A 72,089-nucleotide genomic window follows, 5' to 3' on the forward strand; every position below is an offset into this window, starting at 1 on the left:
AGAAACTGTGGAAAGTTGTTCGGCCATAACGAGAGCATCCACTTTTAGCTGGTCATAAGCTAAGTTAGTGGCGCCACTAGGTCATCTTATGTCGGAGATGAGAGCGGCACTCTGAGCAGTGTGTGTTCTGATCACGTTCCTGTTCTTCTTCTTCTATGGCGTTTAAGTCCAGTGTCTTTCAAGGATTTAAAAAAACAACACTTTCTCCTCTCACTTGAGCCTATACTTAAAATACTTCCTACAGAAACTTCTTTCAGTCTATTCGTCTAAATTCTGAGAAGCTCTTACCTTTCTCTAAAATGTTTGTTACGATACATGATGAGAGCATGCTGTACTGTCTCTTGTTGGCATTCCAAACAACAAAATTTGATTCACACTCCACATCCCTAGATGGCGGTAATGTACCTCAAAATTATTTGCTGGCCGCTGTTGTGAAGGAGGAGCTGCGTATTATGCGTACGTCTTACGTCATGGCGTCACGCCTGGCGCTGTTTGTGTGCGGTGAGGACGGAGAACCGGTTTTGTTTGTGTTGTGGGCAGAAGCAGCCGTCACCGGCAGAGGATTATCGAATTTAACGGTCCCGAGTCACCATAGAGGCCGAAACGAAGCTCAGGATCCTCTGCAGCCGGACGGAAAATGGATAATAGTAAACGGACGGTGGTTGTTACAGGTTTGTGTCGGTAGACTGAAGTGGTGGAAAAGTTGTAGTGACAGCAGATCTAATGGCGTCAGGCTGCTTCACAGCACATTTCTCACTTTTTACACCAACCAAGGAAACTTGCTGCTGGCTCTAGTCGCAACAGCACAACAACTAAAAACTACGGACAAGCTGCCTGCATATTGTTATTATTATTTTTGTTAGTTTTAAAGGTTTCCTGTTAGCATTCATTAAAAAAAAAACGGAAAGTCGCTGCGATGGCACTAACAACAAAATAATTGTTTACATTTGACATTAGACTTTTTTACGAGTTGTTGGTTATTTTGTTAATAAGATATGAGGTTTGATCTTTAATTTCTTGTAAACCTCAGTAACTTAAAAAAGACCAATTTGAAGTGTTACAAGCAGAACAAGCAAAACAGCTAAAATTCATATTGAAGCTCTAACTTGAGATAGATTGCCATTTTCCCTACTAAATTATGTAAATAGTTAATCGATTATCAAAAGTGTTTATTAGCTTTGTGTCGATTGACTAATCAGTCTGTTCAGATGTAGGTTACTGGTGTTCTCCAGCCAGGACTCCAGAAATCAAAATAAATAAAATTTACACTTGTTACAGAGAAAAACAGCAAATCCTTATTTGTGGATTCATTTTCAGTTTACCTAATACTACTAATAATAAATGCTTCACCCTAACCCTTTAAATAATCCGCTGTAAATGTCAGTAAATATTCAGCAATAAAAACCTTTTGTGTGTGGTGGTGCTGTCAGTCTGATTTGTAAGTTTTCAGTTGGAGACAGAGTTGTCTTTGTCACTTTGTGTTTTTTCATCTACTGAATACTGTCAAGCTTTGCTGCCAGTGTTATTAAACATCTGTAACTGTGTTAGAAGTGGTACAGAATGTCAAAATAATGCAGTTTTTTTAAAATAAAAGTATTCGGTACACATCACATTGCTGCTGGTGGTATGTAAAGTCATCCCGACGTTTGTTGTCGTAATAGGAAAGTCTGAAATAGGAAGGTTCATAGAGCTACTTTGATTTAAAAATCATGCATTGTAGTTCAGTAGATGGTTTGATTGCATGAATCCCAAAATAACTCAGTGCAACTTCACTTCCCCCGTTATTATTGTTTTTACAAAGCATTACTCCAGTCTTGAACATGAGTCTGATTCCTCAAACATAGGCAGCGATTTGGTGTTTTCAGACACAAAGGCTTGCAGAGGCTCACAGTCCGCACTGATAGATGTGACCATTGCCTGGGAACTGCAGCTTCACAAAAGCGGGTCGGCTGGCAGCTGTCGGCCCTCACTCTGCTCCTTTTCAGTAGCCTGTCAGACAGACTGATCTCCACCCAGCCAACCCCCAGGGACCCACTGACCCTCAAACGGCTGGTGTAGTGGTGGGGTGGTTGTAGATAAACAAGCCAGAGTGAATATCTATTGGCTGCTGGTGCAATTTTGTAGGTCATGTGGGCTGATGTGGACAGTGAGGTATTTTTATTGTTAATGAAGATTATATATAATGGCGCAAGTGGATCTTCATGAACACTTTTTTTTTCTGTTGTTAAAAAAAAACCAAGTCTCTTTCAAATTCTCAGTCACACCCATATGTTTCTCATTACTTGGAGCAATTAAGGTTACTAGATACCCTAAACCCAAATAACTGTTGTAACGTATTTTACAGGTTTTGGGCCATTCGGAGAGCACACAGTCAACGCCAGTTGGGTAGCAGTACAGGTGTGTTTTACCCAACCACTGCTGATGTAATCCACACTTTCATAAATTACACTTTGGGGAGCTTTGTGTCATGTTTGTGTCAATATTTTCTGTGTGGAGTTTACATGTTCTCCTTGTGTTTGCGTGAGTTTCCTCTGGGTGCTTCGGTTTCCTCCCACATTTAAAGTCATGCAGGTTAGGTGAATTTGAAACTTTATAATTGCCCAGGTTTCCCTTGCAAAAGAGATCTCAATCTCAGTGGGACTAACCTGGTTAAATAAAGGTTAAATTAAATTAAGTTCTGTGTTTAGTTATTGTTGTTTATTTACATATGGTCCTACCTACACTATGATTGTCACAAAGTTAAAGAGGCTGTCACGTTTTCTCCAGATTGCTACTTTTCCATTATAAGAAGGGGGGATTTTTTATAACATAAAATTTGTAAAATTGCTAGTGTAGAAAGTGTATGCTGGGTTCTCACTAGGATTTTTTAGCAGAGTAATGGTATGAAGCTTTGGCGTGGCCAGGATAAAGCAACCAAGCTACGGATCATCAGAGCATGTCTCTTTCCAGTGGGCACCTATGCTTGTGAGACCTGGGTACCTTGCAAGTTGGATGAACAACACATCACAGCCTTCAAAAACAAGTGCTACCGAAGGATCTTGTGGGTCCCATGGACTCAACACCGCACAAATGACAGTATAAAAGAGAGGCTGCTGCAGTATGTGAGGAAGCAGAAATTGTCTTATTTCGGCCACATAAAGCGGCAGGATGGCATGGAGAAAAGAGTGTTAGAGGCTTACATTCCTGGAAAGAGAAGAAGAGGAAGACCAAAATGCAAATGGGAGAAGACTATAATTGATGTGTTTGGCTCTATGGAGCAAGCAAGTAGGATGGCAAAAGACAGGAAATAGTTTCAAGACAATGTCAGGGAAGCCACGACGACAAATGGTATGGAAAAATCACCTTAAAAAGCTGGGGTTCAGGGGCCGCTTAGACGGTGCCCCGGTGCGGAGCCCAGGGGGGCAAAGCCAGCCTAAACCATTTGTATTATGGGCTTATAAAGGGCCTTCTTTGTCCATCTAAATATACCAAATAGCTCTGGAATTAACTTAATTAGACCGTGATATTTTTACTTTTTACATACCATGTTTCCAAAATACTGGACAATCGGGTACTGAAGTTCACAATAACACCCAAATCATGAGCTCACAACAACATTTATTGAAACTAAAACAGTTACATGACATTTCTATCATAGATTTGATTAAAGAATGCTCGGGCACTAATGTCAATTCTTCTTTCCTTCATCTTGCCCCAGTTGTTGCAAGCAAAGTCAAAGCTGAATGTTTCGGCCTCATCTCCTTCAGTAGAAAACATGAGGTTGTCCAGGGTTTCTTCTTTCAGTCTGTTTTGGAATGGGATCTTGACCCTTTTCATAGTGGAAAAGCCCCTTTCACAGTCTGAAAATATAAATTACTTGAACCCTCAGCCTTGGGCTGACAGTCTCATCACAGTGCATGTGTATTGAAGCACTACAGGTAAATGCATTTAATAAGTTTTGTTTCAAGATGCTAATCATGTTGTCAACAGTCTAAATTTTTTCAATAGTATATGAACACCTGGTATAATACCAGGGTAAATTAAAAATGGTCATATATGAAACTCTCAAAATACCTACTGCTGAAATAGGACTTGTACTCACTGAGGCCATTTTGGCCAGGTTCAAGCATTATGTCTTGATCTACAGACATCACCTTGTTCACATGGTCAGAGAGTTAGCAAATTTCAACAGAAATTGAGAATTTTCACTTGTAAAATGGGCTACCAGGACAATTTCGTTGATGAGGAGTTAGCAAACGGCGCGTAGTCATGATCACGTTACTGTTGTTAGTTCAGTAAAGTTGGAAAGATATTCAAAGATTTGACCTTCCAGAATCAATAAGTTCAAAGCGAATCTCCGTTTTAAATCAAACGACACCTCTTTCAATTCAGTTTATCTCATTTTCATTTATTTCAATTTATTTCACTTGTATAGCGCCACATCACAACAAAATTGTCTCAAGGCGCTTCACACAAGTAAGGTCTAACCTTACCAACCCTCAGAGCAAACACACAAGCGACAGTGGTAAGAAAAAACTCCCTTTGATGATTTGAGGAAGAAACCTCAAGCAGACCAGACTCAAAGGGGTGACCCTCCTCTTGGGCCATGCTACGACACAATTTACAAAACAATTCACAAAACGAATATACAGGAAATTTTGCTAGTGCACAGGTCATATCTTTCCAAACGCTGTAATACAGACAACAAGTTACAACTGAACAAACCCCCCCCCCCCCCCCCAAGTACAACCACAGGGAGTTTGTTGATGTGTGATGTGAGTTTGGTTGCACTAAAATCAATAAATATGAAAGATATTTTATTCATATTTATTGGAATAAAAAAATTCCAAAAATTATATAAAAGTTTATTTTTCCCATTTAAGTGCTGTAGTACAACCAGAGGGGGTTTATTGCTATGTTATGTGAGTTTGGTGGCACTACAAGATATAAATCAAAAAGTTATTGAGATTTTATTCAAATTCATTACAAAAAAAATAGTATCTTTTTCAAATCTCAGTGTTGTAGTGCAACCAGAGGGAGTTCATTGGTGATGTGAGTTTGGTTGCGCGACAAGATACAAATAAAAAGTTATTGACATTTTATTCAAATTTATTGCAATACAAAACCCTCTGAAATTATATAATAGTACATTTTTCCAATCTAAGTGCTGTAGTACAACCAGATGGAGCTCATTGATGTTTGACTTGAGTTTGGTGGCACTACAAACCATAAATGTGATGTTATTGAGTTTTTATCAAAGCATTAACTTTCGCCATGGTAATTCGTTGACAGTTTCTGAGCTGCGGTCTTGCAGCCAGCTGGACGTCAAGACCAATGTAATTCATAAAGAATGGAGGACCTCTCATTTTGGGGGGGAAAACAGTTTTGGTCAGTTATAGCTTGTTGTCTGTATTACAAAGTTTGGAAAGACGTATCATTTGTTTTAAAACTGCAATTCGCTTTGAAGTTATTGATTCCAGAATTTTTGAATATTTTTACAACTTTACTTGGCAGAGAGCCACGCAGCACTAGGAGGAATGATGTCTAATCAGTCAGTCCCACAACAACACATGGAGGATATTATTATTATTTTTCCTTTACATGAGGGACTATAACTTCAGTTTGCGAAGCAGAGATGGTCCAGTCCACGCCAGAGAACTGCCGCATGCGGTGTCCCACAAAACATCAGTGAGGAACGAATAAAAACTGATGTGAAACAGAGGACGATTCTTGTTTCTTGCCCGCAACAAGACAAGAATCCCAGTTAGTGACTTTAATCAGCAGAATGGTGAGTCACGATTGACATTTTTAAATGGCTTTGATGGAGGTTGATGAATAAATAAAACATAAAAACAGCATAAAACATTGGAATTTTTCTGCTCTTTTGCTGCTTTTTTCTGATGGGACTGTACAGTGGAAGCACTTTGATGAAGTAAGATCAAAAACAGTGTGGCTTAGTGGAAAGGTCAGTGACGGGAGGAAAGGGTTAGCTCATGCTAACATCTTTAGCTGACTGCCAATAACATCTGGCTACATGGGACCAAAGAAAGCCCCCACGGCTGAGGAAGTCGACGACATTAAAAGGTTGCTCGACTTTCTTGCAGAGGAAATTTCTGCTGTCAGGCTGCAGCAGAAAGGTATCCTGGAGCTGGTCGAGGAGGTGAAATCGCTCTGCATTCAGAATGCAGAGAAAGAAAAGCGGATTGTCTTTGTGGAGAGCAGAGTTGCAGAGCTGGAGCAGTACACCTGGATAAATGACGTGATCGTCACAGGACGCTCGCGCGGTGAGCGGCACTGCTGAGGGGAGAGCCTGACGAGCTGGATGTCCGATCCACGGAGGAGCAAGTTGCTGCTTTCCTGGAGTCCAAAGGGATCAAACTGGACTGTAAGAACATTGAGGCGTGTCACCTGCTGCCCAGGAAAAGTGCCACGACAAGCCAGCTATCATCATAAGAGTCATTAACAGGAAACACAAGTTGGCGCTGCTGAAAGAGGGGAGAAACTTAAAGGGAACAAACATTTTCATGAATGAGCATCTAACGAAATACAACGCTGACATAGCCAGAAAAGCACGCTATCTGAGGAAGCAGGGCAAAAACACATGGACAAGCAACTGTAAAGTATTCATAAAACTGAATGGGCCACAAGACAAAGTGCTGGTCATCAGGAGGATGGAGGAGCTGGAAAAATACCAGTGATCAACATGAACTGGACGATTAGGTAACAACCAAGACACAGACCAGCAGGATAAATGATCATCATCATCTGGAACTGAGAACTTTTGAATTCACTGAACACAATGCACAGGATTTGGAACAGAATATTGACCCAGACAATATTTTTTTCTATGACATTAACAACAATTGCACCTACTTCAGTGACGAACAGTGTTGCCACAGTTACGTTGATAAAGTAATCCAAGTACTGATTACTGATTACTCCTTGAAAAAGTAACTTAGTTACTTTACTGATTACTCAATTGTAAAAGTAACTAAGTTAGATTACTAGTTACTTTTTTAGTTACTTTCCCCAGCTGCCGACAACAACCCTCTGCCACCTCAACATGACAATGATACCTGTTGTGTGGGTGGGCCGCCCGAAGAGGAGGTACTGCTGGCCCAACACCAGAGGGCGCCCTGCCTGAAGGCGGGCTTCAGGCACCAGAGGGCGCAGTCGCCGCATGGGAGCTCCAGGAGCCCGGAGCTGACAGCTGTCACCACTCAACTCATCAGTCATCACACCATAAAAGCCTGGAGGAGACACCACATCTCTGCCGAGAAATCAGCTTACCCGACAGGTAAACCTCTCAGCCGTTATTGTGCCGTTCGCACATATCTTGTTTCTAAGTTTGGCAGTCGTAACCTTGTATACTCGCAGCTTGGAGCTGGGTGGTGGAAGTTGGAAGGAGTTGGCGTTTCCCACTCCTCACTTATCACTTAAGTATACTATTGGTACTGCACGTACTTAGCGTTTCTGTTTCCTGGGAGTGGTGGATTATTCCCTCAGGAAGGGACTGTGACTTTTGCTGACTGTTTGCTGGGTGTGCACACACCCACTTGATCTGTTTGTTCTTCCTGCCAGCAGTACCCGATCCGACAGCTGGAGGCAGTGGCCACCTGGGGACTCAGGACTTGGCGGCTTCAGTGTGTTGCAGGTCTCCGCTGGCAGTGGAAATCGTGTGGGGCCCGACTCTTCTCTGGACAGGCGTCTCCTATCCTCGAGCCTGCCCACACGTCACCTATTGTTTAATTGACTATTACCTAAAGTCGTATCTGTATTCCGTTGTGCACATTTCACAACATTAAATTGTTATCTTTGGCATTTTCATTGTCCGTTCATTTACGCCCCCTGTTGTGGGTCTGTGTCACTACACTTTCCCAACAGGATTTCTCGGCCAATCGTCATGGATCCCGAGGGGCGTCAACCATCGAGTGAACCTCCAATGGAAACGCTAGGTGCACAGGCGCCAGCAGGAGGCGTATTAGGTGAGCTGCAGCAAATCTTAACCGCCTTCACTGCTCAGTTGGACTTGGTAACCGAGCAGAACGTTATACTCAGTCGGAGGATGGAGGCTCTCACTGCTCAGGTGGAAGCGCACGTGCAGGGCGCTGCTGCAGCACCTCCTCCTGCTGACCAAGTGCCGAATACAGACATTCCAATCGTCGTTCAACGAACCCCCCCCCCCCCGAAACATACATAAGCCCTCCTGAACTGTACGGAGGTTGTGTCGAGACGTGCGCAGACTTCTTGATGCAGTGTTCGCTCGTCTTTACACAGCGTCCCGTCATGTACGCGTCAGATTCCAGCCGGGTGGCTTATGTTATCAATTTGCTTCGAGGTGAGGCACGCGCCTGGGCTACGGCGCTTTGGGATCAGAACTCACAGCTTCTATCAGCATACACTGAGTTTGTAAGGGAGTTCAGACAGGTGTTCGATCACCCTAATAGAAGCGAGACCGCTTCAAGCGTGCTGCTGTCGATAAGACAGGGGTGTCGGAGCGCAGCGGAGTATGCAGTCGACTTCCGCATCGCGGCAGCGCGAGCCGGCTGGAATGCTGTTGCGCTCTGCGCCGCCTTTGTAAACGGACTGTCTCTGGTCCTTAAGGAGCACCTGGTGGCAAAGGACGAGCCGCGGGATTTAGACGGGCTTATCGACCTGGTAATATGGTTAGACAACCGATTAGCAGAACGCCGACGGGAGCGAGACGAAGGGCGTGGTCAGGCACCAGCCGTCCCTCTCCCCTCCGGGTCCGAAAGGGAGCCGTCTTCCCCACGTTCCAAAGCCAGGGCGCTCCACGTGACGACAGCTCCCCCTGCTGACGTTGCTAGGGAAACAAGCAGGGCCAAAAGAAAATCAGATCAGAGACAAAGGAGGCTGGCCCGTGGGGAGTGTTTTCACTGCAGCTCAACCGAGCACACGCAGAAAAACTGCCCCAAACGGTCTAAACAACAACACTCGCCCTTAGAGACTGGGCTAAGGGTGGATCACAACACGCACGCGGGGAGTGCACGCAAATCTGCACGAATCCCAATCATGATCCTTAGTGGGGATTTAACCCTTCACGCCCCAGCACTTGTGGACACGGGGTCGGAAAGGAATCTGCTGGACAGCAGATGGGCAAAGGAAGTAGGGCTCCCTCTAGTGGCCCTCCCTTCACCATTGAAGGTACGGACACTAGATGGCACCCTTCTTCCACTAATAACACACAAGACACAGCCCGTATCATTGGTTGTGTCTGGAAATCACAGGGAGGAGATTGTGTTTTTTGTAACACCTTCTACCTCCCGAGTAATTTTGGGTTATCCTTGGATGATAAAACACAATCCCCGGATTGATTGGCCGTCTGGGGTTCTGGCTCAATGGAGCGAAACCTGCCACCGGGAGTGTTTAGGATCCTCGGTTCCACCTGGTGCGACTGCTAAAGAGGAGGTTCAAGTCCACCCCAATCTGGCGGCGGTGCCAGCCGAGTACCACGATCTTCCTGATGTCTTCAGCACAGATCTGGCACTCACGCTGCCCCCGCACCGTCCGTACGATTGTGCTGTTGATTTGATCCCAGGCGCTGAGTACCTGTCCAGCAGGCTGTACAACCTCTCACGTCCTGAGCGTGAATCAATGGAGACCTACATCCGGGACTCTTTAGTTGCCGGGCTGATCCGGAACTCCACCTCCCCGATGGGTGCTGCTTTCTTTTTTGTGGGCAAGAAAGACGGCGGACTCCATCCATGCATTGATTACAGAGGGCTGAACGAGATCACGGTTTGCAACCGATACCCGTTACCTCTGTTGGATTCAGTGTTCACGCCCTTGCATGGAGCCCAAATTTTCACAAAACTGGATCTTAGGAATGCGTATCACCTGGTTCAGATCCGGAAGGGAGACAAGTGGAAGACGGCATTTAACAGCCCGTTAGGTCACTTTGAGTACCTGGTCATGCCGTTCGGCCTCACCAATGCGCCCGCGACGTTCCAAGCTTTGGTTAATGACGTCTTGCGGGACTTCCTGCATCAGTTCGTCTTTGTATACCTGGACGATATTCTCATCTTCTCCCCGTATCCTGAGACTCGTGCAGCATGTACGTCAGGTCCTGCAGCGGTTGTTGGAGAACCGGTTGTTTGTGAAGGGCGAGAAGTGCAAGTTCCACCGCACTTCTTTGTCCTTCTTGGGGTTCATAATCTCCTCCAACTCCGTCGCCCCTAATCCGGCCAAGGTTGCGGCGGTGAGAGATTGGCCCCAACCGACAAGCCGTAGGAAACTGCAGCAGTTCCTCGGCTTTGCAAATTTCTACCGGAGGTTCATAAAGGGCTACAGCCAGGTAGTTAGCCCCGTGACGGCCCTAACCTCCACTAAAGTCCCCTTCACCTGGTCGGATCGGTGCGAAGCCGAGTTTAGGGAGTTGAAACGCCGGTTCTCGACTGCACCAGTTCTGGTGCAGCCCGATCCCAATCGTCAGTTTATTGTCTAAGTGGATGCCTCTGACTCAGGGATAGGAGCCGTGCTGTCCCAGAGTGGGGGAGTCCGACAAGGTTCTCCATCCTTGTGCCTATTTTTCCCGCAGGTTGACCCCGGCTGAAAGGACTATGACGTCGGCAATCGGGAACTTCTGGCAGTGAAAGAGGCCCTTGAGGAGGGAGACACCTGTTGGAGGGCGCTACAGTACCATTCACGGTTTTCACAGACCATCGGAACCCTGGAGTACATCCGGACCGCTAAGCGTCTGAACCCCAGCAAGCCCATTGGTCATTGTTCTTCGGGTCGGTTTGACTTCCAAATCACGTATCGCCCCCGGGACCAAGAACCAACAGTCTGATGCACTGTCCCGGGTGCATGAAGAGGAGGTCAAGCCGAGCTGTCGGATCCACCGGACACGATCTTCCCCGAGTCCACTGTCCGTCGCAGCCCTCACCTGGGACGTGGAGAAGACCGTCCGGGAGGCCCTGACATGACACCCGGACCCGGCGATGGACCCAAGAACAAGCTGTACGTCCCACCAGAGGCCAGAGCTGCAGTCTTGGACTTCTGTCATGTTCCAAGCTCTCCTGTCACCCAGGGGTGCGAAGAACCGTGGCAGTGGTCCGGCACGCTTCTGGTGGGCATCGATGGAAGCCGACTTCCGGGAGTACGTCCAGGCCTGCACCACCTGTGCCAGGGGCAAGGCTGAACACAAGAAGGAACAGGGACTCCTCCAGCCGCTGCCCGTGCCACGTCGCCCCTGGTCCCACATCGGCCTGGACTTTGTCACGGGTCTCCCTGCGTCTCAGGGTATGACAACCATCCTGACGATAGTGGACCGCTTCTCCAAGGTGGCCCACTTCGTAGCCCTCCCGAAGCTCCTTACAGCCCAGGAGACTGCAGACCTCCTGGTCCACCACGTCGTGCGTCTGCATGGTATCCCAATGAACATTGTCTCAGATCGTGGTCCCCAGTTCTCCTCGCAAGTCTGGAGTAGTTTCTGTAGGGAACTGGGGGCCACCGTGAGTCTCTCGTCCGGGTACCACCCCAGACCAATGACAGGCAGAGCGGGCGAATCAAGATCTGGAGCAGGCCCTGCGGTGTGTAACCTCTGCGCACCCGACGGCCTGGAGTCAACATCTGGCCTGGATCAAGTACGCCCATAACAGCCAAATCTCCTCGGCGACCGGCCTCCTCCCCCTTCGAGGCGTGTTTGGGGTACCAGCCCCCATTGTTCCCAGCCACGGAGGGAGAGGTCGAGGTCCCCTCGGTCCAGGCCCACCTCAGAAGGTGCCGTCAGGTGTGGCGCACAGCCCACTCTGCCCTTCTGAAAGCCTGGATGAGGGCTAAGGACCATGCAGACCGCCGGCGTACCCCGGCCCCTGCATACCAGCTCAGGCAGGAGGTATGGCTATCTACCAAGGACATCCCTCTACATGTGGACTCCCAGAAACTGAAGGACAGGTTTATCGGACCATTTCCCATCATAAAAGTCCTCAGTCCAGCTGCAGTGAAGCTGAGACTACCAGCTTCACTGCAGATACATCCAGTCTTCCATGTTTCCAGGATCAAGCCGTATCACACCTCCAACCTCTGCACCCCCGGGCCAGCGCCGCCTCCTGCCCGCATCATAGACGGCGAGCCTGCGTGGACCGTCCGCAGGCTCCTGGATGTTCGTCGGAGGGGCCAGGGATTCCAATATCTGGTGGACTGGGAGGGTTACGGACCTAAAGAATGCTCCTGGGTGAAGAGGAGCTAATCCTGGACCCGGGGCCCTCCTGGCCGATTTTTAGCGTCATCCCGACAAGCCTGGTCCTGGCGCCCGTTGAGGGTGGGTCCTGTTGTGTGGGCCGCCCGAAGAGGAGGTACTGCTGGCCCAACACCAGAGGGCGCCCTGCCTGAAGGCGGGCTTCAGGCACCAGAGGGCGCAGTCGCCGCATGGGAGCTCCAGGAGCCCAGAGCTGACAGCTGTCACCACTCAACTCATCAGTCATCACACCATAAAAGCCTGGAAAAGACACCACATCTCTGCCGAGAAATCAGCTTACCCAACAGGTAAACCTCTCAGCCGTTATTGTGCCGTTCGCACATTTCTTGTTTCTAAGTTTGGCAGTCGTAACCTTGTATGCTCGCAGCTTGGAGCTGGGTGGTGGAAGTTGGAAGGAGTTGGCGTTTCCCACTCCTCACTTATCACTTAAGTATACTATTGGTACTGCACGTACTTAGCGTTCCTGTTTCCTGGGAGTGGTGGATTATTCCCTCAGGAAGGGACTGTGACTTTTGCTGACTGTTTGCTGGGTGTGCACACACCCACTTGATCTGTTGTTCTTCCTGCCAGCAGTACCCGATCCGACAGCTGGAGGCTGTGGCCACCTAGGGACTCAGGACTTGGCGGCTTCGGTGTGTTGCAGGTCTCCGCTGGCAGTGGAAATCATGTGGGGCCCAACTCTTCTCTGGACAGGCGTCTCCTATCCTCGAGCCTGCCCACACGTCACCTATTGTTTAATTGACTGTTATCTAAAGTCGTATCTGTATTCCGTTGTGCACATTTCACAACATTGAATTGTTATCTTTGGCATTTTCATTGTCCGTTCATTTACGCCCCCTGTTGTTGGTCCGTGTCACTACACTTCCCAACAGATACCTGTTTTGCCAAAACTCACTTTATAGTCACCCTTTCTTGACTTCAATGAAAATAAATACTTGTTTTATAAAAAGTAAAATAATCTTTCTTGATCTCATATTTAACTGTTGACAGCACTGTAACAGTAAAACTTGCAATTTCTAACCTACATTGTTTAGAAATGCAACTATTAAATTCTAACATTTTTCTAACATTTAAATTCTCTATAAACATTTACTTGTCAAAATTATTATTATTATAAGTAGTAGTAGTAGTTGTGGTAAAAAAAAAAACGGCTTCAAAACTGGACCTTTAATCTAGGGGTGTTGTGGGGGAGGGGGGCACATCCCTGCCCCACTCCCCCATTCCATCTGGATTCGCCCCTGCTTTGGCGTTTGAGCACAAAGAATGGATAACATTATTTATACAGAAAACATGACCAGATTTACAGGTATGAAAGTCCTCAGAAAGAGAGTTTAGGTGCATTTGAGTGGAAAATAGTGTTAGTTGTTGACACGTTGCGGAGGATCAGCTGTTTTTAACGAGACGATACGGAGCGGCTCAGCTCAGAATTCTAAATAAAGGAGAAAAATAAAGCATAAAAATGACTTTGTAAAGCTCAGTGCAGGTGTGCTGTTTTCACACCGCGCTTTAAGAGGTGAGGACGAGTCGTAGTTTAGGTTTCTTCCTTATAGGGAATTTTTCCTCACCACAGTTGCCTAGTGCTTGCTCTGGGGGTTGGTAAGGTTAATCCTTACTGGCGTAAAGTGCCTTGATTTGACTTTCTTATGATCTGGTACTATATAAATATAATTATAAGTGAATAGTATATTGATGTGTATGTCTGTGTATTGACGTAGTAGTGAATTTATATTTATGTAAATATGACTGATTAGAATTGTTGGACTTGTACTAGCAGGGGTGGGCGCTAATAAGCTTTGCTTCAGCCCACACCCTTTCGGACTCACTAATTTTGTCTGTGTTTGTTTGTGGAATTGTTCATTTTTTTCTATTTGAATATTTTGTGTGCCGAATTAAAAAAAACTTTGTCAAACTTTGTCAAAAGGTCACAGCTCGCTTAAAGTGGGCAGTTCAGTCGAACCCCGACCCCCTGCCCACGGACCAAGTTTAATGCTGCTGTCGACCCACAATGCAAAAATAATAGTAACGCACAGTGACTTGGAGAAGTAACTTTAATCTGATTACTCATTTGGAAAGAGTAACACGTTAGATTACTCGTTACAAAAAAAGTGGTTAGATTAGAGTAACGCGTTACTGGCATCACTGGTGATGAACAGTTCAACCAGAACATTACATCAAAGGATCGATTATCCATTTCAACAGCAGAAACCTCTACGCCAACTTCAATAACATTAAGGAATATTTACAAACTTTTTCACAGCCATTTAGTATAATTGCAGTATCAGAGACCTGGATCAATACAGAAAAAGGGATGGACTTTGAACTGGAAGGATATAAATTAAGGAATATAGACAGAAAAAACAAAGGTGGTGGAGGAGTTGCCATATATGTGGATAAAAACCTGAGCTACAAAGTGATTGAAAGTATGACAACTGTGGTTGATAACTTACTAGAATGTATAACTATTGAAATATGTGAAGAAAAGAAACAGAATATTAGAGTTATAGTTAGCGACACCAAGTACAAATATTGATACAAATATTGATACTTTCAGGGAATGGATAGAGGGTACATTTGCAAATCAAAGCAACAAAGTAGTTTTCATATGTGGTGATTTCAACATTGATATATTAAATCCATATAAGCATAGTACAACAGATGACTTTATCAGTGCAATGTATAGTATAAGTCTATTTCCAAAATCACCAGGCCAACCAGAATCACCCTCAGTTGTGCCACCTTGATTGACAACCTATGCACTAATGAAACTGAAGATAAAACAATAAGTGGTATTCTAATTATGGCATCAGTGATCATCTACCAGTCTTAGTCATCTATGATTACAACCATACCAATAGACAAGAAAACAAAAAGATATCGGAGAATGAGGTCAGGGGAATCAATAAATGCATTCAGGAATGAATTATTGGCTTAAAACTGGAAGCAGTATACCAAGAAACAATGTGGACAATGCATATGAAATATTTCTGAAGACATTTAGCAATTATATGACAAAATGCTGTCCAGTTAAAGAGTACACAAGAAAACTGAAGTATGGCAACTGTCCATGGATCACAAAAGGTTTACAAAACACCTGCAAGAAGAAAAATGCGCGATACAGAGAATTCATAAGACTGAGAACTAAAGAGGCAGAAAATAAATATAAACAATATAAAAATAAGTTAACAAATATAAGGTCTAAGCAAAAAAGATTATTATAGGACATATTAGATATAACAAAATAATATAAAAGGAATGTGGGGTATACCTAAACAGCATTATAAGAAGTAGTAAACAGTTACAATATCCTGAATATTTTATTGATGAGGGTAATGTAATTTGTAATAAAAATGATGTGGCTGACAATCTAAAAAATTTCTTGTAAATGTGGGACCTGATCTTGCAGGAAAAATCTCTGATCCTGGGACAGTGGGAAAAACAGGATGTGTTGATAAAACAAAATTATAATTCATTGTTTCTCAAAGGGGTGGAGAGAGAAGAAATATTAGATATTGTTTAAAAAAATGTAAAAATAAAACAACTGATTATAATGGACATTGATATGAAATCAGTAAAGGAGGTCATTGAAGGGATCTCAAAACCTTAACATACATCTGTATGTATCATTTCAACTGGTTCATTCCCAAACAAGATGAAAATAGCCAAAAGTCATTTCACTGTACAAAACCGGGAACAAGCATCATTTCAACACTACAGGCCTGTCTTTACTTCCACGATTTCCAAAATACCAGGAAAAACTCTTTAATAATAGATTGGATATATTCCATTGAAAAGCACAAATTACTCTCTGATAACCAATATGGCTTTAGATCAAACAGTACAACATCATTAGCAACAATACAAGCAATTGAAGAGATCACAATACCATTGAACAAAAGAAATATGCAGTTGGAAATATTTATTGACATTAAGAAAGCCTCTGACCACAATCACCATGAAATATTAATTAAAAACTGGAAAGATATGGCATCAGAGGTATTGTATCAGACGGGTTAGAAGCTGTTTACAACAGAGACAGCAGTTTGTTAAGATGGGTGATGTCAGTTCTGAATGTTTGGACATTGTATGTGGGGTACCACAGTGGTCAGTGTTGGGGCCCCAACTATTTAATTGTATATTAATGATATTTGTAAGGTGTCACAGATACTCGACTGGTGTTCTTGCTGATGACACAAATATTTTCTGTTCTGGGGAGGATTTAAACAAATGGTAGAGGAAATCACTGAAGAAATGAACAAATTGGAAAATATGGTTTGACCGGAAACAAATTGTCACTGAACTTAAATAAAGCAAAACTATGTTATTTGGGAACTGCAGAACCAATGAGCAAGTACGAATACAGATAGATGGGGTGCAGAGTGAAAGGGTTGATGAAAAATAATTCCTTGGGGGTAATAATAGATGAGAAAGTCAGTTGGAAACTACACATCAAATATATACAAACCAAAGTATCAAGAAGCATTTAACTGTTAAAAAAAAAGCAAAACATGTTCTGGATCATAAATCACTCTGTATTTTATACTGTTCTATTGTCTTACCATATTTCAATTACTGTGTAGAAATTGGGGTCCATAACTATATGAGTTCAATGAAATCACTATTATCTTAGGGCAATACAGGTCATTCATATGTCGGCTATCAAGATCATACTCAGTCACTCTTCTTAAATCAAACTATTAAAATTATCAGATATGGTAAAATTCCAAACAGCACAGATCTTGTACAAGGCAAAAACAATGACCGTTTACCAAAAAACATACAGAATTTGTTTAAGGATCGAGAGGGGGGATATCAATTACGAGGGAAATATAATTTCAAAATGAACAAATCCGTACAAACAAGAAATGATTCTGCATTTCATTCTGTGGGGTGAGACTGTGGAACGGCATGAATGAGGAGTTAAAGCAGTGTCCAGACATTCAACAGCTTAAAACAAAATATAAGGAATGTGTTTTCATGGGATACAGGGATGAAGTGTGAGAGTTACTAGGTGTTCACGGGAAACTGTTATTGATTATTTATTTCTATATTTGTTTATGGATTTATTTGTGTTTTGTTGGGTTCCTTATGTCTGTCTTTTTTCTAAAATTGTATTGTATCATTATTGTTGTTATAAGGTATTATTATTATCATTATTATTGTCAATAATATTTTTAAAGAAACAGGGATTGATATGTAAATCATTATACAGGGAGAAGGGGTGGGATTAAATAAGTTTCGACTTCTCGCTCATTTTTTGAACTAATTTGTAGGGGGTGGTGGCGAAGTGGTTAATGTGCTTGGTTTCAGTGCAGAAGGTTCCGGGTTCAAATCCCACCGCTGCCACATTTCTCCATGTAATGTGGAGTTGCGTCAGGAAGGGCATCCGGCATAAAACTTGTGCCAATCACATGCAGATTCACCTTGGAGTTGCTGTGGCACCCCAAGTGCAAACAAGGGAGGAGCCGAAGGGTCTTTTTTTAATTTTACATTGTCGTTTTTTTTTTCTTTTGTTATGTTCAAAATTAATCTTATTCAGTTCAATTCAATAAATTGCGGACTCGCTGATTATGAGTCACAAGCAGCGGGTCAGCAATCAGCATAGAGAAATGATCATTTTCCCACTACACGCCCTCAAAAACAGCTTAACAGCCCAGCTGCAGTGTAATTTTTTTTCACACAGCAGTGTAACTGGCCGTTACTCTGTGAAAATGCTAGCGAGATGCATAAGCAGTGCTACCTTGTATGTTAGAGATTTTTATATAAGTACCTTTTTTTTAAAGTGTGACTATTATCAAAATAATCATATCTTTAATTAAATGCATTCCTATTCAGTCCCCTGTGGCAGTCCTACAATGCTCGGATTTTTGCCATCATTCATCCCTCAGTGCAGGAGTGTGTCAGAGGCTCTCCTGTAGGAGAAGCAGTATGTGGGCGGGTGATGGTGGTTGTCAAGGCGTCTAGACAGACTTGATAAGGATATTAACGACAAACAAAAGGCTGCTTTGTGACTGGGTCACAGATGTGTCAAACAAGCCTCTTTTCTATACACGGGGGTGGTCAGTGTGCAAGGCAATTTGTGTGGCGCAGAGGTTGGGGCGGTCAGTGGGGACTAGCTCTCAGTTTGACACAGTTTTTTGAATAATAATTGCTTGAATAATTATTTTTCATATTTTACTATTTTAATCACTGTTTTTCTTATATTGATTGATTTTGGTAGACAAAACAACTGGTGCCTGTTTTGTGCAGAGGAGGGGTGGGGGTTGTTAGCGGGAGAATGTTAAGGGATTGAAAGATGTCTCTCATTTAAAGAAATTGGAAAAAATGGTAACATACGGCCGAGTGGTAGTAGTGCAAGCAGTTAGAGCACTTGACTCCCTCCAAGAAGGTCCCTGGTTTGAGGTCACCCCATTCTCCCTGTACATCTGGATTTATGTCAGGAAGGGCATCTGCCATAAAACTTGAGCCAAATGGGAAGTTCTGTGATTCATACACCAACTAGCATGTTGCCCGTCAAGCTCCACGGGCTCGAGATTGCATAGTGTTTATAAAATAGGTAGCTGCCATTTTTTCAAGGGTGGTCATAACTTATGCAAAGTTTCTTTCATGAGTTGGAATGGCATGTGAGTCCAGAATGTCTTTAGAATCTTCGACCTTAGACCTCAACAATTTTTAGAAGAAGAACACAACCCTTTTATTTCCTATAATTGCGTTATTTTAAATGTTAATTTACTATCTTGATGTTTTTATATATTTATAAATTGTTTAGGTTCTTGTTACCTTATATACAATATTATTTTCATTGTTATTGCTGTTAGTATTGTTATTATTTTATTTTATTATTCTATTTTGTCACTTGATTTTGAAATGGACCACAGTGGAACTGTTTTCACTTTCTTGTGTCATCCATGTATGTTTAACTTATTTACAACTATATTATGTACTTACATTGAACTTACTAAATAAAAGTACGCACGCACACACACTTTATATATAAAGATGATTTACCACCCCCTGCTGGAATGGCATTTGAGTCCAGAATGTAGTTAGCAACATTAGCTAACATCCATAGCTTCTCCAAAAATGTTGGTGCTCTCAACGTTCTGTTTTGGTGGCGTTCATCATCCTTGATCCAAAATACTAAGCATACCAAACGGCAAATGTCAGCTGTCCTCAGTTTCTCAGTGTTCGAAGCCTTTTTGTCTTTTCCGCATTCTGCCACTAGCAGGTGCTTCTAATTTTAGACACAAACAGAGACATGGTGGAAGACATCAAACGCAATGCACTTCTCACTTATGGTACCAGCAACAAAATTAAACTAAACTGATGAAACCAGTTGAACTACAAAAACACAACAGATTAGAGCCCGGAGCCCGACTGATATGTATTTTTTGAGTCCAATGCCGATAACGATATTTGGATGAAAAAAATGCCGATAATCGATAAATCGGCTGATTTGCCGATAGCCGATAAATCAGCCGATTTTTTTTTTTTTTAATGAATAGAATGTTCTTTTGGACCCTTAACAAAAAGGTATGCGCTAAAAGCTAAAGCTTTGTCCTCATGTTGATTAACTTTATAACAAGAAGAATTTTCAAGTTCAAAAAATGCAATCAAGAATTAAACCTTTGTGAAATTAGCAAATACATATCCTTAAAAAGAGTAGTGAAATACATCTGATCTTGTACCTCTTGTTGCTGCAACTTAGATATAGGTTCAGGATAAGGATATAGATCCTTGTAATCCTACTTGTATGCTTTTGTCAACCGATCAGTGCAGTGTGACAACAAACTACAGGGGCCGGTGATGAACACATTTAAGCAGGGGCGTAAGCAGCTCTCAGTTGAATGGAGTCAGAGCTCCATCTACTGGACAAATGGTGCAAGGACATTTTACATTGCCGACACAAATATTATTTCAGTAACTGTTCTGTTTATGAGAAATTATCGGTGTTCTATCTGCAAAATTTCGGCCGATAGTTAGTACTTTGAAAAAGGCTTATGTCGCCGATAATATCGACCGGGACCGATATATCCGTCGGCTCTACAACAGATCAGTGAACTACATGAATTACAACAACATTTAAAACTGAAACTCCCATGGTGCATTGCAGCACAGCATCCATTGTTTACTGGTTAACTAAAATGACTAATTCTCAAAAAATATTAGTCCTATCAACTTTCCGTTTTTGCAGTGTTCAGCCTTGACCAAAAATACATAGGACTACCAAATGGCAGATGTTAGCTCGCCCTGGTTTCTGTGTGATCAACGCCATATGCACGCATGCATACACGCACGCACACAGAGGCCACTTGGCTATTATAATATAGATGCTATTTATGCTATGCTAATGACGGCTGGCTTCTTCTGGGCTTTTTTCATTTCAGTTTATTTCAATTTATTTTTTATTTATATAGCACCAAATCATAACAGAGTTGCATCAATACACTTCACACAAGTAACGTCTAACCTTACTAACCCCCAGAGCAATAGTGGTAAGGAAAAACTCCCTCTGAGGAAGAAATCTCAAGCAGACCAGACTCAAAGGGGTGACCCTCTGCTTGGGCCATGCTGCGGACATAAATTACAGAACAATTCACAAAACGAATATACAGGAAATGCTGTTGATGCACAGGACAGGAGGGTCGCCAGCATAAATACAACTCCCATCTCTGGATGGAGCTGCACCTTAAACAGAGAGAAAAAAACAGAATCAAGCATCAGAAAGACAAGAAATACTGTATAATTTCTCAGCATTAAACAACAAGAAAAGCAGAAGAAATACTAAGGTGATTGCTGGCCACTAGCCCTAAGCTTCACTAAAAGACCCAGAGTTCGTTTCCTAATAAAATGAATTATACTATACCAGTGTGCTAACTATACGAAAGGGAAAATAAGTGCATCTTAAGTCTGGACTTGAAAGTCTCCACAGAATCTGACTGTTTTATTGATGCAGGGAGATCATTCCACAGAGCAGGGGCACAATAAGAGAAAGCCTATGACCTGCAGACTTCTTATTCACCCTAGCGACACAAAGTAGTCCTGCACCCTGAGAATGCAAAGCCTGGGCCGTAAGTAAAGTTTAATTAGGTCAGCTAGGTAGGGAGGTGCCAGTCCGTGAACAATTTTATAGACTAGTAACAGAACCTTAAAATCTGATCTCACTGGGACAGGGAGCCAGTGAAGGGATGTCAAAATGGGTGTAATGCGATCAAACTTTCTGCTTTGTGTCAAAAGTCTGGCTGCAGCATTTTGAACCAATTGGAGAACCCTAATGCTAGACTACGGTAAACCAGAAATAGAACTTGCAGTAGTCCAATCTAGAAGAGATAAACATCAGGGTCTCAGCATCACCATAGACAGGATGGGACGAATCTTGGCTATATTTCGCAGGTGGCAGAAAGCAGTCCTCGTAATATTCTAATGTGGAGGTCAAAGGACAATGTAGGATCAAAATTACCCCAAGGTTCCTCAATTTCTCAGTGTGATGTATGACACACGAGCCTAAGCTGAGCGTTAACTGGTCAAATTGATGCCGATGTCTCACTGGACCAAGAACCATCATTTCAGTCTTATCAGAGTTTAAAAGTAGGAAGTTTCTAGACATCCACCTTCTCACGGCTGCAAGGCAATCTTCTAAGGATTTATGTGAACGAGATTACCAGCAGTTATCGGCATGTATAAACTGAGTATCATCAACATAGCAGTGAAAGGTAATCCCAAAATGCCACAATATGTGTCCAAGGGGTGCTATATAAGGGAGAAAAGCAGGGGCCTAAGACGGACCCCTGTGGAACCCCAAATTTCATGTCACTAAGGTTAGAGGTAGTGTTACTGTACAAAACACAGTGAGAACGACTGGTCAAGTATGACGTCAGCCATGCAAGGGCACTCCCAGTAATCCCAAAATGATTTTCCAGCTATCAAGCCGTTTTTTGTTTGCATATTGTGCTGCTGTATATGGTACTGCCCCCAGTGTGAACAATGCAAAATGAGCAGCACCAACTTTCTGCAGTAGAGGAGCACAAAACGGAGGTGTACGGTACTTGGTTTTTGATGAATATGTATTGATGGTAAGGCATTACCAATTTGGGGTTATTCCATTATCATGGAAGATGAATGACTACATTAAACAAGTCATTGTATTGTACTTAATCAATCCATTTTTGCATTAATTCAAAATGCCCCATTGGTTTCTACAGCTTTGGCACCACAGGTGCTACCTGTCTCACCATTGTTTCCTCTACATACTATTCAAATTTATTATTGTCAGTGATTCGTAGGGCAGGTGCACATTATAGATGGCCTTGTGGCATTTCAGTTGTCTCTGTAACATGCAGGGAGGGCCCCACCCCCCTGCCCAGGCCAGAAATACTTTTATTGAATATGTTACTGACAATAAGTCACCTGACAGCAGTGAAATGTTAAAAATCCCCTGCTCACTCATTCACGTCATCTTCAACCGCTTACTCAAATTAAGGTCACCGGGGGGAAGCTGGAGCTTTATGGACAATTTAAAGTTTCCAATACACCTAACCTGTATGTCTTTGGATGTGGGAGGAAGCCGGAGCACCCGGAGGGAACCCACACAAACACAGAACATGCAATCTCCACACAGAAAGGTGGGAATCGATCCCGTGACTGTTGTGCACTGTGCTAACCACCAGTCCACTGTGCTATCCTAAAACCCACTGCTATCATCTTTAATTAAACTTAGTAGTCAGAGCTTTCAAAAGAAGGTGTCATAATCTGACATCTATTCCACAGATTTTGGCTAGTATCATAAAAAAGTCAGACAATAACCTCCACCTTCAAATGTATTTTTTCCAGTCCATTTTTTTTTCATCAAATGGTCTTTACAATTTTGCGTGACCCATTGGTGTGTTAAAATTCCTTTTCAGTAACTCTTGTTTCACACTAGGACATCTTGCTGCTAAAGCCAAAGAATTTATTGAAATGTTTTTCTAAGAAGGGGGCCTATGTGGTTTCATTCATGCAACTAAAGAGTAATGGGCCACTGCTTGAGAATTTCTTTATGACCGAGCCCTTGAGTTATTTAGTTATTTATTTATTTATTTATTTGAACAACAGCAAAAAAGCTATTAACTTTTTGGGGGGGAAATCCTGTTTTGAAATCCAGTGTCCATTTACATTTTCGATTTCCTGTTGTTGTTCTCTAGGAATTGAATAAGCTGGGCCTGGGCAGTGAAGTGGAATTACATGTTTACGAAGTTCCTGTAGAATATCAGAAGGTCCAAAGTTTGGTTCCTTCATTATGGAAACAGTATCATCCAATGGTAAGAGAACATTGTTTAAAATTTGTCCCTCACATGTACATTTACATGTGAATGTTCACATTCACATGTAAATGTAAACATTTACATGTGAACATTTAAACATTTACATGTGAACATTTAAAATGTAACATTCATAAATTCACATTTATGAATGTTCAGGGTGAGGTCTAATGGTATTGATACAGGTCTCAGGTCAGTTTAACTGCAAATACAACTGTATTGATTGGATTTATATGAGCAGCCCACTAAATTATGCAAAGGACTACTGGCTTCCTGGCCTCTGATATAAGCTCTTGGTGAGGCCATGAATCGAATCAGATGTGGTGTAGATTTTAAAAAGTGGGTGGTTCTTATCCAGTTTCACGGGATAGATCCAGGTCCCTTTGGGATTTAGGAAGACATGTTGAAACTGAGCTGCACACATGTAACAGTGAAGGGTAGCTGTGTGGTCAGAGGTGATAGATGCAGATAAATTATGATGCAGGAATTCTGACTTTCTAATGTTTCATGTTGTTTGCCAGTTGGTTGTTCATGTTGGCGTCTCAGGTATGGCCACTACGGTCACACTGGAGAAGTGTGGCAGAAATCATGGATACAAAGGCCTCGACAACTGCAGCTTCTGTCCTGACTCACAGTGTTGCATCGTGGGAGGCCCGGACTGCATCGACTCTGTTATTGACATGGAATCAGTCTGCAAGAGAGTGACTGCCTCCGGTTAGGTGTGGCGGTGTCTGTGTCCAAGGACGCTGGAAGGTATCTGTATTTTTGTTTGTTTTTTTACAAGGGTGTGTATAATCAGTCTTTGTGTAGCTTTTCACCTTAGATCCTGAGGGTTTAAGGCATAAAAACACTTTGAGATCACTGTGTTAAAATCAGGAATGGTCATTCTGTTTACTCTGCATATTCAAATACTGTCAGTTTGTCAGTTATTATCATGCTGGGTGGCGGGGTTAGAAATCATCTCATCTGTACATCTGTCCATGAGTCTGGTAAGCAACTCCTAAACCAGGTGGTGGACTCCAGTGAAAGGTAACACAATACTGTGATAGCACATCATATGAAAATGTGCATGAAGGAAAATTTTTTTGGTCTGGCATCATCAGTGTTGCATATACGAGGTCTGTGAGAAAAGTAGCCGAACTTTTATTTTATGCAAAAAATATATGGATTTGATTCATATGTTTTACGTCAGCCAAGCTTGAACCTTCGTGCGCATGCATGAGTTTTTCACGCCGTCGGTTGCGTCATTCGCCTGTGGGCAGGCTTTGAGTGAGCACTGGTCCACCCCTCTCGTCGTTTTTTCATTGCGAGGAAATGCCAGAATGATTGGGCTTTGTTCCATCAGAATTTTTCAGAAACTGTTAGAGATAGGCAGCTGGAAACCATTCAGAAAATTCACATGGCTTTCGGTGAAAATTTTAATGGGCTTCACAGAGATTAAGGAGTGTTACTACTGCTTTAAGGACGGCCCACAATGGCGCACAGCGCGCCGGGCTCCGAGCCGCGATCGACAGGCAGAAACGACCATTTCATTTCTAAACAGATCGCTGTATGGATCCGGGACCATCGTGTGCAATTTCTCTGGTTATCACAAGAGCTGGACATCAGCCATTTTCCAGCAAATTTCACTTTTAACAAGAGATTTTGTCATGGAAAGCCGCGCGGAGGCTTCGCGCATCACGACGGATTCGCTGATGGAGCGAGACAAAGAACACCTCCGTTTTGGAGTGTCACAGGACAAGTTGGGACATGCCCAGCTCTCCACAATTTCTCTTATACTCACTCGACTGGTAAGCCACTGAAAGCCGAGATAGGCATGTCCCAACTTGTCCTCTGACACTCCAAAACGGAGGTGTTCTTGTCTCGCTCCATCAGCGAATCCGTCGTGACGCGCAAAGCCTCCGCACGGCTTTCCATGACAATATTTCTTGTTAAAAGTGAAATCTGCCAGAAAATGGCTGATGTCCACTCTTGTGATAACCAGAGAAATTGCACACGATGGTCCCGGATCCATACAGCGATCCGTTTAGAAATGAAATGGTCGTTCGTGCCTGTCGATCGCGGCTCGGAGTGCGGCGCGCCGTGGGCCATCCTTAAAGCGTTAGTAACACTCCTTAATCTCTGTGAAGCCCATTAAAATTTTCACCGAAAGCCATGTGAATTTTCCGAATGGTTTCCAGCTGCCTGTCTCTTAACAGTTTCTGAAAAAATTCTGATGGAACAAAGCCCAAATCATTCCGCCATTTCCTCGCAATGAAAAAAACGACGAGAGGGGTGGACCAGTGCTCACTCAAAGCCTGCCCACAGGCGAATGACACAACTGACAGGCGCGCATGCGCACGAAGGTTCAAGCTTGGCTGACGTAAAAACATATGAATCAAATCCATATATTTTTTGCATAAAATAAAAAGGTCGGCTACTTTTCTCACAGACCTCGTAGTTGCACAGCTGAGGTGTAACTTTGTATCATGTGGTTTGAAGTTAAAGATCTCCTTCTGCCCTATAGGCTGTCAAACATGTTCAAACTGTGCAAATAAAATGTGCAAATAATACTTGGTACTTGTTTAGGAACTGCAAGTTTAATGTATCACAACTGAACAGATTATCAGTAACCCTAGTAATAATCACACAACTAAATATCAAAATACAGGTATGGAAAATGGACTTTTTTGCGTGCCTGCACCCATGGCCATTACTAAACACCAACTTGATATGTAAATATAAGTGCATATCACAACCCTCTTGCGTGAGTTCAGAGGGTGGGTGCTGACCTTGGCCTACTTGTCCTGGGTCAGATCAGCAGGAATCAGTGAGTGCCTAAATAGCTGTCCCTCCACAGCATTCGTTCCCTGGTCCTCAAGACCCCTAACCTGCACATTTTCCATAGTTCCCTGCTCTGCCCAAAACTCTGCTTAGGTTCAGGTGAGTTCAGCCCTAAAACCGCCCTTTCTATATCCTCCCTTCCAGGTATCTGTGTGACTTCACCTACTACACATCTCTGTATTTGAGCCACGGTCCGCTCTGGGCCTTCATCCATGTGCCTCCTCTCGGAAAGCCCTACAGCGGGGAAGACCTGGGCCGTGCACTGCAGGCCATTGTCCAAGAGATGTTGGAGCTGCTGAACCAGGCTGATGAGAAGATCCACTGCCAGCAGCATTTCCACTAGTGACCTCTAGATGCCAACCAGCCTCTCCAGCCCTCACTACGCAAGACAAATTGCACTTCACCACAAGTAGCCAAACTTCTTTTGTTTTTTTTCTTTAAAAAATATGTTTAGTTGGGTTTAATGAAAAGTTCTTGTTGTACTGCAGGACATTTTCAGACTTTTTTCCAGCTAAACCCAATTAATTTGTGTTTTTCAAGTCTCCCAGTGGTGAGAAGATCAAATGGGAGTCTCATGGCAGTCCTTGGTCACGTTGTTATGTAAACTTTTGTTCCTTTTGCAATGAACATGGAGCTGACATACATTCACTAAGAACATGCGATAGAAAAAGGTACTTCTTAAGTTTGTTCACCTGCAGTTACAGCTTGAGAAGGTTTGTAATGTGGCGGATATTACAACTGGTGACCCCTATCGTGACTCCTCTATTACGGCACCTTATAGGGTTAGGGTCAGTGAAATAGTTACACAGGTTGCATTTAGGGAAACTTGAATGCTCTCTGCATTATTCATCCTTTCTCCTCAGATTTCGTCCAGTTTCGTGGTGCAACAGAGCTTTACAGCTTTTCACTCTCACGCTTTTGTCAGCAGGGCTTTGTTAGCCAACCTTCAAGGTTTCAGCTGCTGCTGACTTTTCATTCAGTCACTGTACATTTTGGTTAACACTTCTCCAAGGTGTTAAAACCTGATTGATGTACATGATGCATTATGGTTGTGTAGACATTTTCTTAGTAATTTCTCTTTGCTAATGCTAATTTCTGTAAGATACTTTCGTGCTTCTGCTCAAATGGCTTAACTCTGCTGTTTCACATGTGATGTTGAATTGTTTCTTGAATCCTTTTTCTTTATAAGAAGTTGTATGTTTGCCTTCTTTTACAAAGGTTATTTAAATCAGGGAACGGGTTTGGTTCCAGCTCATATCCCCCCTCCCCCAGTCTGTTGGCCCAGCTTGACTGGATACTCCAAATCCTTCCTGTGAGATCTGGCTGTGCAATGTTATTTTACAGATCTCATCTTCTTTGACTTATGACATTCATATCATGTTAATAAAAAAAAAATCAGGCTACACAAGTTACCTGGGGGAAAACACTTTGAGTATTGTACTTTCACTGCAGAAATTTCATGATTAAATGAACTTTCACTTTTCAAAAAAGTGATTGTTTGTCATGGTGCACCATGCAAATTGCTTAAATAACCTAAATGCATATTAACTAGATTTTTAATTCAGGCTTCTTTGTGTTCAATTTATACAAAATATTTAAACTAATATAAATATCAAAAGCCAAAAGGTGGCATGCGTAAGTATCTGCCTTTGTTTGTTAATGGACTAAATCATCACTTTTACAACCGTTTCTTTTTAAAGACAAGTCATTAATCTTTTTTGAAAGCAAACAGTATAGTACAGTGATAAATCTGTCTGTACGGAACGGCGCTTGTCAAAATTGTTGAGACCTTGCAAGAAGGAGACTGGTTAAGGAAGCCACCAAGACACCCATAACAACTCTGAAACAGTGACAGACCTCTGGATCTGTGATTAGAGAAGCTGGGGTATGAAGCAACATTTACCTGTTCCATGCGACAGTTTGACAGCTTCATGATCGAGTGGAACAGATGATGATTTTCAAATAAAACAGACATGAAATTCAGCTACATTTGGTATGGTCCACATTGTATGGCACCACCAACCCCCCGAGGTAACGCTACCTGTCTGCATTGTTGGACAAGAGATGTCATTTGCATCATCTCAGTCCACCCAGCTGTGAATGTGATGAACTGGCACCCCATCCAAAGGGAGTCGAAGACCTCTTATTCCCTTCACACCCTATAGAATCTGGAAAGCACAGGCAACAAGGGGCCTCAGATCTATATAGTGTGATTTGCAGATTCAGTGACTACCCTGATTTCAGCACTTGAGAAGCAGCGTGAAGAATCAGAGTGTTTGGGTTTTTATGATTGTCCTGAATCAAGACAAAGATTCAGGCTTTAATGACTTCCTGGATTCATACATCAGAAGTGCATCTGGATGCAGTGAAATGTTAAACTTGTAGAGACATTCAGTTATCTCAGCTGTGGCATGCATGTCTCTGGTCCTCTGCCTTTAAGCTTAAAAAGATACTTGGAGAAGAGCTTCTGAAGTCATGAAGTTGTTGCACAGTGATGTTTTGGCAATACCAATATGGTTACAGGAGAACAAAGTCCAGATTTTAGGGTTCTGGTGCTTGCTCTCTTGCTGTATGGTTGTGAGACTTGGATGCTAACCAGTGTTCTAAGGTGACCACTGGATGTCTTTGGTGCTAACTCTCTTTTAAAGATCCTTGGGGTACCTCTGGATTAACTTTGTATCAACGAGAGTATCACTTAGATTGGGAGAGAGGGTCAGCTTTGACATTTTGGCCATGTGGCACATTTTTGTATGCATTATCCAGCACATAGTTCCCTGAGTGTTGAGGACACCAGTGGTTGGAGGAGGCCAAGGACATGCCCATGCGTTACCTGGCTGTGGCAAATAAATGGTTATTTTAGAGATGGGGGTTAGGGTCACACTATGGAAGGCAGTTCCATAGTGTGGTGGATACAGAGAAGCACAGCACAAGCACATGCTCCAAGACTTGACTTGTTTGGAGAAGTAACTTGTGTTGGATTGGATCTTATCCAGGGCGAGCCGTAGCCTCTCATCCGCTTCATGCTACAGAAGTCCGGATATAAGCACCAGCACCAGTGGACCTCAGGGCCGACATCAGACTTACTTCTTTCTTCATGTTATCGAGCTTTGTTTTACTGTGCATAATTTTAAGAATTTGAATATAAAGTAGCCTGGCTTCTTTTTTTATGGATATATAAAATTTTAATTTAAAAAGTTAAAGGGGTCACAAACATTTTCATAGCTCTATAGCAGCATCTCTTACAAGAAACAGTGTCATTGTTATCTCTCTTTTTTCCTCCAAACTATTGTACAGCCCTGATTGTACTCCTACCTTAAAGCTTTGATACGATCCCTTCACGGAATCAGATATAGCTGTTTATTTTACCTAATGATCTGATTCCATGAAGTTTGATAGGCAGTCAGTCAGAGTTGGGCCTGGAATTTCATTCCTCAAGCACTTTCCCCCCTCCCCCCTCTTTAAATCTGGAATTTAGGCAGCAATTTTTGAGCCTCATGAATTTAGCGTTATAATTTTCAGTCACTATTTGACTTAGATATGTAGCTTTGCGGACATAATACCCAAATTCACACTACGGGTGTTGTTCCACTTAAATGGAGTGTATGTGAGGTATGTTTATAGGCAGTATGCATCTTTTCCTAGAGATTTGGTTTGTTCTGACTGGTTAAAATTCAGCTGATTCCTTCATTGAGAGTATGATGATGATGTCACTCCACATGGACAGTAAATTTTGTAATAGAGTTTAGATTCTCATCAGTTTTACCACACAGATAAACCTCCACATCTGTTAACCTGCCTTCCATGGCTCCTTTTGACCAGTTTTTATCGAAAATGTATTGGATAGTTTGAGTACTATTTTCTAAAACGTGTATGTACCTGTCATAAATAGTTTTAGGGAAACTAAAACCCCTATATATTTAATTTTTTATTCATAGTTAAAATGCATGCTTTTGTTTTTTTATTTTATTATTATTATTGTTATGTAGTATTATGGGTTGTTTTTTTTGTTTTGTTTTGTTTTAATAAGTTGGGACCACTAAGTTTGGATAAGTAGCCATTATTTGTAGCTATGCACGTAATTTTAATTGTTACTCATTGCTATAGCTTTAACCCCAAAGTAGCATCCTGGAACACAAAGTTCAGGTCTGTTCTGCTTAATTGCTGACATAAAATTTTTAATAATTTTGTGTCTGTGGTCTAAACAAATCTCATGGAATTATTAAAAATTATGGCCATTTTCTTTTTTTATCAACTCAAAAGGATTTAGACTTAACTGTACATGACATTTTAACTGCTGAAATGTGAAATGGGTGGTTGCCGTCCAGGGCCCGGGATGGTGTGGTGGATGCAGTGATGCCAGTGCATGCTCCCAGACTTGACTTAATGGAAATGGTGGTGGTGAAGGAGCTGCCCTGACAATATGTATTCAGCAATGGGAAAGCCTCCATAAGTCGAGTTTACATACAAGTTGACTTCTTACCCTGACACTCTTTTGTGCCTTCCTGTTGTTTGTGTTTTCTGAAAAGGCCTTAATTATACCCATCTTTATTCTGATACTGTCCAGTCAGATGTGTGGCTACCTCAAAAATCCATTTTTGTTTTTTGCTTTTTAATCTCTGTGTAAGCTTTGTTGTACAATAACATTATGGCTTTTGTCATTTGTGTTTAGGAAGTATCATCTAAAAGATGTATTCCTTGCTTTTGACATTAACAAAGTACTGTTACAATAAGTAATCTTGGCTTTGTAAAAAGAATGGCTTTGAAATAAAGAGAAGAAATAAACATTTACAAGTAATTATTGGTGTCTGTTACGATTAGCGCAAAACAAAAATGGTCATAGAAAATAATTTGCGCACCTTTAAAATAACCTGGCTGAATGGTTGATATGCATAGACACTACGATCACCTCTGTGTGTGTGGGTAAAACTAATGGCTAATTTCAATGAAATGTTGCAAGATAACTTAAGACAGGGAATGATCGTTTAGATTTTGGTGCTGGATCAACTTCAAAATGGTCAGTTTTTATCTTTTACATCTATAATGTACAAAACTTTCTGTAGTGAGTCCTTGAGCTGCCAGTCTTGTATAAAGTACCTCAAAGTGATACTTGAGTAAAAGTACAAGTATCTTTGCTTTTTATCTTGAGTAAAAGTACAAGTAAATTACTTTGGTAAAAGTTAAATTCTCCTTTAAATATATTACTTGAGTAAAAGTCTTAAAGTATCTGAAATTTACTGTACTTAAGTATCAAAACTAAATTTCTCATAAAATGTGCTTTAAGGAAAAGCACAGAGTACAAGTAAAATCCAAAATGAGTGGAGAGTTAAGAGCCCCTTCACACATAAAGAAGCAGAAAACTGAAGAAAATCTGCAAACCTAAAACAAAATGGGGAACCACAAAACACTCCACCTGCTGTCGGGATGTATGCACGGTCGGACAGGTGTGCACGATACACCAGCGATGGTTGCGTGCACCAACACAGTGCGAGCAACTGGAAGGTGTTGCACCACATCGTGCCTCTGCTGTGGAGAAGAAGAAAAAAAAACCACACACCATAAAAAAATTTATTGAAATTGAAAAGCAATTTATTGAATATCCTCTTACCGAGCGGACAATACAAGTATGATCTTTCTGTTCCTTTATACATGACCCATGGTCATAGATGTACAGTCATGACATGACATGAATGAAGCAGTGCGCTCTTATTGTGTTTACATCTGTTGGCCCAGCGTGTCCGGCCCGACGTGTCTTGTGAGCAGCACGCCACAGGACAGACTCCATGTCATGTGGAACATAGCTCACGTGGGTGACGTGACATTCACATCGCCTGCTGCATGTTGACATGATGTAATGGTCTATTTTACCTGGGGCAGCCTGTCAGTGTGCACGCTGTGCGCTTGCTGTTGCCCATCGCAAAAGCGATATATGTTTTTATGTATTTCCACGTGAGGACAGCAAGCACACACACGCGCGTCACGGTGGACAGTTGTAGGTTAAAAACACGGTACATGTTCTACAGCTGTGACTAGTGTTGGGTATCAAGAACTGGTTCTTTCCGGGTATTGTTAAGAAATGATTTGATCCACCGATATCAAGTCTTTTTGCTTAATGATTCCCTTATTGGTCCTTCAGAGCAGCTGTTGTTTTTGAGGATGTTTGTCAGGAAAATGATCATTCCTCTACGTTGATTACAGACCCTGCAGCAGGTCTGTAATCAACCATTTCTGCAGCGCGACTCCAGTTTGAAGCGTGAACCAATCAAGCAATGCTTCGATCTGCTGGTTTGTTGGTTCTTTGATTCGCTGCTCTTCAGAAGCGGAAAGTCCCCTACTTAACCCCTCTCAAAGCCATTAAAATATGTTAATCGTGAGTCACTTTTGTGTGGATTAAAGTCACTAACTGGGACTATTGTCTTGTTGCAGTCAAGAAACGGGAATCATCCTCCGTTCCGTTGGCACAGTTCCAAATACTGCGCCGCTCTCTGCTGAGACAGAGTCCGGTTGGAATTAATAACTTCAAAGCGAATCGCCGCTTTAAATAAAATGACACCTCTTTCCAAACTCTGTAATACAGACAATAAACTACAATCGACTAAAACCATTTTTTTCCTCCCAAAATGAGACGTCTTACATTCTTATGAATTACATCCTAACATGCAGCACAGTACAGCTGCAAGAGCTCAGCTCAGATGTATGGAAAGACATTCATGCCAATAATGTCTGAAAGGAAATGCTTTTGACAGTAACTACAGATTTTGTTTATTTCTACTTATCTCCAGAGATCACTGATCCATCATGTATAATTTATTTATGTCCAGAGTTTAAGGATCCAGTGACCAATTTCATATTTATTTACTTTAAAACTCAATAAAATGTTGCTGATATAGAAAACCTGTAAAGCCTACTTTTAGTTACACAGAAAATTCACAAGAGGTCTTGATATGGAATTGGATCGATAAGCAGAATTGATAATGGTATCAATATCAATAAATATTATCAATACCCATCGCTAGCTGTGACGTCCAGGACCAGAGATCACAACAGCTGCTGCTGTTGGCAGCCACGGCCATTATCCATTCAGTACACAGACCAAAGTGTCACTCTCTATTTCTGTGTTATGTGATTTATTTTTTAGTTATTTGTTATGTAATAGTGTATGTAGTTATTGTGGCACTTATTCATATACCTGTTCTGGCTGTGGTCTCTGTGTTTTTAATGTGACATGTCTTGTGCACTGAGCTGTCATTTCCAGCTGTCAATGAGTCTCTGGCCAGCGATCAGCTGAGAGGTGACTTGCCGTGCTGTGTGTGCAAACACATGGCTGGCCGGTCCCCATCTGTACATACATATTAGCATTTAATGCAAGTGTGCCCCCCCCCCTTCCTGCACATCACGTGTTGCAGGGGGAGCCGGGGTGCGTGATACACATGCACGCGGCACGCCACATGTGTTGAGGGGGGAGCCAACACTCTGGCACACCAATTGTATGTTGCTTATCAAAGTCACAGTCATGGGGGCACTTAGACACTATTTCCGTACTGACTGCGCAAATGGCCCCACATTTCCTAAGTGCTCTGCGAGTGGTATTGGATGTTTGTGTGTGGTACCTGGAATTTGGCTGACACCTGCCGAGAGAGGAATCGAATGGGTACTCACAGGGCACTCTTTGTCTTTCGGCTGCTGGTGTGCGTGAAAGGTTGTGACGACAGGTGTATGAGGCGTTAGCGGTGGCTCCGATTTTTTTTTCTCGAATAGCATGCAATTCCTCCTTTGTGCGCTAGTCGGCTTCAATTGTGCTATGTCTGAAGGGCCCCTAAACAGCGACCGAAAAGAAAGCCGATGTGGTGTCTGGATAAGCCAGGAGGGGGCCTCAGCCCCTATAAAAGGCTGCATCCGCCTTTGGCGGAGCAGTTAGTGTTGGTGACAGGATGAGTGAGCAACAGGTGGATGTATGTAGCTGTAAATAAAGTTGCTGTTCTTTTTCTGAAGACAGTCTTTTTCCTGCAAGACCCACACACACTCTTCTGTTAAACACAACCATCATTTATAGCTACACAGTTGTGACAAATGTAAGGAAAAAAAAAAAAAAAAAAATTGTAAGCATCACCACCAACAACAACTGCAAAGAAACAAAACACAGCGCTCTTTGCGCTCTCAAATCCAAAACGCAGTGCCGCTTTTACGCAGCGCTTTTCCACGAAAATTTCAAATAAAATAAATAAAACAAAACAGCCACACTGGTCAGTTTTGGCGGTACTGAAGTTTTCCTCTTAAGTGTGCTTTAACGCCGATCATGCGCTGAACTCCAGCGGGAGCTGATCCGTGTGTATGTGTGTACATCATTGTGTGTGCATTTGGAGTCTAGAGCAAAGTAATGAGTAACGAAGAAGGTTAAGGGAAATGTATTGGAGCAAAAGTATGCTTTTTATTGAGAAAATATAGTGGAGCAAAAGTGAAAGTCACCAGAAATGTAAATAATGAAATAAGTACAGATACGTCAAAATTCTACTTAAGTACAGTACGAAGTATTTCTACTTCATTACATTACAACACTGTTGGCTTCTCTCTTGTTTTCATTCTGGCTCACCACAGCAGATCCAACATGAATTTGCATGGTGATCTGGTTTTATGCCAGATGCTGTTACTGACTCAATTCCACATTGCATGTAGAAATGTAGCAAGAGTGGGGTTTGAACCAGGAACCTTCTGCACTGAAACCAAGCTTGCTAACCACTTGGCCCCTACCTCTGCCTCTTATTCTGAATGTATGTGTGTGTGTGTGTGTGTGGGGGGGGGGGGTCTGGCTGCTTTCTGTTGTTGGTTGGCAGAGGTATGCCCTTTCTTGGTGCCATTCTGTTCAAGTCCAATTGAAGAGTGGACTTGAGGAACAGCATGAGGGCCGATCCAAGAGTCAGACGGTACGGAGTGAATGAGGAACACACTAGCACAAGGTGGTGTTGAAGTGCTGCTGCACAACAACTGTAGACATGGTGAGATAAACAACCAGAAAGATACTGGGTATATCTGCACAAAGGAAGGAAGGCAAGGAGACTTGCTGGAATGAAGAAGTACTGCAAAGTGTAAGGAGAAAGAGATTGGTGAAACACAATCGGGATAGATTGATGAAAGATGGGAATACAAGGAGATGTGGCATAAGAGCACTCCATGTTGTGTGTGGGCCGCCAGAAGAGGAGGTACTGCTGGCCCACCACCAGAGGGCGCCCTGCCTGAAGTGCGGGCTTCAGGCAGGAGAGGGCGCTGCCGCCATGGACACAGCCGGGGGTGACAGCTGTCACTCATTACCTCTTGACAGCTGTCACCCATCTACTCAACGTCCTCTCACTCCATAAAGACCAGACGTCATCTCCACCTCGTTGCCGAGATATCATACTTCATTGGAGGTAATATCCTCAGCCATTTGTGATTGCAATATTTGTATATTGTGAGTGTTTGCAGGAGTACTGGTACCTCCGTCGGTGAAAGCTGAGAGAGCGTTGAAGGCACTCTTTTCCCCTGAGGAATCTACAGTACTCTGCAGTTATTGAGTGAGAGGTGGAGGTGGCATTCCCACCGCTGTTGTTACTGGGTGTACACACACCCACACTTGACTGTCTTTGTTCTCGCCAGCAGTACCAGATCCGACAGTCGGGGACGGTGATCACCTGGGAATTCGGGACTTGGCGGCTCCAGTATTCACCAGGTTCTGTGGCGGCGGAAATCGTGTGGTTCCGGCTCTTCTCAGGACAGACGTCTTCTATCCTCGAGCCTGCCCACACGTCACCTTTGTGGATTGACTGTAATTATATTCTGAGATTGTCTGTATGTTCGTTGTGCACATTTCACAACATTAAATTGTTACCTTTTGGCTCATCTATTGGCCGTTCATTGCGCCCCCTGTTGTGGGTCCGTGTCACTACACTTTCACAACACACCACACAGCACTCCAGTGGTTTCGGTCCTACCTGACTGATGGATCTGAGTATGTGGCTCTGGGGGGAGCCAGGTCGAGGGCCCACACTGTCACCTGTGGAGTACCTCAAGGGTCAGTCCTCGGTCCCGCACTATTCTCCATCTACATGCTCCCCCTGGGAAACATCATCAGCAGGCATGGAGTTGCCTTTCATTGCTATGCTGATGATACTCAGCTCTACGTCAGGTTGGACCCTACATCGCCCTCACTTTCAATAACTGCTCTTACGGCCTGCTTGGAGGAAACAGGGGCGTGGATGAATGACAATTTTCTTCAGCTTAACAGGAACAAAACCGAAGGTGTGCTCATTGGGACCCCTCACCAACTTCAGTCCGTTCCTCTGACTGTTTTTTTCATTTGCCGGCCACAACATTCCCCTAAATTCCTCTGTTACTAATCTTGGGGTACAGTTTGATCCCCACCTGTCATTTGACATCCACATCTAGCACCTCTGCAAAACTACATTCTTTTATCTCCGGAACATTGCCAGGCTCCGTCCCTCCCTTTCCCTACTCAATGCTGAGAAATTGGTCCATGCATTTGTCTTCTCCAGGCTGGACTATTGAATGCACTTGTCATTGGGATATCTAGCAGGAGCCTGCAGAGACTGCAGTATATTCAGTACTGCACTGCTAGGATCCTAATGGGGGTGCGGAGGTCCACGCACATCGCACCCATCCTTAAAAATCTCCACAGGCTCCCTGTTAGGTTCAGGATTGAATATAAGAACTGTCTCCTGACTTATCAGTGTGTCTATGGAAGCGCTCCAGTGTACCTTAAAGATCTGATCAGTCCCTACAACCCATCACGCCACCTTCGCTCAGCTGACAGTCACCAACTCCAGCTTTCAAAGGCCAAACTCCACATTATGGGAGATAGGGCCTTCCAGACGGCTGCACCCTGACTGTGGAATGCCCTTCCCTACATCTAAGACTGCCACAGTCAATTGAAACTTTTAAAAAACACTTAAAGACTTGCTTGTTTTTAAAAGCTTTTTCTTAATTGTTTTCTTTTTGTTATGTGTCGACGCGGGTTGAGGAGCGGACCTGCGTCTGACTGAACCCAGCGCTAAAATAACCAGAAAGCGGTTCCAATACAAAACAATTTATTTTCCCCCTTTTGTGCAATACTCAGTGTACAAACATAAAGCGCGTCTGTCTGGCAGAGTGAAGGACGGCGCACTCTCCAGCGCCCAAAGGGATCGAAGCCCGGTGCCTCTGGACCCACGTTCACCGCCAAACACCCCCCAGGTGGACACGACAAACCGACTCTGTGAAGGATAGAAAAGGTGAGGTAAGTCAGCATCTACAACTAATATCCTTCAAAGGCACACACTATCAGCAACACATTCAGGTCTGAATTTAAGCTTTATGTAAATGAGCAGCTTCTCACAACAGGTGGAGGACCATCTGTCCGCACGCCACGGCCGTGAGAAGCAAGCTGCACAACTCTCATCAATATTCACATATACTGCGTAACAAAATACCAAATTACTGTTAACAATTATTCAGACAATCAAATCACCTCTGATGTGTGCTGACAGCATGTGTCCCTCACCCGTCCTCCTTCACAGGCACGATGTGTCAAACCCAGGCGCGGTCCTCAGCGTCTCACAAACGAACATCACAAGGTCGAGTTCCCGGCAATTCTGCTCGAATCACACATGGCTTAAATGCAGAACGCCATCTCATTATCTGCTTCAGCTGAAAGTCTTTAAGGTTGCACGTGAGCATCATCCACAGGTGCTGCATATCACGTTGATGAGGGTGAAGGACTCTTCTGCCAGCACCTTCTCCACAGACAATAAATCAGTTTGCATACCACCTGGAGAGCAAAGAAAAGAAAAGAACACCAAAATGTCCAGCCAAACCCCCCAACACACAACACTTTTCTCATTCTACTGTTTTATTTTGTTGTATTTTTATGATAGCGCCTTGAGATTTGCTTGTCAAATGTAAGGCGCTTTATAAATAAAATGTATTATTACACTCAACAAAAATATAAACGCAACACTTTTGGTTTTGCTCCCATTTTGTATAAGATGAACTCAAAGATCTAAAACTTTTTCCACATACACAATATCACCATTTCTCTCAAATATTGTTCACAAACCAGTCTAAATCTGTGATAGTGAGCACTTCTCCTTTGCTGAGTTAATCCATCCCACCTCACAGGTGTGCCATACCAAGATGCTGGTTAGACATCATGATTAGTGCACAGGTGTGCCTTAGACTGCCCACAATAAAAGGCCACTCTGAAAGGTGCAGTTTTATCACACAGCACAATGCCACAGATGTCGCAAGATTTGAGGGAGCGTGCAATTGGCATGCTGACAGCAGGAATGTCAACCAGAGCTGTTGCTCGTGTATTGAATGTTCATTTCTCTACCATAAGCCGTCTCCAAAGTTGTTTCAGAGAATTTGGCAGTACATCCAACCAGCCTCACAACCGCAGACCACATGTAACCACACCAGCCCAGGACCTCCACATCCAGCATGTTCACCTCCAAGATCGTCTGAGACCAGCCACTCGGACAGCTGCTGAAACAATCAAAACCGATTGTTCAGCATAACCAAAAGAATTTCTGCACAAACTGTCAGAAACCGTCTCAAGGAAGCTCATCTGCATGCTCGTCATCCTCATCGGGGTCTCGACCTGACTCCAGTTCATCATCGTAACCGACTTGAGTGGGCAAATGCTCACATTCGCTGGCGTTTGGCACGTTGGAGAGGTGTTCTCTTCGCGGATGATGCGAAGGAGATGTGTTGCACTGCAAGTGAGGCAAATGGTGGTCAATACCAGATACTGACTGGTATTCCCCCCAATAAACAAACTGGCACCTTTCAGAGTGGCCTTTTATTGTGGGCAGTCTACGGCACACCTGTGCACTAATCATGTGTCTAATCAGCATCTTGGTATGGCACACCTGTGAGGTGGGATGGATTATCTCAGCAAAGGAAAAGTGCTCACTATCACAGATTTCGACTGGTTTGTGAACAATATTTGAGGGAAATGGTGATATTGTGTATGTGGAAAAAGTTTTAGATCTTTGAGTTCATCTCATACAAAATGGGAGCAAAACCAAAAGTGTTGCATTTATATTTTTGTTGAGTATATTATTATTATTAAGATGAAGCGAGAAGTAGCAAAAGCTGAGGAAAAGGTTTGTGGTGAGGTGCACATGAAGTTGAACACAAAGAAGAACAGGATTGCCCAGATGGACTGAGCTGACAAGGATGTGCAACACGTGAGGGTTGTTGCAGTAGGAAATTTGCTGACAAGCGAGAGTGCTGAATAGGTGGAGCGAGTACTTTGAGGAGTTGATGAATGAAGAAAATGGGAATGATTGATGGATGATGTGGAGACAGTGAATCAGAAAGTACAAGAGATAAGGATGACGTGAGGACAGTTATCAAGAGTGGAAAGGCAGTTGGTACTGATGACATACTAGTGAGAGGACTGAAGAGTGGGGAAGTGTACAGGTGCCCATTTTTTAAAGAATAGAGCTGTAGTAGCTGCAGAGGCATAGCTGATAAGTACATGATAACTGCATGTCTGCATTATGCACCTCAGATTATTAGTAACAATCTGATCAACTAAGAAAAGGCCAACTAAAAATCAAACCCCAAGAATTAAATGTAGTTTGTTCAACGTAGTTTTAACGTGTAAATCTACTATCTTGCCACCAGGTGGTGTTTGGTTATTTGGGTTCCTGTATTGAAGGCAGAGTGAGAGTTCTGTCGTTGATTCTTCTTCGCAGTAGCTCTGCGTAGACGTCACAGGTCGATCGGCGCTCGAGTCCGACACTGTTCGTTGGAGCTTTCGAGGCTCTGTTCTGTTCCGTTCCGTTCCGTTCCAGGTTTTCTTTTGTTTTTGCTTCAGAACATTCTGTCACCGACGTCTTCTAACCCGTTCATCACTGAGCGGTCAACGTGTGGATTCTGGTGATCTGTGAAGCCGTAACAGAAACCGTTTATATCGCGATGAGTGTGGAGGCGTACGGGCCGAGCTCGCAGACCCTTACTTTCCTGGACACCGAGGAAACTGAGCTACTTGGAGCGGATACCCAGGGCTCCGAGTACGACTTCACCGACTTCACTCTTCCGAGTCAAACGCAGACTCAAGGCCAGACCCAGAGCCAGCTAGACGGTCAGGTCTGTAGCTTGCGATGTCACAGGAACACACAATAACTGGTGTGAAGCGGCTGTTAGCTTCATCTTAGCTTGATGCTACTGCTAGTTAGCATATCGCTGCTAGCTACCTAGACCGCAAACTATAGCATTAGAGTTGTTAGATGTCTCGTGTTAAGTTACTAAATTTATCAAAATCTAAAGTTATGATGTTTGGAATGAATTGTTAATATTGTAAAGTGCTTATTTTAAATGCACGGTGTTGCTGTTAGCCGTTAGCGTAGTTTGTTTAGTAGCTAATGCATTTCCGGTGTTGCAGGTGAACGGTCCTGATGCGGGGCTGCTTAACGGAGGAGTGGATGATTCTGTGGTCAAAGCCAGCCAGTTGTTGGGGGAACTCAACTTCGAGGAGGACGAGGAGGATACCTATTACACGAAAGATCTGCCTGTCCACGCTTGCAGGTACACGGCCAGCAGCACCACCATGCTATGGTGGCATATGGGGGCATTCCACAACGTTTATGGTGATCACGCCACAATAAGTCAAATGTTACGTTTCTTTGTTTTTCAACGTGTTTATGGTAAGTCAGCATGATTAATCCAAAAGTGATGCTACCCCCCCAAGGTACACACAAGAAAAGAGTCCCGAAATAAGTCTTGAAAGTTTTTGTCATTATGTCAATGCTTCTGTAGCGAGGAAGATCTTGGTTGATCTCAGATGGGATAGTGGACGCGGAGATGATTGAACAGGTCCAATCTTGATGCACACTGTTTCTGACAGACACTGCACATGGTTGCAGTGCAGTTGGTTGATTCTGTTTATACCTGACATCAAAATGTCAACAAAGTGTCTACAAGTACAAAAATGGTATCCCTAAACATGAATTCTATACGCATGTTCTGTGGAGTAGAGAGTGACAAGAAATATTTGTATACACGCAGAGAAAAATTTCATGTCCTGTGGATCATGCATCCAGGATTGGCATCTCCCTAAAATTCATTTATTTGCTTCCACTCTAAAACTCTACGCTACAAGAAATAAGCAAATAAAAAATAAATTCCAAATAAAACTTTTTGAGTACGGTCAGAAACATAACACTGCTGATCGATCATACATGAACATCAAAATATCCAGTTGTATTATTGACACCTGCACACAAAAATCCACTCTGGCTGTTTGGTCAATTTTCAGAGCAGAGGAACACAGGAAACACTCATGTCCTGTAAAAGACTGCATAATTCTAGACCAAAACGTTTTGAAGAATAAGTCCAAATGAAGTTAGCTGCACTCCACAGCCTTCCCATCCTGTAACTATGTTTGGCTATTAGTATGAAAATAATAAAAGAAAAAAAAAACAACCACTACATGCCTTTACAGCAGTTGTACGCAAATGCAATTTGACCCTGTTCAGACTGGGGTCGTCAATCCGGCTCCTGTTTCAAATCCAGCTCATCCTACACGTGTGTCCAAACCTATTCTGGGTCAAGCTGAATTGTTTGCTGTTTCACCTAAGAATTTGGTCAAAATTTTCTGGACGTGTGAGCGCAGGTGTGTGTGTGCGTGCTGCACACAGATGTGGACATAGGTGTGTATGTGTCATGGAAGAGAACACACCTGGCAGCTTTCTTTGGAGAGAAGGCACCGCAGAAAAAGGTGGTTGTTTGCTGTCTTTGCCATTGCAGCACTGAATACCGCCACAGTTAAGATGCTGTGGGCGCATAAACATAGTGAGGAAATTGTGCCTGTTTTGTGCAGAGGAGGGGTGGGGGTTGTTAGCGGGAGAATGTTAAGGGATTGAAAGATGTCTCTCATTTAAAGAAATTGGAAAAAATGGTAACATACGGCCGAGTGGTAGTAGTGCAAGCAGTTAGAGCACTTGACTCCCTCCAAGAAGGTCCCTGGTTTGAGGTCACCCCATTCTCCCTGTACATCTGGATTTATGTCAGGAAGGGCATCTGCCATAAAACTTGAGCCAAATGGGAAGTTCTGTGATTCATACACCAACTAGCATGTTGCCCGTCAAGCTCCACGGGCTCGAGATTGCATAGTGTTTATAAAATAGGTAGCTGCCATTTTTTCAAGGGTGGTCATAACTTATGCAAAGTTTCTTTCATGAGTTGGAATGGCATGTGAGTCCAGAATGTCTTTAGAATCTTCGACCTTAGACCTCAACAATTTTTAGAAGAAGAACACAACCCTTTTATTTCCTATAATTGCGTTATTTTAAATGTTAATTTACTATCTTGATGTTTTTATATAAATTGTTTAGGTTCTTGTTACCTTATATACAATATTATTTCATTGTTATTGCTGTTAGTATTGTTATTATTTTATTTTATTATTCTATTTTGTCACTTGATTTTGAAATGGACCACAGTGGAACTGTTTTCACTTTCTTGTGTCATCCATGTATGTTTAACTTATTTACAACTATAATGTACTTACATTGAACTTACTAAATAAAAGTACGCACGCACACACACTTTATATATAAAGATGATTTACCACCCCCTGCTGGAATGGCATTTGAGTCCAGAATGTAGTTAGCAACATTAGCTAACATCCATAGCTTCTCCAAAAATGTTGGTGCTCTCAACGTTCTGTTTTGGTGGCGTTCATCATCCTTGATCCAAAATACATAAGCATACCAAACGGCAAATGTCAGCTGTCCTCAGTTTCTCAGTGTTCGAAGCCTTTTTGTCTTTTCCGCATTCTGCCACTAGCAGGTGCTTCTAATTTTAGACACAAACAGAGACATGGTGGAAGACATCAAACGCAATGCACTTCTCACTTATGGTACCAGCAACAAAATTAAACTAAACTGATGAAACCAGTTGAACTACAAAAACACAACAGATTAGAGCCCGGAGCCCGACTGATATGTATTTTTTGAGTCCAATGCCGATAACGATATTTGGATGAAAAAATGCCGATAATCGATAAATCGGCTGATTTGCCGATAGCCGATAAATCAGCCGATTTTTTTTTTTTTTAATGAATAGAATGTTTTTTGGACCCTTAACAAAAAGGTATGCGCTAAAAGCTAAAGCTTTGTCCTCATGTTGATTAACTTTATAACAAAGAAGAATTTTCAAGTTCAAAAATGCAATCAAGAATTAAACCTTTGTGAAATTAGCAAATACATATCCTTAAAAAGAGTAGTGAAATACATCTGATCTTGTACCTCTTGTTGCTGCAACTTAGATATAGGTTCAGGATAAGGATATAGATCCTTGTAATCCTACTTGTATGCTTTTGTCAACCGATCAGTGCAGTGTGACAACAAACTACAGGGGCCGGTGATGAACACATTTAAGCAGGGGCGTAAGCAGCTCTCAGTTGAATGGAGTCAGAGCTCCATCTACTGGACAAATGGTGCAAGGACATTTTACATTGCCGACACAAATATTATTTCAGTAACTGTTCTGTTTATGAGAAATTATCGTGTTCTATCTGCAAAATTTCGGCCGATAGTTAGTACTTTGAAAAAGGCTTATGTCGGCCGATAATATCGACCGGCCGATATATCCGTCGGGCTCTACAACAGATCAGTGAAACTAACATGAATTACAACAACATTTAAAACTTGAAACTCCCATGGTGCATTGCAGCACAGCATCCATTGTTTACTGGTTAACTAAAATGACTAATTTCTCAAAAAATATTAGTCCTATCAACTTTCCGTTTTTGCAGTGTTCATCCTTGACCAAAAATACATAGGACTACCAAATGGCAGATGTTAGCTCGCCCTGGTTTCTGTGTGATCAACGCCATATGCACGCATGCATACACGCACGCACACAGAGGCCACTTGGCTATTATAATATAGATGCTATTTATGCTATGCTAATGACGGCTGGCTTCTTCTGGGCTTTTTTCATTTCAGTTTATTTCAATTTATTTTTATTTATATAGCACCAAATCATAACAGAGTTGCATCAATACACTTCACACAAGTAACGTCTAACCTTACTAACCCCCAGAGCAATAGTGGTAAGGAAAAACTCCCTCTGAGGAAGAAATCTCAAGCAGACCAGACTCAAAGGGGTGACCCTCTGCTTGGGCCATGCTGCGGACATAAATTACAGAACAATTCACAAAACGAATATACAGGAAATGCTGTTGATGCACAGGACAGGAGGGTCGCCAGCATAAATACAACTCCCATCTCTGGATGGAGCTGCACCTTAAACAGAGAGAAAAAAACAGAATCAAGCATCAGAAAGACAAGAAATACTGTATAATTTCTCAGCATTAAACAACAAGAAAAGCAGAAGAAATACTAAGGTGATTGCTGGCCACTAGCCCTAAGCTTCACTAAAAGACCCAGAGTTCGTTTCCTAATAAAATGAATTATACTATACCAGTGTGCTAACTATACGAAAGGGAAAATAAGTGCATCTTAAGTCTGGACTTGAAAGTCTCCACAGAATCTGACTGTTTTATTGATGCAGGGAGATCATTCCACAGAGCAGGGGCACAATAAGAGAAAGCACTATGACCTGCAGACTTCTTATTCACCCTAGCGACACAAAGTAGTCCTGCACCCTGAGAATGCAAAGCCTGGGCCGGTAAGTAAAGTTTAATTAGGTCAGCTAGGTAGGGAGGTGCCAGTCCGTGAACAATTTTATAGACTAGTAACAGAACCTTAAAATCTGATCTCACTGGGACAGGGAGCCAGTGAAGGGATGTCAAAATGGGTGTAATGCGATCAAACTTTCTGCTTTGTGTCAAAAGTCTGGCTGCAGCATTTTGAACCAATTGGAAACCCTAATGCTAGACTACGGTAAACCAGAAAATAGAACTTTGCAGTAGTCCAATCTAGAAGAGATAAACATCAGGGTCTCAGCATCAGCCATAGACAGGATGGGACGAATCTTGGCTATATTTCGCAGGTGGCAGAAAGCAGTCCTCGTAATATTTCTAATGTGGAGGTCAAAGGACAATGTAGGATCAAAAATTACCCCAAGGTTCCTCAATTTCTCAGTGTGATGTATGACACACGAGCCTAAGCTGAGCGTTAACTGGTCAAATTGATGCCGATGTCTCACTGGACCAAGAACCATCATTTCAGTCTTATCAGAGTTTAAAAGTAGGAAGTTTCTAGACATCCACCTTCTCACGGCTGCAAGGCAATCTTCTAAGGATTTTATGTGAACGAGATTACCAGCAGTTATCGGCATGTATAACTGAGTATCATCAACATAGCAGTGAAAGGTAATCCCAAAATGCCACAATATGTGTCCAAGGGGTGCTATATAAAGGGAGAAAAGCAGGGGGCCTAAGACGGACCCCTGTGGAACCCCAAATTTCATGTCACTAAGGTTAGAGGTAGTGTTACTGTACAAAACACAGTGAGAACGACTGGTCAAGTATGACGTCAGCCATGCAAGGGCACTCCCAGTAATCCCAAAATGATTTTCCAGCTATCAAGCCGTTTTTTGTTTTGCATATTGTGCTGCTGTATATGGTACTGCCCCCAGTGGTGAACAAATGCAAAATGAGCAGCACCAACTTTCTGCAGTAGAGGAGCACAAAACGGAGGTGTACGGTACTTGGTTTTTGATGAAATATGTATTTGATGGTAAGCATTACCAATTTGGGGTTATTCCAATTTATCATGGAAGATGAATGACTACATTAAACAAGTCATTGTATTGTACTTAATCAATCCATTTTTGCATTAAATTCAAAAATGCCCCATTGGTTTCTACAGCTTTGGCACCACAGGTGCTACCTGTCTCACCATTGTTTCCTCTACATACTATTCAAATTTATTATTGTCATTGATTCAGTAGGGCAGGTGCACATTATAGATGGCCTTGTGGCATTTCAGTTGTCTCTGTAACATGCAGGGAGGGCCCCCACCCCCCTGCCCAGGCCAGAAATACTTTTATTGAATATGTTACTGACAATAAGTCACCTGACAGCAGTGAAATGTTAAAAATCCCCTGCTCACTCATTCACTCATCTTCAACCGCTTACTCAAATTAAGGGTCACCGGGGGGAAGCTGGAGCTTTATGGACAATTTAAAGTTTCCAATACACCTAACCTGTATGTCTTTGGATGTGGGAGGAAGCCGGAGCACCCGGAGGGAACCCACACAAACACAGAACATGCAATCTCCACACAGAAAGGTGGGAATCGATCCCGTGACTGTTGTGCAACTGTGCTAACCACCAGTCCACTGTGCTATCCTAAAACCCACTGCTATCATCTTTAATTAAACTTAGTAGTCAGAGCTTTCAAAAGAAGGTGTCATAATCTGACATCTATTCCACAGATTTTGGCTAGTATCATAAAAAAGTCAGACAATAACCTCCACCTTCAAATGTATTTTTTCCAGTCCATTTTTTTTTTCATCAAATGGTCTTTACAATTTTGCGTGACCCATTGGTGTGTTAAAATTCCTTTTCAGTAACTCTTGTTTCACACTAGGCATCTTTGCTGCTAAAGCCAAAGAATTTATTGAAATGTTTTTCTAAGAAGGGGGCCTATGTGGTTTCATGCAACTAAAGAGTAATGGGCCACTGCTTGGAGAATTTCTTTATGACCGAGCCCTTGAGTTATTTAGTTATTTATTTATATTTATTTGAACAACAGCAAAAAAGCTATTAACTTTTTTGGGGGGGGAAATCCTGTTTTGAAATCCAGTGTCCATTTACATTTTCGATTTCCTGTTGTTGGTTCTCTAGGAATTGAATAAGCTGGGCCTGGGCAGTGAAGTGGAATTACATGTTTACGAAGTTCCTGTAGAATATCAGAAGGTCCAAAGTTTGGTTCCTTCATTATGGAAACAGTATCATCCAATGGTAAGAGAACATTGTTTAAAATTTGTCCCTCACATGTACATTTACATGTGAATGTTCACATTCACATGTAAATGTAAACATTTACATGTGAACATTTAAACATTTACATGTGAACATTTAAAATGTAACATTCATAAATTCACATTTATGAATGTTCAGGGTGAGGTCTAATGGTATTGATACAGGTCTCAGGTCAGTTTAACTGCAAATACAACTGTATTGATTGGATTTATATGAGCAGCCCACTAAATTATGCAAAGGACTACTGGCTTCCTGGCCTCTGTATAAGCTCTTGGTGAGGCCATGAATCGAATCAGATGTGGTGTAGATTTAAAAGTGGGTGGTTCTTATCCAGTTTCAACGGGATAGATCCAGGTCCCTTTGGGATTAGGAAGACATGTTGAAACTGAGCTGCACACATGTAACAGTGAAGGGTAGCTGTGTGGTCAGAGGTGATAGATGCAGATAAATTATGATGCAGGAATTCTGACTTTCTAATGTTTCATGTTGTTTGCCAGTTGGTTGTTCATGTGGGCGTCTCAGGTATGGCCACTACGGTCACACTGGAGAAGTGTGGCAGAAATCATGGATACAAAGGCCTCCGACAACTGCACGCTTCTGTCCTGACTCACAGTGTTGCATCGTGGGAGGCCCCCGGACTGCATCGACCTCTGTTATTGACATGGAATCAGTCTGCAAGAGAGTGACTGCCTCCGGGTTAGGTGTTGGCGGTGTCTGTGTCCAAGGACGCTGGAAGGTATCTGTATTTTTGTTTGTTTTTTTTACAAGGGTGTGTATAATCAGTCTTTGTGTAGCTTTTCACCTTAGATCCTGAGGGTTTAAGGCATAAAAAACACTTTGAGATCAACTGTGTTAAATCAGGAATGGTCATTCTGTTTACTCTGCATATTCAAATACTGTCAGTTGTCAGTTATTATCATGCTGGGTGGCGGGGTTAGAAATCATCTCATCTGTACATCTGTCCATGAGTCTGGTAAGCAACTCCTAAACCAGGTGGTGGACTCCAGTGAAAGTTAACACAATACTGTGATAGCACATCATATGAAAATGTGCATGAAGGAAAATTTTTTTGGTCTGGCATCATCAGTGTTGCATATACGAGGTCTGTGAGAAAAGTAGCCGAACTTTTTATTTTATGCAAAAAATATATGGATTTGATTCATATGTTTTTACGTCAGCCAAGCTTGAACCTTCGTGCGCATGCATGAGTTTTTTCACGCCGGTCGGTTGCGTCATTCGCCTGTGGGCAGGCTTTGAGTGAGCACTGGTCCACCCCTCTCGTCGTTTTTTCATTGCGAGGAAATGCCAGAATGATTTGGGCTTTGTTCCATCAGAATTTTTTCAGAAACTGTTAGAGATAGGCAGCTGGAAACCATTCAGAAAATTCACATGGCTTTCGGTGAAAATTTTAATGGGCTTCACAGAGATTAAGGAGTGTTACTACTGCTTTAAGGACGGCCCACAATGGCGCACAGCGCGCCGGGCTCCGAGCCGCGATCGACAGGCAGAAAACGACCATTTCATTTCTAAACAGATCGCTGTATGGATCCGGGACCATCGTGTGCAATTTCTCTGGTTATCACAAGAGCTGGACAATCAGCCATTTTCCAGCAAATTTCACTTTTAACAGAGATTTTGTCATGGAAAGCCGCGCGGAGGCTTCGCGCATCACGACGGATTCGCTGATGGAGCGAGACAAAGAACACCTCCGTTTTGGAGTGTCACAGGACAAGTTGGGACATGCCAGCTCTCCACAATTTCTCTTATACTCACTCGACTGGTAAGCCACTGAAAGCCGAGATAGGCATGTCCCAACTTGTCCTCTGACACTCCAAAACGGAGGTGTTCTTTGTCTCGCTCCATCAGCGAATCCGTCGTGACGCGCAAAGCCTCCGCACGGCTTTCCATGACAATATTTCTTGTTAAAAGTGAAATCTGCCAGGAAAATGGCTGATGTCCAGCTTTGGATAACCAGAGAAATTGCACACGATGGTCCCGGATCCATACAGCGATCCGTTTAGAAATGAAATGGTCGTTCTTGCCTGTCGATCGCGGCTCGGAGTGCGGCGCGCCGTGGGCCATCCTTAAAGCGTTAGTAACACTCCTTAATCTCTGTGAAGCCATAAAATTTTCACCGAAAGCCATGTGAATTTTCCGACTGGTTTCCAGCTGCCTGTCTCTTAACAGTTTCTGAAAAAATTCTGATGGAACAAAGCCCAAATCATTCCGCCATTTCCTCGCAATGAAAAAACGACGAGAGGGGTGGACCAGTGCTCACTCAAAGCCTGCCCACAGGCGAATGACACAACTGACAGGCGAGCATGCGCACGAAGGTTCAAGCTTGGCTGACGTAAAACATATGAATCAAATCCATATATTTTTTGCATAAAATAAAAAGGTCGGCTACTTTTCTCACAGACCTCGTAGTTGCACAGCTGAGGTGTAACTTTGTATCATGTGGTTGAAGTTAAAGATCTCCTTCTGCCCTATAGGCTGTCAAACATGTTCAAACTGTGCAAATAAATGTGCAAATAATACTTTGGTACTTGTTTAGGAACTGCAAGTTTAATGTATCACAACTGAACAGATTATCAGTAACCCTAGTAATAATCACACAACTAAATATCAAATACAGGTATGGAAATGGACTTTTTTGCGTGCCTGCACCCATGGCCATTACTAAACACCAACTTGATATGTAGAATATAAGTGCATATCACAACCCTCTTGCGTGAGTTCAGAGGGTGGGTGCTGACCTTGGGCCTACTTGTCCTGGGTCAGATCAGCAGGAATCAGTGAGTGCCTAAATAGCTGTCCCTCCACAGCATTCGTTCCCTGGTCCTCAAGACCCCTAACCTGCACATTTTCCATAGTTCCCTGCTCTGCCCAAAAACTCTGCTTAGGTTCAGGTGAGTTCAGCCCTAAAACCGCCCTTTCTATATCCTCCCTTCCAGGTATCTGTGTGACTTCACCTACTACACATCTCTGTATTGAGCCACGGTCGCTCTGCCTTCATCCATGTGCCTCCTCTCGGAAAGCCCTACAGCGGGGAAGACCTGGGCCCGTGCACTGCAGGCCATTGTCCAAGAGATGTTGGAGCTGCTGAACCAGGCTGAGGAGAAGATCCACTGCCAGCAGCATTTCCACTAAGTGACCTCTAGATGCCAACCAGCCTCTCCAGCCCTCACTACGCAAGACAAATTGCACTTCACCACAAGTAGCCAAACTTCTTTTGTTTTTTTCTTTAAAAAATATGTTTAGGTTGGGTTTAATGAAAAGTTCTTGTTGTACTGCAGGACATTTTCAGACTTTTTTCCAGCTAAACCCAATTAATTTGTGTTTTTCAAGTCTCCCAGTGGTGAGAGATCAAATGGGAGTCTCATGGCAGTCCTTGGTCACGTTGTTATGTAAACTTTTGTTCCTTTTGCAATGAACATGGAGCTGACATACATTCACTAAGACATGCGATAGAAAAAGGTACTTCTTAAGTTTGTTCACCTGCAGTTACAGCTTGAGAAGGTTTGTAATGTGGCGGATATTACAACTGGTGACCCCTATCGTGACTCCTCTATTACGGCACCTTATAGGGTTAGGGTCAGTGAAATAGTTACACAGGTTGCATTTAGGGAAACTTGAATGCTCTCTGCATTATTCATCCTTTCTCCTCAGATTTCTTCCAGTTTCGTGGTGCAACAGAGCTTTACAGCTTTTCACTCTCACGCTTTTGTCAGCAGGCTTTGTTAGCCAACCTTCAAGGTTTCAGCTGCTGCTGACTTTTCATTCAGTCACTGTACATTTTGGTTAACACTTCTCCAAGGTGTTAAAACCTGATTGATGTACATGATGCATTATGGTTTGTGTAGACATTTTCTTAGTAATTTCTCTTTGCTAATGCTAATTTCTGTAAGATACTTTCGTGCTTCTGCTCAAATGGCTTCTAACTCTGCTGTTTCACATGTGATGTTGAATTGTTTCTTGAATCCTTTTTCTTTATAAGAAGTTGTATGTTTGCCTTCTTTTACAAAGGTTATTTAAAATCAGGGAACGGGTTGGTTCCAGCTCATATCCCCCTCCCCAGTCTGTTGGCCCAGCTTTGACTGGATACTCCAAATCCTTCCCTGTGAGATCTGGCTGTGCAATGTTATTTTACAGATCTCATCTTCTTTGACTTATGACATTCATATCATGTTTAATAAAAAAAAAATCAGGGCTACACAATTACCTGGGGGAAAACACTTTTGAGTATTGTAACTTTCACTGCAGAAATTTCATGATTAAATGAACTTTCACTTTTCAAAAAGTGATTGTTTGTCATGGTGCACCATGCAAATTGCTTAAAATAACCTAAATGCATATTAACTAGAATTTTAATTCAGGCTTCTTTGTGTTCACATTTATACAAAATATTTAAACTAATAATAAAATATCAAAAGCCAAAATGGTGGCATGCGTAAGTATCTGCCTTTGTTGTTTAATGGACTAAATCATCACTTTTACAACCGTTTCTTTTTACAGACAAGTCATTAATCTTTTTTGAAAGGCAAACAGTATAGTACAGTGATAAATCTGTCTGTACGGAACAGGCGCTTGTCAAATTGTTGAGACCTTGCAAGAAGGGACTGGTTAAGGAAGCCACCAAGACCCATAACAACTCTGAAACAGTGACAGACCTCTGGATCTGTGATTAGAGAAGCTGGGTATGAAGCAACATTTACCTGTTCCATCGACAGTTGGACAGCTTCATGATCGAGTGGAACAGATGATGATTTTCAAATAAAACAGACATGAAATATCAGCTACATTTGGTATGGTCACATTGTATGGCACCCCACCCCCCGAGGTAACGCTACCTGTCTGCATTGTTGGACAAGAGATTTCATTTGCATCATCTCAGTCCACCCAGCTGTGAATGTGATGAACTGGCACCCATCCAAAGGGAGTCGAAGACTCTTATTCCCTTCACCCTATAGAATCTGGAAAGCACAGGCAACAAGGGGCCTCAGATCTATATAGTGTGATTGCAGATTCAGTGACTACCCTGATTTCAGCACTTGAGAAGCAGCGTGAAGAATCAGAGTGTTTGGGTTTTATGATTGTCCTGAATCAAGACAAAGATTCAGGCTTTTAATGACTTCCTGGATTCATACATCAGAAGTGCATCTGTATGCAGTGAAAATGTTAAACTTGTAGAGACATCAGTTATCTCAGCTGTGGCATGCATGTCTCTGGGTCCTCTGCCTTTAAGCTTAAAAAGATACTTGAGAAGAGCTTCTGAAGTCATGAAGTTGTTGGCACAGTGATGTTTGGCAATACCAATATGGTTACAGGAGAACAAAGTCCAGATTTTTAGGGTTCTGGTGCTTGCTCTCTGCTGTATGGTTGTGAGACTTGGAATGCTAACCAGTGTTCTAAGGTGACCACTGGATGTCTTGGTGCTAACTCTCTTTAAAAGATCCTTGGGTACCTCTGGATTAACTTTGTATCAACGAGAGTATCACTTAGATTGGGAGAGAGTGTCAGCTTTGACATTTTGGCCATGTGGCACATTTTTATATGCATTATCCAGCACATAGTTCCCTGAGTGTTGAGGACACCAGTGGTTGGAGGAGGCCAAGGACATGCCCATGCTTTACCTGGCTGTGGCAAATAAATGGTTATTTTAGAGATGGGTTAGGGTCACACTATGGAAGGCAGTTCCAGAGTGTGGTGGATACAGAGAAGCACAGCACAAGCACATGCTCCAAGACTTGACTTGTTTTGGAGAAGTAACTTGTGTTGGATTGGGATCTTATCCAGGGGCGAGCCGTAGCCTCTCATCCGCTTCATGCTACAGAATCCGGATATAAGCACCAGCACCAGTGGACCTCAGGGCCGACAATCAGACTTACTTCTTTCTTCATGTTATCGAGCTTTGTTTTTACTGTGCATAATTTTAAGAATTTGAATATAAGTAGCCTGGCTTCTTTTTTTATGATATATAAAAATTTTAATTTAAAAAGTTTAAAGGGGTCACAAACATTTTCATAGCTCTATAGCAGCATCTCTTACAAGAAACAGTGTCATTGTTATCTCTCTTTTTTCCTCCAAACTATTGTACAGCCCTGATTGTACTCCTACCTTAAAGCTTTGATACGATCCCTTCACTGAATCAGATATAGCTGTTTATTTTACCTAATGATCTGATTCCATGAAGTTTGATAGGCAGTCAGTCAGAGTTGGGCCTGGAATTTCATTTCTCAAGCACTTTCCCCCCTCCCCCCTCTTTAATCTGGAATTTAGGCAGCATTTTTGAGCCTCATGAATTTAGCGTTATAATTTTCAGTCACTTTGACTTAGAATATGTAGCTTTGCGGACATAATACCCAAATTCACACTACGGGTGTTTTTCCACTTAAATGATGTATGTGAGGTATGTTTTATAGGCAGTATGCATCTTTTCCTAGAGATTTGGTTTGTTCTGACTGGTTAAAATTCAGCTGATTCCTTCATTGAGAGTATGATGATGATGTCACTCCCACCATGGACAGTAAATTTTGTAATAGATTTAGATTCTCATCAGTTTTACCACACAGATAAACCTCCACATCTGTTAACCTGCCTTCCATGGCTCCTGTTTGACCAGTTTTATCGAAAATGTTATTGGATAGTTTGAGTACTATTTTCTAAAACGTGTATGTACCTGTCATAAATAGTTTTAGGAAACTAAACCCCTATATATTTAATTTTTATTCATAGTTAAAATGCATGCTTTTGTTTTTTATTTTATTATTATTATTGTTATTATTATTATGGGTTGTTTTTTTGTTTTGTTTGTTTTAATAAGTTGGGACCACTAAGTTTGGATAAGTAGCCATTATTTGTAGCTATGCACGTAATTTTAATTGTTACTCATTGCTATAGCTTTAACCCCAAAGTAGCATCCTGGAACACAAAGTTCAGGTCTGTTCTGCTTAATTGCTGACATAAAATTTCTTAATAATTTTTGTGTCTGTGGTCTAAACAAATCTCATGGAATTATTAAAATTATGGCCATTTTCTTTTTTTATCAACTCAAAAGGATTTATACTTAACTGTACATGACATTTTAACTGCTGAAATGTGAAATGGGTGGTTGCCGTCCAGGGCCCGGATGGTGTGGTGGATGCAGTGATGCCAGTGCATGCTCCCAGACTTGACTAATGTGAAATGGTGGTGGTGAAGGAGCTGCCCTGACAATATGTATTCAGCAATGGGAAAGCCTCCATAAGTCGAGTTACATACAAGTTGACTTCTTACCCTGACACTCTTTTGTGCCTTCCTGTTGTTTGTGTTTTCTGAAAAGGCCTTAATTATACCCATCTTTATTCTGATACTGTCCAGTCAGATGTGTGGCTACCTCAAAAATCCATTTTTGTTTTTTGCTTTTTAATCTCTGTGTAAGCTTTGTTGTACAATAACATTATGGCTTTTGTCATTTGTGTTTAGGAAGTATCATCTAAAGATGTATTCCTTGCTTTTGACATTAACAAAGTACTGTTACAATAAGTAATCTTGGCTTTGTAAAAGAATGGCTTTGAAATAAAGAGAAGAAATAACATTTACAAGTAATTATTGGTGTCTGTACGATTAGCGCCAAAACAAAATGGTCATAGAAAATAATTTGCGCACCTTTAAAATAACCTGCTGAATGGTTGTATGCATAGACACTACGATCACCCTGTGTGTGTGGGTAAAACTAATGGCTAATTTCAATGAAATGTTGCAAGATAACTTAAGACAGGGAATGATCGTTTAGATTTTGGTGCTGGATCAACTTCAAAATGGTCAGTTTTTATCTTTTACATCTATAATGTACAAAAACGTTTCTGTAGTGAGTCCTTGAGCTGCCAGTCTTGTATAAAGTACCTCAAAGTGATACTTGAGTAAAAGTACAAGTATCTTTGCTTTTTATCTTGAGTAAAAGTACAAGTAAAATTACTTTGGTAAAAGTTAAATTCTCCTTTAATATATTACTTGAGTAAAAGTCTTAAAGTATCTGAAATTTACTGTACTTAAGTATCAAAACTAAATTTCTCATAAAATGTGCTTTAAGGAAAAGCACAGAGTACAAGTAAAATCCAAAATGAGTGGAGAGTTAGAGCCCCTTCACACATAAAGAAGCAGAAAACTGAAGAAAATCTGCAAACCTAAAACAAAATGGGGAACCACAAAACACTCCACCTGCTGTCGGGATGTATGCACGGTCGGACAGGTGTGCACGATACACCAGCGATGGTTGCGTGCACCAACACAGTGCGAGCAACTGGAAGGTGTTGCACCACATCGTGCCTCTGCTGTGGAGAAGAAGAAAAAAAAAACCACACACCATAAAAAAATTTATTGAAATTGAAAAGCAATTTATTGAATATCCTCTTACCGAGCGGACAATACAAGTATGATCTTCTGTTCCTTTATACATGACCCATGGTCATAGATGTACAGTCATGACATGACATGAATGAAGCAGTGCGCTCTTATTGTGTTTACATCTGTTGGCCCAGCGTGTCCGGCCCGACGTGTCTTGTGAGCAGCACGCCACAGGACAGACTCCATGTCATGTGGAACATAGCTCACGTGGGTGACGTGACATTCACATCGCCTGCTGCATGTTGACATGATGTAATGGTCTATTTTACCTGGGGCAGCCTGTCAGTGTGCACGCTGTGCGCTTGCTGTTGCCCATCGCAAAAGCGATATATGTTTTTATGTATTTCCACGTGAGGACAGCAAGCACACACACGCGCGTCACGGTGGACAGTTGTAGGTTAAAAACACGGTACATGTTCTACAGCTGTGACTAGTGTTGGGTATCAAGAACTGGTTCTTTCCGGGTATTGTTAAGAAATGATTTGATCCACCGATATCAAGTCTTTTTGCTTAATGATTCCCTTATTGGTCCTTCAGAGCAGCTGTTGTTTTGAGGATGTTTGTCAGGAAAATGATCATTCCTCTACGTTGATTACAGACCCTGCAGCAGGTCTGTAATCAACCATTTCTGCAGCGCGACTCCAGTTTGAAGCGTGAACCAATCAAGCAATGCTTCGATCTGCTGGTTGTGTTGGTTCTTTGATTCGCTGCTCTTCAGATAGCGGAAGTCCCCTACTTAACCCCTCTCAAAGCCATTAAAATATGTTAATCGTGAGTCACTTTTGGTGGATTAAGTCACTAACGGGGACTATTGTCTTGTTAGCAGTCAAGAAACGGGAATCATCCTCCGTTCCGTTGGCACAGTTCCAATACTTACTGCGCCGCTCTCTGCTGAGACAGAGTCCGGTTGGAATTAATAACTTCAAAAGCGAATCGCCGACTTAATAAAATGACACCTCTTTCCAAACGTCTGTAATACAGACAATAAACTACAATCGACTAAAACAATTTTTTTTCCTCCCAAAATGAGACGTCTACATTCTTTATGAAATTACATCCTAACATGCAGCACAGTACAGCTGCAAGAGCTCAGCTCAGATGTATGGAAAGACATTCAATGCCAATAATGTCTGAAAGGAAATGCTTTGACAGTACCTACAGATTTTGTTTATTTCTACTTATCTCCAGAGAATCACTGATCATCATGTATAATTTATTTATGTCCAGAGTTTAAGGATCCAGTGACCAATTGTCATATTTATTTACTTTAAAACTCAATAAAATGTTGCTGATATAGAAAACCTGTAAAGCCTACTTTTAGTTACTACAGAAAATTCACAAGAGGGCTTGATATGGAATTGGATCGATAAGCAGAATTGATAATGGGGTATCAATATATCAATAAAATATTATCAATACCCATCGCTAGCTGTGACGTCCAGGACCAGAGATCACAACAGCTGCTGCTGTGGCAGCCACGGCCATTTATTATCCATTCATTACACAGAACCAAAGTGTCACTCTCATATTTCTGTGTTATGTGATTTATTTTTTAGTTATTGTTATGTAATAGTGTAGTAGTTATTGTGGCACTTATTCATATACCTGTTCTGGCTGTGGTCTCTGTGTTTTTAATGTGACATGTCTTGTGCACTGAGCTGTCATTTCCAGCTGTCAATGAGTCTCTGGCCAGCGATCGCTGAGAGGTGACTTGCCGTGCTGTGTGTGCAAACACATGGCTGGCCGGTCCCCACTGTACCTACATATTAGCATTTAATGCAAGTGTGCCCCCCCCCCTTCCTGCACATCACGTGTTGCAGGGGGAGCCGGGTGCGTGATACCATGCACGCGGCACGCCACATGTGTTGAGGGGGAGCCGAACACTCGGCACACCAATTGTATGTTGCCTTATCAAAGTCACAGTCATGGGGGCACTTAGACACTATTTCCGTACTGACTGCGTCAAATGGCCCCACATTTCCTAAGTGCTCTGCGAGTGGTATTGGATGTTGTGTGTGGTACCTGGAATTTGGCTGACACCTGCCGAGAGAGGAATCGAATGGGTACTCACAGGGCACTCTTTGTCTTTCGGCTGCTGGTGTGCGTGAAAGGTTGTGACGACAGGTGTATGAGGCGTTAGCGGTGGCTCCGATTTTTTTTTCTCGAATAGCATGCAATTCCTCCTTTGTGCGCTAGTCGGCTTCAATTGTGCTATGTCTGAAGGGCCCCTAAACAGCGACACGAAAAGAAAGCCGATGTGGTGTCTGGATAAGCCAGGAGGGGGCCTCAGCCCCTATAAAAGGCTGCATCCGCCTTTGGCGGAGCAGTTAGTGTTGGTGACAGGATGAGTGAGCAACAGGTGGATGTATGTAGCTGTAAATAAAGTTGCTGTTCTTTTTCTGAAGACAGTCTTTTTCCTGCAAGACCCACACACACTCTTCTGTTAAACACAACCATCATTTATAGCTACACAGTTGTGACAAATGTAAGGAAAAAAAAAAAAAAAAAAAATTGTAAGCATCACCACCAACAACAACTGCAAAGAAACAAAACACAGCGCTCTTTGCGCTCTCAAATCCAAAACGCAGTGCCGCTTTTACGCAGCGCTTTTCCACGAAAATTTCAAATAAAATAAATAAAACAAAACAGCCACACTGGTCAGTTTTGGCGGTACTGAAGTTTTCCTCTTAAGTGTGCTTTAACGCCGATCATGCGCTGAACTCCAGCGGGAGCTGATCCGTGTGTATGTGTGTACATCATTGTGTGTGCATTTGGGAGTCTAGAGCAAAGTAATGAGTAACGAAGAAGGTTAAGGGAAATGTATTGGAGCAAAAGTATGCTTTTTATTGAGAAAATATAGTGGAGCAAAAGTGAAAGTCACCAGAAATGTAAATAATGAATAAAGTACAGATACGTCAAAATTCTACTTAAGTACAGTACGAAGTATTTCTACTTCATTACATTACAACACTGTTGGCTTCTCTCTTGTTTTCATTCTGGCTCACTCACAGCAGATCCAACATGAATTTGCATGGTGATCTGGTTTATGACCAGATGCTGTTTTACTGACTCATTCCACATTGCATGTAGAAATGTAGCAAGAGTGGGGTTTGAACCAGGAACCTTCTGCACTGAAACCAAGCTTGCTAACCACTTGGCCCCTACCTCTGCCTCTTATTCTGAATGTATGTGTGTGTGTGTGTGTGTGGGGGGGGGGCGGTCTGGCTGCTTTCTGTTGTTGGTTGGCAGAGGTATGCCCTTTCTTGGTGCCATTCTGTTCAAGTCCAATTGAAGAGTGGACTTAGGAACAGCATGAGGGCCGATCCAAGAGTCAGACGGTACGGAGTGAATGAGGAACACACTAGCACAAGGTGGTGTTGAAGTGCTGCTGCACAACAACTGAGACATGGTGAGATAAACAACCAGAAAGATACTGGGTATATCTGCACAAGGAAGGAAGCAAGGAGACTTGCTGAATGAAGAAGTTACGCAAAGTGTAAGGAGAAAGAGATTGGTGAAACACAATCGGTATAGATTGATGAAAGATGGGAATACAAGGAGATGTGGCATAAGAGCACTCCATGTTGTGTGTGGGCCGCCAGAAGAGGATGGACTGCTGGCCCACCACCAGGAGGGCGCCCTGCCTGAAGTGCGGGCTTCAGGCAGGAGAGGGCGCTGCCGCCATGGACACAGCCGGTGGTGACAGCTGTCACTCATTACCTCTTGCAGCTGTCACCCATCTACTCATCGTCCTCTCACTCCATAAAGACCAGACGTCATCTCCACCTCGTTGCCGAGATATCATACTCATTGGAGGTAATATCCTCAGCCATTTGTGATTGCAATATTTGTATATTGTGAGTGTTTGCAGGAGTACTGGTACCTCCGTCGGTGAAAGCTGAGAGATGCGTTGAAGGCACTCTTTTCCCTGAGGAATCTACAGTACGCTGCAGTTATTGAGTGAGAGGTGGAGGTGGCATTCCCACCGCTGTTGTTACTGGGTGTACACACACCACACTTGACTGTCTTTGTTACTCCGCCAGCAGTACCAGATCCGACAGTCGGGGACGGTGATACACCTGGGAATTCGGGACTTGGCGGCTCCAGTATTCACCAGGTTCTGTGGCGGCGGAAATCGTGTGGTTCCGGCTCTTCTCAGGACAGACGTCTTCTATCCTCGAGCCTGCCCACACGTCACCTTTGTGGATTGACTGTAATTATATTCTGAGATTGTCTGTATGTTCGTTGTGCACATTTCACAACATTAATTGTTACCTTTTGGCTCATCTATTGGCCGTTCATTTGCGCCCCCTGTTGTGGGTCCGTGTCACTACACTTTCACAACACACCACACAGCACTCCAGTGGTTTCGGTCCTACCTGACTGATGGATCTGAGTAATGTGGCTCTGGGGGGAGCCAGGTCGAGGGCCCACACTGTCACCTGTGGAGTACCTCAAGGGTCAGTCCTCGGTCCCGCACTATTCTCCATCTACATGCTCCCCCTGGGAAACATCATCAGCAGGCATGGAGTTGCCTTTCATTGCTATTCTGATGATACCTCAGCTCTACGTCAGGTTGACCCTACATCGCCCTCACTTCAATAACTGCTCTTACGGCCTGCTTGGGAGGAAACAGGGGCGTGGATGAATGACAATTTCTTCAGCTTAACAGGAACAAAACCGAAGGTGTGCTCATTGGGACCCCTCACCAACTTCATTCCTTTCCTCTGACTGTTTTTGTTTTCATTTGCCGGCCACAACATTCCCCTAAATTCCTCTGTTACTAATCTTGGGTAAGTTTGATCCCCACCTGTCATTTGACATCCACATCTAGCACCTCTGCAAAAAACTACATTCTTTTAATCTCCGGAAACATTGCAGGCTCCGTCCCTCCCTTTCCCTACTCAATGCTGAGAAATTGGTCCATGCATTGTCTTCTCCAGGCTGGACTATTGCAATGCACTTGTCATTGGGATATCTAGCAGGAGCCTGCAGAGACTGCAGTATATTCAGTACTGCACTGCTAGGATCCTAATGGGGGTGCGGAGGTCCACGCACATCGCACCCATCCTTAAAAATCTCCACAGGCTCCCTGTTAGGTTCAGGATTGAATATAAGAACTGTCTCCCTGACTTATCAGTGTGTCTATGGAAGCGCTCCAGTGTACTTAAAGATCTGATCAGTCCCTACAACCCATCACGCCACCTTCGCTCAGCTGACAGTCACCAACTCCAGCTTTCAAAGGCCAAACTCCACATTATGGGAGATAGGGCCTTCCAGACGGCTGCACCCTGACTGTGGAATGCCCTTCCCTACATCTAAGACTGCCACAGTCAATTGAAACTTTTAAAAAACACTTAAAGACTTGCTTGTGTTTAAAAGCTTTTTCTTAATTGTTTCTTTTGTTATGTGTCGACGCGGGTTGAGGAGCGGACCTGCGTCTGACTGAACCCAGCGCTAAAATAAACCAGAAAGCGGTTCCAATAACAAAACAATTTATTTTCCCCCTTTTGTGCAATACTCAGTGTACAAACATAAAGCGCGTCTGTCTGGCAGAGTGAAGGACGGCGCACTCTCCAGCGCCCAAAGGGATCGAAGCCCGGTGCCTCTGGACCCACGTTCACCGCCAAACACCCCCCAGGTGGACACGACAAACCGACTCTGTGAGGATAGAAAAGGTGAGGTAAGTCAGCATCTACAACTAATATCCTTCAAAGGCACACACTATCAGCACACATTCAGGTCTGAATTTAAGCTTTATGTAAATGAGCAGCGTTCTCACAACAGGTGGAGGACCATCTGTCCGCACGCCACGGCCGTGAGAAGCAAGCTGCACAACTCTCATCAATATTCACATATACTGCGTAACAAAATACAAAATTACTGTTAACAATTATTCAGACAATCAATCACCTCTGATGTGTGCTGACAGCATGTGTCCCTCACCCGTCCTCCTTCACAGGCACGATGTGTCAAACCCAGGCGCGGTCCTCAGCGTCTCACAAACGAACATCACAAGGTCGAGTTCCCCGGCAATTCTGCTCGAATCACACATGGCTTAAATGCAGAACGCCATCTCATTATCTGCTTCAGCTGAAAGTCTTTAAGGTTGCACGTGAGCATCATCCACAGGTGCTGCATATCACGTTGATGAGGGTGAAGGACTCTTCTGCCAGCACCTTCTCCACAGACAATAAATCAGGTTTGCATACCACCTGGAGAGCAAAGAAAGAAAAGACACCAAAATGTCCAGCCAAACCCCCCCAACACACAACCACTTTTTCTCATTCTACTGTTTTATTTTGTTGTATTTTTATGATAGCGCCTTGAGATTTGCTTGTCAAATGTAAGGCGCTTATAAATAAAATGTATTATTACACTCAACAAAAATATAAACGCAACACTTTTGGTTTTGCTCCCATTTTGTATAAGATGAACTCAAAGATCTAAAACTTTTTCCACATACACAATATCACCATTTCTCTCAAATATTGTTCACAAACCAGTCTAAATCTGTGATAGTGAGCACTTCTCCTTTGCTGAGTTAATCCATCCCACCTCACAGGTGTGCCATACCAAGATGCTGATTAGACAATCATGATTAGTGCACAGGTGTGCCTTAGACTGCCCACAATAAAAGGCCACTCTGAAAGGTGCAGTTTTATCACACAGCACAATGCCACAGATGTCGCAAGATTTGAGGGAGCGTGCAATTGGCATGCTGACAGCAGGAATGTCAACCAGAGCTGTTGCTCGTGTATTGAATGTTCATTTCTCTACCATAAGCCGTCTCCAAAGTCGTTTCAGAGAATTTGGCAGTACATCCAACCAGCCTCACAACCGCAGACCACATGTAACCACACCAGCCCAGGACCTCCACATCCAGCATGTTCACCTCCAAGATCATCTGAGACCAGCCACTCGGACAGCTGCTGAAACAATCAAACCGATTGTTTCAGCATAACCAAAGAATTTCTGCACAAACTGTCAGAAACCGTCTCAAGGAAGCTCATCTGCATGCTCGTCATCCTCATCGGGTCTCGACCTGACTCCAGTTCATCATCGTAACCGACTTGAGTGGGCAAATGCTCACATTCGCTGGCGTTTGGCACGTTGGAGAGGTGTTCTCTTCGCGGATGATGCGAAGGAGATGTGTTGCACTGCATGAGGCAAATGGTGGTCACACCAGATACTGACTGGTATCCCCCCAATAAAACAAAACTGCACCTTTCAGAGTGGCCTTTTATTGTGGGCAGTCTAAGGCACACCTGTGCACTAATCATGTGTCTAATCAGCATCTTGGTATGGCACACCTGTGAGGTGGGATGGATTATCTCAGCAAAGGAAAAGTGCTCACTATCACAGATTTCGACTGGTTTGTGAACAATATTTGAGGGAAATGGTGATATTGTGTATGTGGAAAAAGTTTTAGATCTTTGAGTTCATCTCATACAAAATGGGAGCAAAACCAAAAGTGTTGCATTTATATTTTTGTTGAGTATATTATTATTATTATTAAGATGAAGCGAGAAGTAGCAAAAGCTGAGGAAAAGGTTTGTGGTGAGGTGCACATGAAGTTGAACACAAAGAAGAACAGGATTGCCCAGATGGACTGAGCTGACAAGGATGTGCAACACGTGAGGGTTGTTGCAGTAGGAAATTTGCTGACAAGCGAGAGTGCTGAATAGGTGGAGCGAGTACTTTGAGGAGTTGATGAATGAAGAAAATGGGAATGATTGATGGATGATGTGGAGACAGTGAATCAGAAGTACAAGAGATAAGGATGACGTGAGGACAGTTATCAAGAGTGGAAAGGCAGTTGGTACTGATGACATACTAGTGAGAGGACTGAAGAGTGGGGAAGTGTACAGGTGCCCATTTTTTAAAGAATAGAGCTGTAGTAGCTGCAGAGGCATAGCTGATAAGTACATGATAACTGCATGTCTGCATTATGCACCTCAGATTATTAGTAACAATCTGATCAACTAAGAAAAGGCCAACTAAAAATCAAACCCCAAGAATTAAATGTAGTTTGTTCAACGTAGTTTTAACGTGTAAATCTACTATCTTGCCACCAGGTGGTGTTTGGTTATTTGGGTTCCTGTATTGAAGGCAGAGTGAGAGTTCTGTCGTTGATTCTTCTTCGCAGTAGCTCTGCGTAGACGTCACAGGTCGATCGGCGCTCGAGTCCGACACTGTTCGTTGGAGCTTTCGAGGCTCTGTTCTGTTCCGTTCCGTTCCGTTCCAGGTTTTCTTTTGTTTTTGCTTCAGAACATTCTGTCACCGACGTCTTCTAACCCGTTCATCACTGAGCGGTCAACGTGTGGATTCTGGTGATCTGTGAAGCCGTAACAGAAACCGTTTATATCGCGATGAGTGTGGAGGCGTACGGGCCGAGCTCGCAGACCCTTACTTTCCTGGACACCGAGGAAACTGAGCTACTTGGAGCGGATACCCAGGGCTCCGAGTACGACTTCACCGACTTCACTCTTCCGAGTCAAACGCAGACTCAAGGCCAGACCCAGAGCCAGCTAGACGGTCAGGTCTGTAGCTTGCGATGTCACAGGAACACACAATAACTGGTGTGAAGCGGCTGTTAGCTTCATCTTAGCTTGATGCTACTGCTAGTTAGCATATCGCTGCTAGCTACCTAGACCGCAAACTATAGCATTAGAGTTGTTAGATGTCTCGTGTTAAGTTACTAAATTTATCAAAATCTAAAGTTATGATGTTTGGAATGAATTGTTAATATTGTAAAGTGGGCTTATTTTAAATTGCACGGTGTTGCTGTTAGCCGTTAGCGTAGTTTGTTTAGTAGCTAATGCATTTCCGGTGTTGCAGGTGAACGGTCCTGATGCGGGGCTGCTTAACGGAGGAGTGGATGATTCTGTGGTCAAAGCCAGCCAGTTGTTGGGGGAACTCAACTTCGAGGAGGACGAGGAGGATACCTATTACACGAAAGATCTGCCTGTCCACGCTTGCAGGTACACGGCCAGCAGCACCACCATGCTATGGTGGCATATGGGGGCATTCCACAACGTTTATGGTGATCACGCCACAATAAGTCAAATGTTACGTTTCTTTGTTTTTCAACGTGTTTATGGTAAGTCAGCATGATTAATCCAAAAGTGATGCTACCCCCCCAAGGTACACACAAGAAAAGAGTCCCGAAATAAGTCTTGAAAGTTTTTGTCATTATGTCAATGCTTCTGTAGCGAGGAAGATCTTGGTTGATCTCAGATGGGATAGTGGACGCGGAGATGATTGAACAGGTCCAATCTTGATGCACACTGTTTCTGACAGACACTGCACATGGTTGCAGTGCAGTTGGTTGATTCTGTTTATACCTGACATCAAAATGTCAACAAAGTGTCTACAAGTACAAAAATGGTATCCCTAAACATGAATTCTATACGCATGTTCTGTGGAGTAGAGAGTGACAAGAAATATTTGTATACACGCAGAGAAAATTTCATGTCCTGTGGATCATGCATCCAGGATTGGCATCTCCCTAAAATTCATTTATTTGCTTCCACTCTAAAACTCTACGCTACAAGAAATAAGCAAATAAAAAATAAATTCCAAATAAAACTTTTTGAGTACGGTCAGAAACATAACACTGCTGATCGATCATACATGAACATCAAAATATCCAGTTGTATTATTGACACCTGCACACAAAAATCCACTCTGGCTGTTTGGTCAATTTTCAGAGCAGAGGAACACAGGAAACACTCATGTCCTGTAAAAGACTGCATAATTCTAGACCAAAACGTTTTGAAGAATAAGTCCAAATGAAGTTAGCTGCACTCCACAGCCTTCCCATCCTGTAACTATGTTTGGCTATTAGTATGAAAATAATAAAAGAAAAAAAAAAACAACCACTACATGCCTTTACAGCAGTTGTACGCAAATGCAATTTGACCCTGTTCAGACTGGGGTCGTCAATCCGGCTCCTGTTTCAAATCCAGCTCATCCTACACGTGTGTCCAAACCTATTCTGGGTCAAGCTGAATTGTTTGCTGTTTCACCTAAGAATTTGGTCAAAATTTTCTGGACGTGTGAGCGCAGGTGTGTGTGTGCGTGCCTGCACACAGATGTGGACATAGGTGTGTATGTGTCATGGAAGAGAACACACCTGGCAGCTTTCTTTGGAGAGAAGGCACCGCAGAAAAAGGTGGTTGTTTGCTGTCTTTGCCATTGCAGCACTGAATACCGCCACAGTTAAGATGCTGTGGGCGCATAAACATAGTGAGGAAATTTGATGTCGTGATTCCCGAGCTAGCTGGGTTGTGGCCACATTTGTGTTCAGATGTCTGTGAATCCAATTTGAGATGTATTGCCGACCCCCCACCCCCCCAAGGCCTTTGGAAAATCCTAGACATTTATCCTGAAAAAAGTGAGTGAAAAGATGGAGTCCATTGCCTTCTGGTTGTTAACACGATGCCTCAAAACAACAGATGTTAAGTTTGCACATCTTCAGATTAAAAGGGCATATAAAGGGGGGGGAAAAAAAAAAATTCTGGTATGCTATACGAGGTCAATCAAAAAAATGTAATATCCCATAGACATATCTGGTACCATTCTGCGATGAGATTTACAGTAATATTTCACAGAATTCAAATCATTATATTCTATTTGTTCCACACCAGTTATGTTCTAAAACTCAAATAACAGTCAGAAAGCCACACAATAATTCAGAAAGGATTTGTGCGAATGTAGCCCAAGTAGAAACTTTCTGCTTGTTAACATATGTGTGGTTTTGAATGTACATGTATTTTGAAATAAGATGGTCTGTCCAAAGGGCCGATCTGGCTGCCGCCAAGACTTCTGTTGCTTGTGGATCATTGTAAACTCAGAATGGTCTAATGTCCTTATGAAGTTTAGATTGTGTGAAGAGCCTGATTTATAGTCCCATAAATGCAGCAGTATCTAAATTGTCATTATTTTTTAAGTTACTAGCTTTGATATGCTATTTTTCAGCTATTGTGGGATCCATGACCCGGCATGTGTGGTGTACTGCAATACCAGCAAGAAGTGGTTCTGCAATGGACGAGGAAACACATCTGGCAGGTGTGTAGCCAAAGTAAACCAGTTGCTTTGAGTCTCGCATTTCAGGGCATCTAAGTGAAAGGTTGGGCAAAGACCAAAAACAAACCCTCTACAGTCTTTCTAGCCATAACTACAATAGAGATGCACCGATCCACATTTTCTCACTTCAAATCCCATCCCAGTACCAGAATTTGGATATGTAGCAATACAGATACTATTCCAATACCAGAGCTCTGTTTGCTTTAATATCATTATTATCATTATTGTTGATTTTATGAGGATATTTTGTATCCCCAGTTATACAGCTTCATGATGAAGTGGTATAGAGGAGGATTTTCTTAAAAAGAAGATCTGAAAGTTTAGCTACAATTTGCCAGAAGGCACATCTAAGATGCCAGCCGAGATTTGATGTTTTGGTAAAAGAATTAAGAATAAATGCAACAAGGAACCACCTTAAAAAAAAACAAACAAAACTAGCCTACTTTATTTACTCATATTGGAGTCAGTCATTCTGGGTAAATCATCACACCCTTCCGGCCAGGTCCTTTTTTTCTTTCTGGTCCCAGCTAAAAAAAAATCCTCATGCTCCTCCTGAAAGGAGGAGTGGCTCATTACGCTGTGTCTCATTGAGACGCTCTTCCATTCAGGAAATCCATTCCACAGTTTGCAGCCAGCAGGGAATCCCTTTTAGAAACTTTTCAGCAGAAAACATGCACACAGACAGACGTGGCTCCTACATTGGAAATGTCCACAAATTGGATCGCAGTTTTCCGACCCATGAATTACATTTGTATTGGAACCCAATACCGATGTTGGATCGGATTGGCCTCATCCCTAAACTACAGTTTTGTCTCATCTGTGTACTTATCTTAATAACTGCCTTTCTCTGTTTATCTTATGTCATACAGCAGTTATGTATAAATTTACAGTTTGTTGACACATATATTACATTCCAACCGCATTCAGTTCATACTTTTAAAGTACAACCCCAATTCCAATGAATTTGGGATGTTGTGTGAAATGTAAATAAAAACACAATACAATGATTTGAAAATCCTCTTTAACCTATATTCAATTGAATACACCACAAAGACAATATATTTAATGTTCAAACTGATAGACGTTTTTGTGCAAATATTTGCTCATTTTCAAATGCCTGCAACACATTTCAAAAAAGCTGGGACAGGGCAACAAAAGACTGGGAAAGTTGATGAATGCTCAAAGAACACCAGTTTGGAACATTCCACAGGTGAACAGGTTAATTGGAAACAGATGAGTGTCATGATTGGGTGTAAAAGGAGCATCCCCAAAAGGCTCAGCCATTCACAAGCAAAGATGGGGCGAGGTTCACCACTTTGTGAACAACTGCGTGAAAAAAATAGTCCAACAGTTTAAGAACAATGTTTCTCAATGTTCAATTGCATGGAATTTAGGATTCCATCATCTACAGTCCATAATATAATCAGAAGATTCAGAGAATTTGGAGAACTTTCTACACATAAGCAGCAAGGCTGAAAACCAACATTGAATGCCGTGATCTTCAATCCCTCAGACAGCACTGCATTAAAACCGACATCATTGTGTAATGGATCTTACCGCATGGGCTTAGGAACACTTCAGAAAACCATTGTCAATTAACACAGTTCGTCGCTACATCTGCAAGTGCAAGTTAAAACTTTACCATGCAAAGCCAAAGCCATACATCAACAACATCCAGAAAAGCTGCCGCCTTCTCTGGGCCCGAGCTCATTTGTAATGGACAGACGCAAAGTGGAAAAGTGTGCTGTGGTCTGATGAGTCCACGTTTCAGATTGGTTTTGGACATTATGGACGTCCTGCCTTCCGAACAAAAGAGGAAAAAGACCATCCAGATTGTTACCAGCGCAAAGTTCAAAAGCCAGCATCTGTGATGGTATGGGGGTGTGTTAGTGCCCATGGCATGGGCAACTGTGTGAGGTATTATTTGTAAAGCGCTTTGAGTGTCTGATGCAGATGGAAAAAGCACTATATGAATACTGTCCACTTACCATTGACGGTGATTGTTACCTTGAAACTGAAATCGTCAGTAGTGGTATGGTTGATGGTTTATTGAATTATTATTATTTTTTAACTTCCAGCCACATTGTAAATCATTTGGTGAGGGCCAAATGCAAAGAGGTGACACTGCATAAAGATGGGCCCCTTGGTGAGACTGTACTCGAGTGTTACAACTGCGGCTGCAGAAATGTCTTCCTCCTGGGCTTTATTCCGGCCAAGGCTGATTCAGTGGTGGTGCTCCTGTGCAGGTAACACACATCATGTTCTGTTCTGTGATGAATGCCTCCAAGGCCTGTATGTCCTGACCAGGGATGGGAGGGTTACTTTAAAAATGTATTCTGATACAGTTACTTATTACCTGTTGAAAAATGTAATCAGTAACGTACTCGTAATCCAAGTACCGTAATATTAAAGTAATGTACTTTGATTACTTTCAATTACTTCTGGATTACTCCAATATCAAATATGCTAATACAGACAAAAGAAACTAAATATAAATAGTCTTGACTACATAGTACAGTTTATTAAGCAAAAATAAAACTGTTTCTTTTACATGGCATACTCTGTTTTACTTCACATTATGAATTAAGAGCGCCACAATATTGTTTTAATCACACCCAGTGTTCACCTGCTAAATTTTCAACAAAAAATGCCAAACAAATGAAGGATAATGAAAACTCAGGCGTGTGTGGATGAATTTGTAATTAAAAGTGGCTTGCAGAAGAATATACAAAACAAAAAAAAGTCTACTACTTGTTCAGTAAATTTGCACCATGTTTAAGATATCAGTCCACTTATTGAACTTTCAAAATAAGAAAAAAAGCATAATGAAAACCATTAAGTAAATCCTGTCAATAAGGAGGCCAGATCGCCATTTTAATTCCGGGCAAGTTAGTGATTTGCGTGCATAGACGTTCAAGAAACGTGGAATATGCCGGAAAGCTGTGCATGTTGGCAAAGCCACAAACGGAGGAACAAGGGAGACAATATTTCCTTCCATAAGTAAGTGGTTTTGGTTCTTGTCACTTTGTCCGTGATATTTGGATGATAAACTTTTCTCTCAAAAATTCTTGAAAGGGTAGTTGTAAAACAGCTAACTGATCATCTGCAGAGGAATGGTCTATTTGAAGAGTTTCAGTCAGGTTTTAGAATTCATCATAGTACAGAAACAGCATTAGTGAAGGTTACAAATGATCTTCTTATGGCCTCGGACAGTGGACTCATCTCTGTGCTTGTTCTGTTAGACCTCAGTGCTGCTTTTGATACTGTTGACCATAAAATTTTATTACAGAGATTAGAGCATGCCATAGGTATTAAAGGCACTGCGCTGCGGTGGTTTGAATCATATTGTCTAATAGATTACAATTTGTTCATGTAAATGTGGAATCTTCTTCACAGACTAAAGTTAATTATGGAGTTCCACAAGGTTCTGTGCTAGGACCAATTTTATTCACTTTATACATGCTTCCCTTAGGCAGTATTATTAGACGGTATGCTTAAATTTTCATTGTTACACAGATGATACCCAGCTTTATCTATCCATGAAGCCAGAGGACACACACCAATTAGCTAAACTGCAGGATTGTCTTACAGACATAAAGACATGGATGACCTCTAATTTTCTGCTTTTAAACTCAGATAAAACTGAAGTTATTGTACTTGGCCCCACAAATCTTAGAAACTTGGTGTCTAACCAGATCCTTACTCTGGATGGCATTACCCTGACCTCTAGTAATACTGTGGAAATCTTGGAGTCATTTTTGATCAGGATATGTCATTCAATGCGCATATTAAACAAATATGTAGGACTGCTTTTTTGCATTTACGCAATATCTCTAAAATCAGAAAGGTGTTGTCTCAGAGTGATGCTGAAAAACTAATTCATGCATTATTTCCTCTAGGCTGGACTATTGTAATTCATTATTATCAGGTTGTCCTAAAAGTTCCCTAAAAAGCCTTCAGTTAATTCAAAATGCTGCAGCTAGAGTACTGACGGGGACTAGAAGGAGAGAGCATATCTCACCCATATTGGCCTCTCTTCATTGGCTTCCTGTTAATTCTAGAATAGAATTTAAATTCTTCTTCTTACTTATAAGGTTTTGAATATCAGGTCCCATCTTATCTTAGGGACCTCGTAGTACCATATCACCCAATAGAGCGCTTCGATCTAAGACTGCAGGCTTACTTGTAGTTCCTAGGGTTTGTAAGAGTAGAATGGGAGGCAGAGCCTTCAGCTTTCAGGCTCCTCTCCTGTGGAACCAGCTCCCAATTCAGATCAGGGAGACAGACACCCTCTCTACTTTAAGATTAGGCTTAAAACTTTCCTTTTTGCTAAAGCTTATAGTTAGGGCTGGATCAGGTGACCCTGAACCATCCCTTACTTATGCTGCTATAGACGTAGACTGCTGGGGGGTTCCCATGATGCACTGTTTCTTTCTCTTTTTGCTCTGTATGCACCACTCTGCATTTAATCATTAGTGATCGATCTCTGCCCCCTCCACAGCATGTCTTTTTCCTGGTTCTCTCCCTCAGCCCCAACCAGTCCCAGCAGAAGACTGCCCCTCCCTGAGCCTGGTTCTGCTGGAGGTTTCTTCCTGTTAAAAGGGAGTTTTTCCTTCCCACTGTAGCCAAGTGCTTGCTCACAGGGGGTCGTTTTGACCGTTGGGGTTTTACATAATTATTGTATGGCCTTGCCTTACAATATAAAGCGCCTTGGGGCAACTGTTTGTTGTGATTTGGCGCTATATAAAAAAATTGATTGATTGATTGATTGATAAACAAGCTGTGTTTCCTGCCGTACCTGTGTCGCCCGATGACTCGGACCATTAACTCTTCACTATGTCTTGTTGATATTTTCCACTGCTAGACCAATGTCTAGTTAAAATACTTGTCATTAGTGGTTAAAATTGTTCGACGAGACTGGGGATTTTTTTAAATTTGCACCTTAAAATAATGAGATTATAATGACCCGCGCTGTGCCGCTCACAGTCACACCTACACATAGAGATGTGTACACACACCACTGACTTCATGAATGAAACTTGGTCAATAAAGGATAATTGTGTAAAATATAATATGTATATAAATGTATTGTAATGGTTTTAGGAGCTGCGTTTAACAGCTGCTGCAGGACGCCTCAGCTCAGCAGCTTAAACAGCGCAGATCCGTGTAACTTTCAACACTAATATTTGGGAATGTTTGAGTGTCAGAGTAAGTTTAATACTTTCCTGACATAATTTAATGTGATTTAATTTTACTGGCTCAATATCCAGGTCAAAATGGCATTTTTTAACATGTATTTTGTGAGCATTTTTCTGAGTGTGTCCAGTCGTGGATCTCCATTGAAAATGCATTAACATCCGGG

The 72,089-nt window shown here is 42.5% G+C and overlaps 3 protein-coding genes and 1 pseudogene across 3 annotated transcripts in view; all 4 read left to right on the plus strand.

Annotated features, from left to right (window-relative positions):
* The first annotated feature begins 481 nt into the window (after positions 1-481).
* Positions 482-26,978, plus strand: LOC117518857 (pyroglutamyl-peptidase 1-like). Its single transcript, XM_034180094.1, is given in 6 exon segments — positions 482-671; positions 2,345-2,397; positions 23,377-23,493; positions 24,015-24,207; positions 24,210-24,246; positions 26,461-26,978. Coding segments are annotated over 6 exon segments (633 nt in total). The 5' UTR covers positions 482-637; the 3' UTR covers positions 26,660-26,978.
* Positions 26,979-40,096: 13,118 nt separating this feature from the next.
* LOC117518115 (putative regulator of nonsense transcripts 1) lies at positions 40,097-41,162 on the plus strand. Its single transcript, XM_034179178.1, has 3 exons — positions 40,097-40,440; positions 40,736-40,940; positions 41,110-41,162. Exons 1-3 carry the CDS (start codon positions 40,270-40,272, stop codon positions 41,160-41,162), a joined length of 429 nt encoding a protein of 142 aa, XP_034035069.1. The 5' UTR covers positions 40,097-40,269.
* Positions 41,163-46,580: 5,418 nt separating this feature from the next.
* LOC117518858 lies at positions 46,581-50,447 on the plus strand (annotated as a pseudogene).
* A 13,403-nt stretch (positions 50,448-63,850) lies between these two features.
* The window catches only part of LOC117518116 (regulator of nonsense transcripts 1-like), a 70,892-nt gene continuing 62,653 nt past the window's right edge, over positions 63,851-72,089 (plus strand). The window contains 4 exon segments of the mRNA XM_034179179.1: positions 63,851-64,179; positions 64,478-64,620; positions 66,620-66,709; positions 68,806-68,973. Of these exon segments, the coding sequence (XP_034035070.1) occupies positions 64,009-64,179; positions 64,478-64,620; positions 66,620-66,709; positions 68,806-68,973 (572 nt within the window). The 5' untranslated portion in view covers positions 63,851-64,008.

Source organism: Thalassophryne amazonica, chromosome 10, assembly GCF_902500255.1.
Source record: "Thalassophryne amazonica chromosome 10, fThaAma1.1, whole genome shotgun sequence".
In the NCBI taxonomy this organism is placed as follows: Eukaryota; Metazoa; Chordata; class Actinopteri; order Batrachoidiformes; family Batrachoididae; genus Thalassophryne; species Thalassophryne amazonica.

Bases quoted from the DNA above. Each gene is read 5' to 3' on its own strand.
- LOC117518115 (XM_034179178.1), top strand. From the start codon at position 40,270: ATGAGTGTGGAGGCGTACGGGCCGAGCTCGCAGACCCTTACTTTCCTG. The intron at 40,441-40,735 runs GTCTGTAGCTTG...CCGGTGTTGCAG, and splicing joins AGAGCCAGCTAGACGGTCAG to GTGAACGGTCCTGATGCGGG. The intron at 40,941-41,109 runs GTGATCACGCCA...ATGCTTCTGTAG, and splicing joins GGCATTCCACAACGTTTATG to CGAGGAAGATCTTGGTTGAT.